Source organism: Rhinoraja longicauda, chromosome 26 (genome assembly GCF_053455715.1).
Source record: "Rhinoraja longicauda isolate Sanriku21f chromosome 26, sRhiLon1.1, whole genome shotgun sequence".
Classification (NCBI taxonomy): domain Eukaryota; kingdom Metazoa; phylum Chordata; class Chondrichthyes; order Rajiformes; family Arhynchobatidae; genus Rhinoraja; species Rhinoraja longicauda.
The window spans coordinates 28,535,135-28,607,223 of NC_135978.1; positions in this window are offsets into that span (position 1 = coordinate 28,535,135).

The window sequence follows — 72,089 nt, forward strand, 5'->3', positions numbered from 1 at the left end:
TCACCTGCCTGTTGGTTTTTGTTTTTGCTGCTCTTGGTTTAGGCTTTTTGCTTTAGCGTGTTACTGTCTCTGATCAGGGTCATTGACCTTGGCTGTAACTGAAATTATTGCCTTTCAGGGATATGCTCCTGTTTTATCCCACCAGATGAAAAAATATTGTTCCCATCCAATAGTTTTGAGTCATAGAGACCTACAGTGTGGAAACAGGCCCTTCAGCCCAACTTACCCAACCGGCCAACATGTCCCCATCTACACTAGTCCCACCTGCCTGCGTTTGGCCCATATCACACTACACCTGTCCTATCCATATACCTATCTAAATGTTTCTTAAACGTTGCAATAATACTTGCCTCAACTACCTCCTCTGGCAGCTCGTTCCATACACCCACACACGGAAAAAGTTATCCCTCAGGTTCCTATTAAATCTTTCCCCCTTCACCTTAAACCTATGTCCTCTGGAAGATTATTATCTGCTTAAAGTTTATTAGGAGATTTACCTATTAACAGTTTGAGATTACTGTAGTAAATGTATTTCCCATTCTTTTACTAGATGCCTTACTTAAATGCATAAGCCTTGACTTGTAGGCCTTGTTGCTCACTCAGTAGCATAACTCCAAAGTAAAGGGCCTGTCCCACTTAGGCGATTTTAAGGCGACTGCCGGCGACTAGGCTGTTGCCGACAGTTCGCCGTTGTGTCGCGGGCATGATCGTGAGGAGTCTTCAAAGAATCATAGTGGATCTCGGCGCGTCGCTGGGAAATCAACCGGAATGAAATTTCTCGGCAACAGCTGGTTTGTCGCCAGGTATCGTTGCTTATTGCGGGCGCTATCGCATGCTGTCCCAAGGTTTGCTAGGTTGCCTTAGATGCATTTAAAAGCATGTGATATTAAATTAAGTAAAAACATTTGAAGATACCATAAAATACTTGTGTTTAACCAATTTATTTACCGTCAGGACATTTGACAGGTAGATTGGAGGCGACAGGTTGATGGTCAGGTAAGCGTGGGAATTTTCGCGATGTTTATGGCCATCAGCGATTACATTTAAAGTGGGCTCCCAACCCAGATATGCAACCCAGAAACCAGATATGCATCTCCCGTACATTTTCAAAGAATGCCCACACTCCGCACAAAAATCCATTTAACCACGTTTAAAATTAAATTTCTTAACACTGCTATTAGTAAACTGGAAATCAATCCAGTTTATGCCTTGTTACCGTGAAGCTTGGTTTTCAAGTAACCCGGGCAAGATGTTATATTTCAAAACTCTCAAGTAATTACAGACTTATCAGTGATTTCAGCGAAAATTAGGATGCCGGAGAAGCATTGACAAACGTGGGAATCTCGTGATGTTTCCGAAGACGGTGTAATCTCGACCTGACTCGGCATTGTCGTGGTCATTGTCGTAGGGTAAAAGAACATTTTGGCGATCTGCTACGACTTTGACAGTCGCCGGCAGTCGCCTAAAAAATCGCCTAAGTGGGATAGGCCCTTTAATCATGCCATGGCCACAATTACTTTGTTGGCACTGGGCCTGTACTTGCTGGAGTTTAGAAGGATGGGGGAGGGGGGGGTCTCATTGTAACTTACCGATTAGTGAAAGGCCTGGATAGAGTGAATGTGGGAGAGTCTAAGACTAGAAGGCATAGCCTCAGAATAAAAGGAAGTACCTTTATAAAGGAGATGAGGAGGAATTTCTTTAACCAGAGGGTGGTGAATCTGTGGAATTCATTGCCACAGACAGCTGTGGAGGTCTAGTCATAGGGGGTTTCTAAAATGGAGGTTCTTGATTAATGAGGGTGTCAAAGGTTACCGGGAGAAGGCAGGTGAGTGGGGTTGAGAGGGAAAGGTAGATCAGCCATAATTGAATGGCGGACTAGACTCAATGGGCTGAATGGCCTCATTCGGCTCCTTTCTCCTATGAACTTATGAATTCAGAAGATCGTTTGTTGCTCAGCGTTGCACCTACTGTGTTTGCGGTGCCAAGACATATTGATGCATGTCATGAGAGCATTTTAAAATGATAAAAGTTCCTTTGCTGCCTTAACTGTTCTATTCTCAAAAAAAAAGTAAAAATCAAAAACTCCTTTTCTAAAGATTATCCCGCTACAATGGATCTCGTACATCAACCTAATAGACACCAATAATCAGTAATGGTTATGTTGCAGGCTTTAACGATGGTCTGATCAGCAACATACATTGATCGTCCTGAATAGGATGTTCCCTTTGATATCATCGAAGGTATTTATTTCACCAAATGCCGGAGTGACTCAGTGGGTCAGGCAGCATCTCAGGAGAGAAGGAATGGGTGACGTTTCGGGTCGAGACCCTTCTTCAGACTGAAGAATTTAAAATAATATAGTTCATTCAAAATGCATTTTACCCTTGCGCCGCGTGCAGCGCAGGTTTACTAGGTTAATTCCCGGAATGGCGGGACTGTCATATGTTGAAAGACTGGAGCGACTAGGCTTGTATACGCTGGAATTTAGAAGGATGAGAGGGGATCTTATCGAAACATATAGGATTATTAAGGGGTTGGACACGTTAGAGGCAGGAAACATGTTCCCAATGTTGGGGGAGTCCAGAACAAGGGGCCACAGTTTAAGAATAAGGGGTAGGCCATTTAGAACGGAGATGAGGAAAAAAAAATTCAGTCAGAGAATTGTAAATCTGTGGAATTCTCTGCCTCAGAAGGCAGTGGAGGCCAATTCTCTGAATGCATTCAAGAGAGAGCTAGATAGAGCTCTTACGGATAGTGGAGTCAGGGGGTATGGGGAGAAGGCAGGAACGGGGTACTGATTGAGAATGATCAGCCATGATCACATTGAATGGTGGTGCTGGCTCGAAGGGCCGAATGGCCTCCTCCTGCACCTATTGTCTATTGTCTATTGTCTATTGTCTATTGTCTAGTATCTATTGTCTATTGTCATGCCCCTGTTTTCAATGCACTACCATGTACTTATCCAAAAGCCTCTTAAACACCACTATTATGTCTGCGTCCATCACCACCCCTGACAATGCATTCCAGGCCCCCACCACCCTCTGTGTAAAAAACATGCCTCGTACATCTCCGCTAAACTTTCCCCTTCTCATCTTATAACTCTGCCCTCGAGTGTAGGAGATTTTTACCCTGGGGAAAAGGATCTGACTGTCTACCCTATCTATGTCTCTCATTATTTTATGTGCCATCAAATACCCCCTCAACCTCCGGATAAAACAATCCAAGTCCATCCAACTTCTCCCTGTAGTTGAAATCTTCGCTTGTAGGCAGCATTCTGGTGAACCTCCTCTGCACTCCCTTCCAAAGCTTCCCACACAGGTCCAGTAATGGGGCTACCAGAACAGCATGCATGACAGGAGGATTTACATGTTCTCCCACATCCCGAAGCCCTCTGGTAAATTCATCCGATCATCGGTTTCCTCCCACACTCCATAGACGCACAGCTACCAGCTTTGGAGGGCATCTACAACACACGATGGCTCAGAAAAGCCACCAGCATCCACAAAGACTCTTCACACCCCTGCAACAGTCTGTTCGAACTTCTACCATCGGGTAGACGATACAAGGGCTTCTACGCCCGCACCTCCAGACTCAGGAACAGCTTCATCCCCAGGGCCATAGCTGCTATGAACCGGTCCTGCTGAGCCGGATGGTCACATCGCACAGTGAACCGGCACAGATCTACTTGCACTTTATTCTAAAACTGTTCTAATTTGTTTCATTGGGTTGTTTAAATTAATACTGACTAGCTAATTCATTTATTGCATCGTATGGGAGGCGCATTCCCAATCTCGTTGTACCCCTGTACAATGACAATAAAGATATATTGTATTGTATTGTATTGTATTGTTTGTAGGTTAATTAGCTTGGTATAAATGTAAATGCATTCAATGTAAATTGTCCCCGGGACAGTGTTAAAATGTGGGGATCGCTGGTCGGTGCGGACTCGGTGGGCCCAAGAGCCGGTTTTCGCGCTGTAACTCTAAACTAAGCTACAAGTTGAGAGTGTGTACAAGGAGATAGTGTAATCTTGAGGTTCAGACACCATCAGAATCTGTGGCAGTGAACGTCAGTGTTTACTGTAGTCATCTGCGCCCCAAGATTACATTGTTGTTCTGTCGCCCATGCTGTATGCATTGAGCTGCGTTTGATGGTTGTACTTTATTGCCTTCTGTTGCTGGTTGCTGGCTGCCGGATTAAAACCAAACAAAGCCTCTATAAATTACACCATCCTTTTAACGTCCTGAATCCCTTTAGCCATCTGCCTAGCCTGTACTTTACCGAGCACAATGACAATTTCAGATCTATTCGGCGCAGGGGTAAAAGCATTTTGAATGAACTATATTGTTTATATTTTACAACAGGTTGTAAACATTTGGATTTTTGCAACTACTAAAAGGCGTGGCCCTCTGAGGAAAAAGCCCATAGGGGTTGAGTTGAGTTTGGTTTATTGTCACGTGTACCAAGGTACAGTGAAAAGCTCTTGTTTACATGGTAACCTGTCAACGGAAAGACAGTACATCATTGCAATCGAGCCATTCACGATGTACAGATAGATGACAAAGGAAATAATGTTTAGTGCAAAATAAAGTCCAGTAATGTCCGATCAAAGATAGTCCGAGAGTCCCGAATGAGGTAGATAGTAGTTCTGGACTGCTCTCTGGTTGTTGGTTAATGAAAAATGCTCAGGCTTTAGTAGTTACTGAAGAGGACATCTCCTTTATCCGTTACACCACTAACAATGAGAGAGTTACATATTTGAAGTCTGCACAATGGTGATGTCCCAACCCGATCATTCCTTCTCCCCGCTCCCATCCAGCAGAAGGTACAGAAGCTATAAAGCGTGCACCTCCAGACTCAGTAACAGCTTCTTCCCCTCCAATATCAGGCTTCTGAATGGTCCATAAGCTCGGGTACTGCCTGATTCACCTCTACCCCATTGCGAACATTGGACTTTGTCTCTGGAACTGGTGCGCTACAATGCTGAGAACTATATTCTGCACTCTGTATCTTCCCCTTTGCTCTACCTATTGTACTTGAGTTTAACTCGATTATATTTATGTATCGTATTATCTGATGTAGATTTTAGATTTTTTTTGTTGTTTAGATTTTAGAGATACAGCGCAGAAACAGGCCCTTCGGCCCACCGGGTACGCGCCGCCCAGCGATCCCCGCACACCAACACTATCCTACACCCACTAGGGACAATTTTTACATTTGCCCAGCCAATTAACCTACAAACCTGTACGTCTTTGGAGTGTGGGAGGAAACCGAAGATCTCGGAGAAAACCCACGCAGGTCACGGGGAGAACGTACAAACTCCGTACAGACGGCGCCCGTAGTCAGGATCGAACCTGAGTCTCCGGCGCTGCATTCGCTGTAAGGCAGCAACTCTACCGCTGTGCCGCCGTGCAGGAGTATGGTTGCACGTACCCCCAGACTTAAGAACAGTTTCTACCATCAGGCCATCAGGCTTCTGAACTCATAAACACATTTCAAATCATATATGTTGATTATTTTTAATATTGTCTTTTTACCTATTTTTAATATTGTCTTTTTACCGTACTAATGTCATATTTTAAACCTTATTTATCCTTGGAATATTACTGCTGAGGTGACCCGTTGTCTTGTCAAATACATTTCAGTGTACCGTTGATCCTGTGCCAACCTACATATGACAAATAACATTTATTATTATAACAAGAGACTGCACGTGCTGGAATTCTTGGTCCGGACCCAAAGTGTGGTCTGTCCATCCCCTCCACAGATGCTGCCTGACCCACCGAGTTCCTCCTGCACATTGTGTTTTGTCGAAGTCTGGACTAGTTAAATTCTGATTTTATTTTTTACAAGCCATAGAGGATGATCTGTAAAACATAAAAGCCCCCTTGAGACGGAATGGGGATGCGTTCCCTAACATTCAGTGCAAATTTTGAATGGCTCATCTGTAAAACAAAGTTAACCTGCATCAGAAATTGAGACGCTGAGACTGAACGTAGAACATGGAACAGTGCAGGACAAAAACAGGCCCTTCGGCCCACAATGTCTCAGCCAAACATGATGCCAAGACCATGGCTTATCTGCCTGCACATCATCCATATTCCTAAATTCCCAGCATATCGCAGGCCCTTTTTTCCGCCTTCCATCACAGTGTGGAATGTGGAGAAGTCACTGTGGTGGATGTTTAAGAAAATAACTGCAGATGCTGGTACAAATCGAAGGTATTTATTCACAAAATGCTGGAGTAACTCAGCGGGTCAGGCAGCATCTCAGGAGAGAAGGAATGGGTGACGTTTCGGGTCGAGACCCTTCTTCAGACTGATCTATGTTAAAATGTATTTTGTGTGTTCTGTTGCTTTTTATTGGTATGACTGTATGGCAAATGAAATTCCTGGTATGTTGCAAAACATGCTTGGCTAATAAAGTATGATTATGATGATGATTATGATTATGATCCACGTTCCCATCTAAAAGTCTCTTAAGCGCCACTATCGTATCTGCTTCAACCATCGCCCCTGACAGCACGTTCCAGGCACCTTCTATGCAACACAACTTTCCCCTCACATCTCCTCGAAACATAGTCCCTCTCACTTCAAAACCATCCCTCTAGGATTTGACTTTTCCATCCTGAGAAAAAGATTCTGACCATCCCTCCTGTCCATGCCAGGCATGACTTTACATACTTCTATCGTGTCTCCCTGCAACCTCCAGCGTTCCGGACAAAACAGTCCAGGTCTGTCCAGTCTCTCTCCCTGTAGCTAGTACCCTCTAATCCGGGCATCATTTTGGTCAACCTCCTCTGCACGCTCTTTCCAAAGCCTCCACATCCTTCCTGTAATGGGGTGACCAGAACTGCACGCTACACTACAAATGCGACCTAACCAAAGTCCTATAAAACTGCATCACAATTTCCCAACTCTTCTACTCAGTAAGCAAGTCATGGCGTCATAGAGTCATAGAGTGATACAGTGTGGAAACCCAACTTGCCCACACCGGCCAACATGTCCCAGCTACACTAGTCCCACTTGCCTGCGCTTGATCCATATCCCTCCAAACCTGTCCTATCCATATCATATCATATCATATCATATATATACAGCCGGAAACAGGCCTTTTCGGCCCTCCAAGTCCGTGCCGCCCAGTGATCCCCGTACATTAACACTATCCTACACCCACTAGGGACAATTTTTACATTTACCCAGCCAATTAACCTACATACCTGTACGTCTTTGGAGTGTGGGAGGAAACCGAAGATCTCGGAGAAAACCCACGCAGGTCACGGGGAGAACGTACAAACTCCTTACAGTGCAGCACCCGTAGTCAGGATCGAACCTGAGTCTCCGGCGTTGCATTCGCTGTAAAGCAGCAACTCTACCGCTGCGCTACCGTGCCGCTCTCATGGAGTGAACTTGGACTACTGAACCCTTTCGCACTGCTGGAGGGGAGCTGGGGACTTAGAATGGGGGCTTAGATCATGGACCCAGCTGGTGCATCCAAACGAACTGCAGGGAAGTCTATTTTAAGGAATGTCTAAAAACAACTATCTCACACAGACTGAAGGCAGGGTGATTGAGTGAGTGTAGCTGTTGCCTGACTCTAAGATTGAATAATAAAGAAATAGATTTATTAACACTGCTTTATACCCTGCAGTGCTCAGTGGCTCCAACTGGGATTTAAATTGCTGAATGACTGACTCAAATCAATCTCTACCCAGATCCATCCAATTGATCCACCTCGACCATGGTTTCTAAGGGAGCGTCAATAAATGATATGATCATATTCATTAGAAATAATGTCACATAATATTAGGCCAGGATCAACTGTTATCCACATTATGATTGCATTCCAAGGAATGTGATTTTACAATAAATTAGAAAATGTTTGAAATAATCAACAGGTCAGAAGACAATCATTGTTTCAGGTCAAAATACAAAGTGCTGGAGGAACTCAATGGGTCAGGCAACATCTGTGGAGGAAATGATCAAATGACGTTTTAGGTCAGGACCCTTCTTCAGACCGGGGGGGGGGGGGAGAAGGGAGGTGGGGTGGGTCAGAGCCTGGCGAGTGATAGGTGGATACTGGTGAGGTGCGGGGGGGGGGGGGAGAGGAGTAGTTTGGCAGATGGGTGGAGTCAGTGACGAAGGCTAGCGGCGAAATGGAGACAAAGGGTGTCAGAGGAGTGAAATGTAAAGCCAAAAGGAGGGATATAGCTGGAAGGGGACAAGGAGGAAGGGGAAAGGGGGGGAGGCTAAACGTTTCAGGTCAATGACTCCTTGTCATAATGGAGAAAAGCCAGAAATAAAATGGATTATAAGATGCAGAGCAAGGCGAAAGGAAGGAAAGAGGTGCAAAAGTGTACTGTAGGAGTTAGAGGATTACTTAGAAACATAGAAAACAAGTGCAGGAGGAGGCCATTTGGCCCTTCGAGCCAGCACTGCCATTTATTGTGATCATGGCTGATCATTCACAGTCACTAGACTAATCACAACCACTTACTGGAGCTCCAGACCCTTGATTCTAAAGCTGGAGCTTAAGAAGGGTCTGGACCCGAAACGTCACCCATTCCTTCTCTCCAGAGACGCTGCCTGGCCCACTGAGTTACTCCAGCATTTTGTGTCTCTCTTCGATGTAAACCAGCATCTGCAGTTCCTTCCTACACATTAAATGTTATCATGTCGGCGGGGCAACTTAAACTGCAGCGATTAAATAATGTGGAATTTTAAAATGACTAATCTCAGTGACATTAACCATGAAATGGTACAGAACCTATTTGAGCCCCTGACAGATCTCTGAGGATCAGTCCTGGACCCAGCGCATTGATGGACTGATAAAGAAAGCCCACTACGCCTCCACTTCCTCACAAGACTGAGGAGGTTTGGCAGGTTAATGAGTCTTCTCTTGAACTTCTACAGGTGTACGGTAGAGAGCATATTGACCGGCTGCATCACGGCCTGGTTCGGCAACTTGAACTCCCAGGAACTCCCTGTACCGATCCTGAAAGTGGCAGACACTGCCCGGTCCATCAAGGGTACTGACCTCTCCACCATTGAAGGGAGGCACTACCTCGAATAGGCAGCCAGCATCACCAGAGACCCACACCACCATCTTACAATGAGAGTGGCCACACTCTCATTTCACTCCTGCCATCAGGAAGGAGGTTCAGTGGTCTGAAAATTGTAAAGGACAACTTCTTCCCAATAACCATTAGGCAATTGCACACAACCACAACGTGGGCGGCACGGTGGCGCAGCGTTAGAGTTGCTGCCTTACAGCGAATGCAGCGCCGGAGACCCGGGTTCGATCCCGACTACGGGCGCTGTCTGTACGGAGTTTGTACGTTCTCCCCGTGACATGCGTGGGTTTTCTACGAGATCTTCGGTTTCCTCCCACACTCCAAAGACGTACGGATTTGTAGGTTAATTGGCTTCGTAAATGTAAAAATTGTCCCTAGTGGGTGTAGGATAGTGTTAATGTGCGGGGATCGCTGGTTGGCGCGGACCCGGTGGGCTGAAGGGCCTGTTTCCACGCTGGATTTCGAAAGTAAACTAAACTAAAATATTAAACTATGAACTATGAACTGTCTTGGTTGCATTCAGGACTATTGGGCATTTTTGTTCTAATGTTTTTATTAATTTAGTGAACTTTTTTTCATTAATTATATGTTATCTATTACAAACCTGTTATGCTGCTGCAAGTAAGAATTTTACTGTTCTGTTTCCAGAACATTTGACAATAAATCACTCCTGACTACTAATGTTCTTCATGGATGGAAATCTGCTTGTCCTTCCCCACTCTGCCCTCTGTGCAACTCCAGGACCACTGACATTGTTTACTCCAGGCACCTCCTCGGTGCCAAGGCAATCAGGGGTAGACAGTAAATACCGACATTGCATGGGACATTGTAACGTAAGGTTTAAAACAGACGGTGTCAGCTAAAATTGAGTTATCAGCTGACATGTGCGCACATTTCAGCTAAATTAACAACACTGCATAGAGCCATCGAATCTTACAGGTCCTTGGGCCCAACTTGCCCACGCTGACCTAGGGACGGAGGGGGGAGGGAGGGAGGGAGGGAGGGAGGGAGGGAGGGAGGGATGGAGGGGGGAAGGAGGGAGGATAAGGGGGGTTGAGGGGGATGGAGTAGGGGGGAGGGAGAGGGGAGGGGGGGTGGATGGAAGGGGGAGAGGGGAGGGAGAGGAGAGAGAGCAGCACCCAATGCAGGAGAGGTTTGGGCCCAACGGGTCCACTTGGTCGAATATTTTTCTAAACCTATCCCATCCATGTAGCTGCCTAAATGTTTCTTAAAAGTTGCTGGATAGGAAATGGATAGGAAGTCCGATAGAAACATCAGACCAGTTTCCGCGCTGTGTCTTTAAATTAAAGTAATTAAATGGCTCACAAGAACAGATTCGTGCCTTGGATTATGTGCCTAACCACTTGCTGGGCATAACCCTTGAGAGAACTGCTCACAACCGCTGAATGCATTAAAGAGAGAGCTAGATAGAGCTCTTAAGGATAGCGGAGTCAGGGGGTATGGGGAGAAGGCAGGAACGGGGTACTGATTGAGAATGATCAGCCATGATCACATTGAATGGAGGTGCTGGCTCAAAGGGCCGAATGGCCTCCTCCTGCACCTATTGTCTATTGTCTATTGTCAAGTAAACAGTTTGTAGCACAGACTCAGTCAACAGAACAAACTCGCTGTGGAGAACCTGTCACACAATCAATCAACCACATACGATCTCCACAGAAACAGCTCACTGTACCGATCCTGAAACACTAACAGTTTACGCAGGGCATCTAGCGCAGTAACATCTTACTGCAGAAGATCACTGTAACAGTTCAGTGGATATAATCTATCATCGAATCTTCACAGCAGAGCTTTACTGCCGAGCATTTACACTGCTTATAGAATCTGTCATTGCAGCAGTTATAGGGCAGAATCTGCTAAGTATAATGTACAAAATCCATCACACTCTGTTCTGCAGAGCCTGCTACAGTAGCAATGTATTGCGTGTAATCTTATACGGATAATGGTGCAATGGCTAACTGCACAAAAGATTGCCACAGTAACTGAGATCATCGTAGAGGCCTGCCACAGTAATCACGTCTAGTTTAGATATACAGCATGGAAACGGGCCCTTCGGCCCACTGAGTCTATGCTGACCATCGATCGCCTGTTCACTTGCTAGTCCTACATTATCCCACTTTCTCACCCACTCCCGAAGATGAGGGACAATTTGCAGAGGGTCAATTAACCTGCGGTCACGCGCGCCTTTGGGATGTGGGAGGAAATGGGAGCACTCGGAGGAAACCCACATGGTCACAGGGAGAACGTGCAAACTCCACACAGACAGCACACTGAGGTCAGGGTTTTCGTGTTCTGGTTCTATGCCTGTATGAAACTTTGCGAGTCTTCAAGGTATAACAGAAGTCTTTATTACAGTAACTCAATGCTGGCAGCAAGACAACTAAAATGGCTGCCACCCCACAATCTGACTGCACACTCCACACTGTGTACAGCCAAGATAACTATGTACAAAACAAGGATCACGCCCGTGTCTCTTACGCCGTGAGGTAGCAGCTCTACCCGCTGCACCACCACTGTGCTGCCATTGCGCAGATTCCACCATGTTGATTTTACTCAATGGGATTTTCACAATGGCAAAATGTAGCCTGAAATCTGTCAACACATTAGTTTATTCAGCTAGTGGCTGTGGCAGAAAGACGTCACTGGATCGGTGGGTTGAATTTGCCCCCTGCGGCCGGAGCTCTGAGCCGGCAGATCCGCTCCCGTATCGCGACTTCCGAGGCCGACTTTGCAGGCCGGAATCCCGGCCCCTCGGCGGCCTAGGCGGAATGTTCCGGCACCGTTGGGCTCCTCTCGGAGGCCGTAACCTCGGTTGGTTGAGGTGTATAATCCAGATAGGCTCTGCAACCAAGGGTGTCGGAAAATCAGTGGTGGAACTGTACTCACGTAAAAATGTACTGTAAGAAAATAACTGCAGGTGCTGGTACAAATCGAAGGTATTTATTTCACAAAATGCTGGAGTAACTCAGCAGGTCAGGCAGCATCTCAGGAGAGAAGGAATTTCACAAAATACTGGAGTAACTCAGCAGGTCAGGCAGCATCTCAGGAGAGAAGGAATTTCACAAAATGCTGGGGTAACTCAGCAGGTTCACAAAATGCTGGACCCTCAGTCTGAAGAAGGGTCTCGACCCGAAACGTCGCCCATTCCTTCTCTCCTGAGATGCTGCCCGACCTGCTGAGTTACTCCAGCATTTTGTAAAAATGTACTGTAATCTGTTAAAAAATCTGGGAAAATGGATCAAATTATTCCGTCGTTTCCCTGCAAAAAATCGATCCTGCTTGCCCAGAGAGGCTCAAATAGGCGCTGGGGGAAATCCTTTGCAGGTGTGACTGAGGAAGCTCTTAAGAAGTCAGGTGAGGAGAAACCTGGGCCGAGAAATCTTTGACATTGTTCCAAAGAATATGGCATGATGCAGTTGAAAATCAGCTAACAACGAGTAGAAAATAATTTAACTCATTTCAGAGTCTCTCAAGCTCTTGGGATTTTCAACTCCTCACTTTTAAGCAAGATTTTTATTTCTCTGGTGCAAAACCAGTGGGAGAGTCTAGGACCACAGGCCAAGGCCACTGAATTAAAGGACGTTCCTCTGGGAAGGAGATGAGAAGGAATTTCTTTAGTCAGAGGGTGGTGAATTCTTTGCCACAGATGGCTGTGGAGGCCAAGTCAATGGATATTTTTAAGCAGAGACTGTTAGATTATTGATTAATATGGCTGTCAGGGGTTATGGGGAGAAGGCAGGAGAATGGGGTGAAGAGGGAAAAATAGATCAGCCACGATTGAATGGTGGAGCAGACGATGGGCCGAATGGTCTAATTCTGCTCCTATGACTTATGAACTCAACCAAATCACATCCAGAGACATTTGGACAGGGACATGGATAGGAAAGATTTAGAGGGATGTGGGCCATGTGCGAGCAGTTGGGGCTAGCGTAGATGGGGCATCCTGGTCGGCGTGGGCAAGTTGAGCCGTGGTGTCTATATCCGTGCTGTGTGACTCTATGTGCAAAGTTTCTCTCTTATTTTAAATACCTACCACCCAGTGGACGATTGTGATGCCAATGGAAGAGGATTCTCCTCATCGTGTTCTTGAATAGCTTTATTAAATCCCACTTGTGATGTCTTGAGAGGTCGGGAGCTTTTCTCTTGAAGGTTGGGAGGTGTGGGTGCCGGAAATGAAGACGGAAAAGTTCTTGTTTTCAAACTTAGATTCCATATATTTAGTCTTTTCCAAAAACAGGTAAACTTAGTTGTTTGCAGACAGGTACACAAAACCAAAACAGGTAGTTAAATCAAAAATGTAGCTTGCTGCCTTCATACCAAATATAACTCAAACACTGCCTCTCTCCCTGTCTGTCTGCTCCAGTCGTTGTCTCTCTTTTTAAATACACTGCTTCCGTTCCCTTTTAGCTCTCTCACTGAGGCAATCAGCTCATCTGGTTCAGCTGGGAAGCAATCAGTGTCAGCAGCAATCAGTGTCAGCAGCAATCAGTGTCAGCAGCAATCAGTGTCAGCAGCAATCAGTGTCAGCAGGGCAGGCAGCCCTGCTGACTATGGGTTTTGTCGTCTTTTGCTGGCAGCCATGATGGTTTGTAGTCCTTGTTGCATCCACCGGGAGGAAATGTATCTCCCCTCTATGACTCTACCTCTCATGATATCACACACTCTAATCACTCTTTGGAGATTACCCATTTGCCCTCAGTTGTAAGGTTTCTGAATGGTCCTTCCATAAGCTAGGGCACTGTCCGATTCACCTCCAGCCCATGGACATTGGACTTTGTCTCTGTAACTGGTGTGCTACAATGCTGAGAACGACACTGTGCACGTTGTATCATTTTGTTTGCTCGACCTATTGTACCTGTGTTTGGCATGATTGTACTTATGTAAAGTATTATTTGATCAAATTGGAGAGTATGCAAGACAAAGCTTTTCACCGTACCTTGCTACACGCAACAATAATAAACCCAACCTTCCCCATTTCTTAATATTGTGTTCCGGCACCGTTGGGCTCCTCTCGGAGGCCGTAACCTCGGTTGGTTGAGGTGTATAATCCAGATAGGCTCTGCAACCAAGGGTGTCGGAAAATCAGTGGTGGAACTGTACTCACGTAAAAATGTACTGTAAGAAAATAACTGCAGGTGCTGGTACAAATCGAAGGTATTTATTTCACAAAATGCTGGAGTAACTCAGCAGGTCAGGCAGCATCTCAGGAGAGAAGGAATTTCACAAAATACTGGAGTAACTCAGCAGGTCAGGCAGCATCTCAGGAGAGAAGGAATTTCACAAAATGCTGGGGTAACTCAGCAGGTTCACAAAATGCTGGACCCTCAGTCTGAAGAAGGGTCTCGACCCGAAACGTCGCCCATTCCTTCTCTCCTGAGATGCTGCCCGACCTGCTGAGTTACTCCAGCATTTTGTAAAAATGTACTGTAATCTGTTAAAAAATCTGGGAAAATGGATCAAATTATTCCGTCGTTTCCCTGCAAAAAATCGATCCTGCTTGCCCAGAGAGGCTCAAATAGGCGCTGGGGGAAATCCTTTGCAGGTGTGACTGAGGAAGCTCTTAAGAAGTCAGGTGAGGAGAAACCTGGGCCGAGAAATCTTTGACATTGTTCCAAAGAATATGGCATGATGCAGTTGAAAATCAGCTAACAACGAGTAGAAAATAATTTAACTCATTTCAGAGTCTCTCAAGCTCTTGGGATTTTCAACTCCTCACTTTTAAGCAAGATTTTTATTTCTCTGGTGCAAAACCAGTGGGAGAGTCTAGGACCACAGGCCAAGGCCACTGAATTAAAGGACGTTCCTCTGGGAAGGAGATGAGAAGGAATTTCTTTAGTCAGAGGGTGGTGAATTCTTTGCCACAGATGGCTGTGGAGGCCAAGTCAATGGATATTTTTAAGCAGAGACTGTTAGATTATTGATTAATATGGCTGTCAGGGGTTATGGGGAGAAGGCAGGAGAATGGGGTGAAGAGGGAAAAATAGATCAGCCACGATTGAATGGTGGAGCAGACGATGGGCCGAATGGTCTAATTCTGCTCCTATGACTTATGAACTCAACCAAATCACATCCAGAGACATTTGGACAGGGACATGGATAGGAAAGATTTAGAGGGATGTGGGCCATGTGCGAGCAGTTGGGGCTAGCGTAGATGGGGCATCCTGGTCGGCGTGGGCAAGTTGAGCCGTGGTGTCTATATCCGTGCTGTGTGACTCTATGTGCAAAGTTTCTCTCTTATTTTAAATACCTACCACCCAGTGGACGATTGTGATGCCAATGGAAGAGGATTCTCCTCATCGTGTTCTTGAATAGCTTTATTAAATCCCACTTGTGATGTCTTGAGAGGTCGGGAGCTTTTCTCTTGAAGGTTGGGAGGTGTGGGTGCCGGAAATGAAGACGGAAAAGTTCTTGTTTTCAAACTTAGATTCCATATATTTAGTCTTTTCCAAAAACAGGTAAACTTAGTTGTTTGCAGACAGGTACACAAAACCAAAACAGGTAGTTAAATCAAAAATGTAGCTTGCTGCCTTCATACCAAATATAACTCAAACACTGCCTCTCTCCCTGTCTGTCTGCTCCAGTCGTTGTCTCTCTTTTTAAATACACTGCTTCCGTTCCCTTTTAGCTCTCTCACTGAGGCAATCAGCTCATCTGGTTCAGCTGGGAAGCAATCAGTGTCAGCAGCAATCAGTGTCAGCAGCAATCAGTGTCAGCAGCAATCAGTGTCAGCAGCAATCAGTGTCAGCAGGGCAGGCAGCCCTGCTGACTATGGGTTTTGTCGTCTTTTGCTGGCAGCCATGATGGTTTGTAGTCCTTGTTGCATCCACCGGGAGGAAATGTATCTCCCCTCTATGACTCTACCTCTCATGATATCACACACTCTAATCACTCTTTGGAGATTACCCATTTGCCCTCAGTTGTAAGGTTTCTGAATGGTCCTTCCATAAGCTAGGGCACTGTCCGATTCACCTCCAGCCCATGGACATTGGACTTTGTCTCTGTAACTGGTGTGCTACAATGCTGAGAACGACACTGTGCACGTTGTATCATTTTGTTTGCTCGACCTATTGTACCTGTGTTTGGCATGATTGTACTTATGTAAAGTATTATTTGATCAAATTGGAGAGTATGCAAGACAAAGCTTTTCACCGTACCTTGCTACACGCAACAATAATAAACCCAACCTTCCCCATTTCTTAATATTGTAATCACATGAATACGGTTCAGAGAGATATGGGCCAAGTGCGGGTGGGTGAGACTAGCCTAGATGGGGTATCTTGGATGGCATGGACAAATAGGGCCGAAGGGCCTCCCAAAATTGCTCACAATATTCCAAATGCGGCTTGACCAGCACCTTATAGAGCCTCAGCATTACATCCCTGCTTTTGTATACAAGCCTCTCAAATAAATGCTAGCATTGCGGGATGTAACTCAGACGGTCAGTCTGCATCTCTGGAGAAAAGGAATAGGCGATGCTTCCGGTCAGAACCTTTCTTCAGACCCGACCGAGCTGTGACCTGATACGTCACCTATTCCTTTTCTCCAGACCTGACCCGCTGAGTTACTCCAGCACGTTGTGTCTATCTTTGGTATAAACCGGCATCTGTAGTTCCTTCCTACACACCAGGCCAGGTGTTGCCTTCCTTAAGAAGACTCAATTCAAACTAGAAATAATTCCCCTGTTGGCAACTTAATCATGCCAATATTCATAAACGCATCATGTTTGAAGCAAGTAATGTGATTGTAGGCAAATTACCTTGGGGTGTTGCTGTTTCATTTCCCGTGCAGAACAATTACATCCACCGTAGAGCAAAACCCAGACAACAAAGGCAGATTTCCTCCTTTGTACCAACCCACGAACAGCACAGAGTTAAACGCACAGAGTCATCGAGTCACACAGCATGAATACAGGCCCTTTGGCCCAAACCCCGTCTATGCTCGCCCCACCTGCCCGCGTTTGGTCCATATCTCCCTAAACCTGTCCTATCTATGTGCCTGTCCAAATGTCTCTAAAAATGTTGTTGTAGTCAAGAGTGTTTTATTGTCATATGTCCCGAACTATATGGAACTATAAAAATTCTAACTTGCAGCAGCACAACAGATATGTAAACATGTGCCTGCCTCAACTAGCTCCTCTGGCAGCTCGTTCCATATATTCTCCATCCTCAAAGAAGGAAAGGGGATCACAGATTCCTATCAAATCTTTCCCCTCTCACCTTAAACCTGTGGTTCTTGATTCCCCTACTCTGGGTAAAACACCCTGTGCATTCACCCTATCTACTCCCCTCATGATTTTAGACAATAGACAACAGACAATAGGTGCAGGAGGAGGCCATTCGGCCCTTCGAGCCAGCATCACCATTCAATGTGATCATGGCTGATCATTCTCAATCAGTACCCCGTTCCTGCCTTCTCCCCATACCCCCGCTCTACAAGATCACCCCTCAGCCTCATATGCTTGAGGATTTATTCCGAGCTTGCCCAAACTTCCCCTGTAGCTCAGGCCCTCGAGTCCCGGTAACATCCTTGTAAATCTTCTCCGCACCCTTTCCAGCTTAAAGATATCCTTCCTCTTGCAGGGCGACCAAAACTGAACACAGTATCACAAAGGTGAACACACCAAATTGTATGTTTAAATGTTAAACATGAGTGTTTAGCAATCGTCGGTTAATTAATTTAAAATATATGGAGTAATATCTCTGTTAGAATAACAAGACGGTAGAACAAACATCTCATTGCATTAAGCGAAACAGAAAAAGCAGGAGGAACTCAGTGGGTCAGTCAGCATCTGTGGAGGGAATAGATAGGTGACGTTTCTGGTCGGGACCCTTCTTCAGAACAATCATCGTAGGAGTGAGAAAGGTGGAAAAGACAGATGGGGACAGGACAAAGCCTGGCAAGTGATAGGTGGATACAGGTGAGGGGGGTATAATTGGCAGAGTGTGGAGTAAGCGACAAAGGCTAGAGATGAAAGGGTGTCTGAATAAGAGAGGAGTGAAAGGTAAAACTATAGGGAAGGATGTAGGTGGAATGGAAGAAGAGTTGTGGATAGTGGGATAAATGGGCATAAGAAAGAGAGATGGGGTGGGGACAGGTATTATTTAAAATCGAAGAATTCCAAGTTCACACCGAAGAAGAACACAAAATTCTAGAGCAAACTAGCGGGACAGGCAGCATTTCTGGAGAGAAGGGATGGGTGACGTTTCGGTACGAGACCTTTCTTCAGACAGTTCATACCATTGGGTTATATCATATATATACAGCCGGAAACAGGCCTTGTCGGCCCTCCAAGTCCGTGCCGCCCAGTGATCCCCGTACATTAACACTATCCGACACCCACTATGGACAATTTTTACATTTACCCAGCCAATTAACCTACATACCTGTACGTCTTTGGAGCTTGGGTTGTGAGCTAATCACGCAGAATACAAGGTGCTGCTCCTCCATTTTGTGAGTGGCCTCACTCTGGTAATGGAGGCATCCCAGGACAGAAAGGTCATTCTGGTTTTGGGAAGGGGAGCTAAAACAGTTAGCAACCGGGAGATCCAGCAGACCCTGGCGGACCGAGAGCAAGTATTCGGCGAAGTGGTCAACGCTTGGTCTCTCCGATGTAAAGGAGGTTACACCGGGTCGACTGAATGCAGTTGTATTGTTGGTGCTGGAGTAATTCAGCTGGACAGGCAGCGCCTCTGGATAGAAGGAATGGGTGGCGTTCTGGGTCGAGGCCCTTCTTCAGACAGAGAGTCAGGATAGAGGGAAACTAGGGATATGGAAGGGGACGGTGTGAAAACGACAGATCAAAGCAGACGATGTTCAAGGAAATGTACAATGGTTCATTGTTGGCTGAGGAGAAGGTGGGAATGAGGCATACAAATAGATATTTACAAACAGACGTACAAATAGATGTATTGTTGGGGTGGACAATCCCTGGGGTGCTGGGAAGCCAGTATACATTGTCCATCCCAAACCATCCTTGATATGAATGGTTTGTGTGGCACGGTGGCGCAGCAGTAAAGTTAACATAGAAAATAGGTTCAGGAGTAGGCCATTCGGCCCTTCGAGCCTGCACCGCCATTCAATCTGATCATGGCTGATCATCCAACTCAGTATCCCGTACCTGCCTTCTCTCCATACCCCCTGATCCCTTTAGCCACAAGGGCCACATCTAACTCCCTCTTAAATATAGCCAATGAACTGGCCTCAACTACCTTCTGTGGCAGAGAATTCCACAGATTCACCACTCTCTGTGTGAAGAAATTTTTTCTCATCTCGGTCCTAAAAGACTTCCCCCTTATCCTTAAGCTGTGACCCCTGGTTCTGGACTTCTCCAACATCGGGAACAATCTTCCTGCATCTAGCCTCTCCAACCCCTTAAGAATTTTATATGTTTCTATAAGATCCCCCCTCAGTCTTCTAAATTCCAGCGAGTATAAGCCTAGTCTATCCAGTCTTTCTTCATATGAAAGTCCTGCCATCCCAGGGATCATCCTGCCATCCCAGTTGCTGCCTTACAGCGAATGCAGCGCCCGAGACCCCTGGTTCGATCCCGACTACAGGCGCCGTCTGTACGTAGTTTGTACCTTCTCCCCGTGACCTGCGTGGGTGTTCTCTGAGATCTTCGGTTTCCTACCCACACTCAAATGACATGCAGGGTATGTAGGTTAATTGGCTTGGTAAATGTAAACATTGTCCCTGGTGGGTGTAGGATAGTAGGCCGAAAGGGCCTGTCTCCGTGCTGTATCTCGAAACGAAACTAAACTAGAGAGGAATTAAAAAGTGATCACATTGCTTGCTCCTGGACTCTCAAGTTGGCTGGACTGGGTAGGGATGACAGATTTCCCTCAAAGATGTTAGTGAAGCAGATGGCTTTTGTTTTACAGCAAGTCTTCTTAAGAGATGCGCCCTTTTAATTCTGGGCTATTTAAGTAGCTTAATTTTAAATCTTCAGCTGCCGCGGTGGATTTGATGCCGCGTCTTTAGGATCAGTGGGCCGGACTTTGTGTCTGCAGAGTACAGTAAGAATTAAACTTGCACTGAACTTTGGTCAGTTCCTGCGTGCAAAACCACACTCTGTGTCGCTCACCAAACTATAACAAAGGTATGGGAAGGAACTGCAGATGCTGGTTTAATTCGAAGGCAGACACAAAATGCTGGAGTAACTCAGCGGGTCAGGCAGCATCTCGGAAGAGAAGGAATGGGTGACACATCTGTGTGAATGTGTGATTGACGGTCGGCATGGACTCGGTGGGCTGAAGGGCCTGTTTCCCTGCCATATCCCTTAAATTCTCAACTAAACTCATTCAAGAGAGAGCTTGATAGAGCTCTTAAGGATAGCGGAGTCAGGGGGTATGGGGAGAAGGCAGGAACGGGGTACTGATTGAGAATGATCAGCCATGATCACGTTGAGTGGTAGTGCTGGCTCGAGGGGCCGAGTGGCCTACTCCTGCACCTATTGTCTATTGTCTATAAACTAAACTATTGTTTTCCAAGTGCAGATTTTTCCATGGTTTAATTCAAGTCTATGAAATCCACCTGCAGGCGTCATTGTCAAAATATCTGCTGTACTATTCCTCTGCTGGCAGGTTCTTTTGCAGGACAACACATAGTGCTGGAGTAAACTAGCAGGTCAGCTGGCATCTGTGGAGGGAATCGGCAGGTTTTGGCTTGGGACCCTTGGTCAGACTGACGCGCTAAATTCCTCCAGCACTTTTTGTTTTCATCAGGATGCCAGCAGCTGCAGTCTCCTATGTTCTTGTAAGGATTGCTTTGATATTCTGGAAGAGCTAACAGCATTGCAAGGAACAATGAGGAAACAACTCAACACGAACTTTAAAAGTAAACTTCTCAATTAAGAGTGCAACGCAGAGAAATGGGACGATTGTAAGTAGTTCAGCTGAAGAGCTAGCAACAGCATTCCTGTCCATTAGTTATAGGGGCAGAATTAGGCCCTTTGGCCAATCAAGTCCACTCCGCCATTCAATCATGGCTGATTCATCTTTCCCTCTCAACCCCATTCTCCGGCCTTCTCCCCATTACCCCTGACACCCTGCAAGCAGTGGGCTGAATGGCCTTAATCTCCCCCCTTATGCTCCCCCTCGGCCAAATCATTCAAAGGCACGGCATTTCTTTCCACTGCTATGCGGATGACACACAGCTTTATCTCCCCCTGAAACCCAACAACCGGTCAAATTTAATCAGCCTCATGCACTGCCTTGAGGACATAAAATGTTGGATGGCACAGAACTTCCTTCAACTAAACGAGAGCAAGTCTGAGGTCATTCTATTCGTCCCCCACCCCCGACTCCATCAAAACGATAACAGGCAGCCTTGGAAGCCTATCCTCCCTAGTCAAACCGCATGTCAAAAACCTTGGCGTGATATTTGACTCTGCATTAAAGTTTGACAAGCAAGTCAACGCTGTGGTAAAAGCCAGCTTCTTCCAGCTTCGTACCATAGCTAAAATCAAACCATTCCTCCAATTTGACGACATTGAAAAAATCATCCACGCATTAATTTCCTCCTGCCTTAGACTACTGCAACTCCCTATACACTGGGATCAGCCAATCATCCCTGTCCCGCCTGCAATTGGTCCAAAACGCCGCAGCGAGACTCCTGAGGGGTACCCGTAAAAGGGACCACATCACCCCGATTCTGGCCTCTCTCCACTGGCTCCCAGTACAGTACAGAATCAACTTCAAGCTCCTCCTATTCACATACAAAGCCCTAAACGGGCTTGCCCCCCCCCCATCCATATCAAAAATCTTCTAACCCACCGCTCAATCTCCAGGTCCCTCAGGTCGGCCGACTTGGGGCTACTGACTATCCCGCGGTCTAGGCTTAAGCTCAGGGGTGACCGCGCTTTTGCGGTTGCAGCTCCTAGACTGTGGAACAGCATCCCTCTCCCCATCAGAACTGCCCCCTCCATCGACTCCTTTAAGTCCAGGCTCAAAACCTATTTCTACTCCCTGGCGTTTGAGGCTCTCTGAGGGGGCGCTGTGAACTGTTTATGTATGTGCTGTTATATTTGTGTGCCATTGTATGTTCGTTTCTTAGTACCTGAACTGATGTACAGCACTTTGGTCAAAGTGGGTTGTTTTTAAATGTGCTATACAAATAAAATTGACTTGACTTGACTTAATCTATGTCAGTATGTAACCACCATACCATATCCCTTGGAGGGGTTTTTGTGTTTTTTGTACAATGAATTTCAGTGTTTATTATTGTGTTGGCAAATTAATGAGCCGATTTTACACATTTCTATGATTAATTTATGAGTCTCTGATGATGCTAATTACAAGGGGGAAAACAACTGGTTAAAACAACATGTAAACCTTGCTCTTCTTCCATAAAGTTCTTCTCCTGAATCCCCCACATGGACCTCTTAACGTCTCAAAGTATGAAAGTCCACAGAACTAAGATTCTGCGGAGGTTTTCAGCAGGTTACCAGCCGTGACCTTTACCCAGTTCTGTAAGGTCAAACTGTAGAGGAAATAAAACAAAAAAATTGCAAATAAAAGCAGCGCTCTGGCGCAAATCTGAGGGGGTTTGTTCTCCATATCTTTCATGTGTAGGGTAATATATTCATAAGTTATGCACCTTGTTTTGATGTTCAGGCCTTTGTAGTTCAACATGGAGAGCCCTAGTGTGCAAGGCTGCTGGTTGCTATGCAGTTGTCCCCGGAACTGTGCAGGTAGAATTGATGCTTCAAAAAAAATCCCCCCCAGCTTATTTCCTGGTGTGTTCATAACTAACAAGCTAATGAGCGTGGTGTTAGCTTACAAATGCTCCACGCATTGTTGCTAATGCATTGGTCAATACCAGATTCTGACTTTTTTTTTAACCTTTGGAGATACAGCGCGAAATCAGGCCCTTCGGCCCACTGAGTCTGCGCTGACCGGTGATCACCCCGTACACCAGCACTACCCTGCACACTGGGGACAATTTTCAACCTCACCGTCGCCAATTAACCTACAAACCTGCACGTCTTTGAGACGTGGGAGGAAACCGAAGATTCCGGAGAAAACCAAGGCGGTCACGGGGAGAACGTACAAACTCCGTACAGACGGCACCCGTGGTCAGGATCGAACCTGGGTCGCTGATGCTGTAAGGCAGCAACTCTACCGCTGCGCCGCCCATTGGAAGTGCATGGGTTTTGGCTGGCATTTATTGTCTACTGATCAGTGACTTGCACAAGATGATGAGGTCCTTTTTCCTGAGCCAGCACTTCCACTTGTGCTAATAACGTGGCCACACTCCCAAAAGGCAGGAGATGCCAGACTTTTGCATCAGACTTAGCATTAATGTAGCAATGTGTAATTGAGGAGATACAGGGAACTGGATCCCCCGTGTACTGAGGTACAATGGAAAGCTTTTTGTGGCGTGCTATCCAGTCAGCGGAGACTGTACATGATCATGATAGTTCTTGTTGGCAGCGTTGCCATGTAAGGGGTGACTAAGCAGAGAGGCCCTGTGCTTTGAAATCCAGACCAGGGCTGATCGACCAGATATCTTCACTGTTTCTCTTCCCACAAATGCTGTCGGATCTGCTGAGTTCCCCCAAAAAACACACAAAGTGCTGGAGCAACTCAGCGGGTCAGGCAGCATCTGTGGGAAGAGAAAATGGAGAACATGGATAGGCGGTTTTTTCAGGTCAAGACCCTTCTTCAGTCTGATGGTAGCGGGGGGGGGGGGGAGAGGGGGAGGGCAAGCTGGAAGAGTGGTGGGGGCAAGACTTGTCTTGGGAAGAATGAGAGGTAATCCTATTGAAATATACAAAAACCTCATGGGACTTTGATTTAGTTTAGTTTAGTTTAGTTTAGTTTAGAGATGCAGCATAGAAACAGGCCCTTCGGCCCACTGAGTCCAATCAGACCATCAATCTCTCATTCACACTAAATGTGTAGGAAGGGACCGTTTTACACCGAAGATAGACACAAAATGCTGGAGTAACTCAACGGGTCAGGCAGCATCTCTGGAGAAAAGGAATAGGTGGCGTTTCGGGTCTCAATCTGAAACGTCACCGATTCCTTTTCTACAGACATGCTGCCTGTCTCGCTGAGTTACTCCAGCATTTTGTGCCCACTGTTCACACCAGATCTATGTTTATCCCACGTTTACATCCACTCCCTACGCACTAGAAGCAATGTTACGGAGGCCGATTAATCTACGAACCACACGTCTTAGGAATGTTCGAGGAAATTGGAGCACCTGGAGAAAACCAAGGGTTTTTTTTAGAGATACAGCGCGGAAACAGGCCCTTCGGCCCACCGAGTCCGCTCCGCCCAGCGATCCCCGCACACTAACACTATCCTACACACACTAGGGACAATTTTTACATTTGCCCAGTCAATTACCCTACATACCTGTACGTCTTTGGAGTGTGGGAGGAAACCGAAGATCTCGGAGAAAACCCACACAGGTCACGGGGAGAACGTACAAACTCCATACAGACGGCGCCCGTTGTCAGGATCGAACGTGAGTCTCCGGAGCTGCATTCGCTGTAAGGCAGCAACTCTACCGCTGCGCCACCGTGGTCACAGGGAGAGCGTACAAACCCACACAGACCGCACCCGAGCTCAGCATCGTTCCCGGGTCTCTGGTGTTGAGGAAGCAGCTACACCAGCAGCATCACTGTGGGGTTATTATTGAGGGATAGAACAGGCATGATGGGCTGAATGGCCCACCCTACCTTAATTTCTTATGTTGCTATATTAACAGATTGAGAGGATCAAATGCATGTGTGGGAAGGAACTGCAGGTGCTGGTTTACATTGAAGATAAACACAAAATGCTGGAGTAACTCAGCGAGACAGGCAGCATCTCTGGAGAGAAGGAATGGGTTACGTTTCCGATCGAGACTCGTTCTTCAGGCAGAATCTTTAGAATCAGATGCATAATCCATTGAGAATGCACTTTTCCAATCAATACATATTCTTAAACATAGAAACATAGAAAATAGGTGCAAGAGGAGGCCATTTGGCCCTTCGAGCCAGCACCGCCATTCATTGTGATCATGGCTGATCATCAACAATCAGTAACCCGTGCCAGCCTTCTACCCATATCCCTTGATTCCACTAGCCCCCCAGAGCTCTACCTAACTCTCTTTTAAATTCATCCAGTGAATTGGCCTCTGCTGCCTTCTGCGGCAGAGAATTCCACAAATTCACAACTCTCTGGGTGAAAAAGTATTTTCTCGTCTCAGTTTTAAATGGCCTCCCCTTTATTTTAAGACTGTGGCCCCTGGTTCTGGACTCCCCCAACATTGGGAACACTTTTCCTGCATCTAGCTTGTCCAGTCCTTTTATAATTTTATACGTCTCTATAAGATCCCCTCTCATCCTTCTAAACTCTTGGTGTCTGATAACCTGCATTCTCTATTTATCAGGTTTTCTGCATTGGCCCTGAGGTGAGATCCATCATTGTAATTTTTTAGCCAGGGTTCCAGGCTTGTTTGTCCTTGATATAGACAGGTTCTGTCAGTCAAAGTCAGTCAGTCATTGCACCACACCAGTGTGGCAGGGAGTTTCCAGGGAGTTGTGAAACTGTGGAATTCTCTGCCACAGAAGGCAGCTGAGGCCAATTCACTGGATGTTTTCAAGAGAGAGTTAGATTTAGCTCTCGGGGCTAAAAGAATCAAGGGATACGGGGAGAAAGCAGGAACGGGGTACTGATTTTGGATGATGAGCCATGATCATGTTGAATGGAGGTATTTATTCACAAAATGCTGGAGTAACTCAGCAGGTCAGGCAGCATCTCAGGAGAGAAGGAATGGGTGACGTTTTGGGTCGGCAGTGCTGGCTCGAAGGGCCGAATGGCCTACTCCTGCACCTATTGTCTATGTTTCGATGTTGCTATGTAGCAAAGCCTCCAGGCGCGTTTGTCCTTGAAATGGACAGGTTTTGTCAGTCAGTCAGTCATTGTACGCCAGTGATTGGCATTGCTCATTATCCTCTCTGTGCTTATACTCGGCAAGACTGGTCTGCACTGTGGTCTTGTAAATGACAAGCCTCATTAATTGCTCAAGCAACTGAAAAAGCTCATGAGTGCTAATAATTGACAGAGCGTCTATTTATTATGTGTCCGTACTCGAGAGGCTTCCTTGCTTGGTGCACACCAGTAATTGGCATCACAATCCTACGGATTCTGCAAAATTCAGCGCTTTAATAAAATATATAGTTCATAGAATAGAATGCGTCTATTAGCACAGCCAGTATTTATTGTAGACGGGAGGAGCTGCAGATGCTGATTTACACAACAAACAAAAAAGACACCAAGTGCTGGAGGAACTCAGCGGGGCCAGGCAGCATCTCTGGAGAACATGGACAGGTGATGGTTTGGGTCGGGGCCTGTCTTCAGACCGATTGTGGTGGGGGGGGGGGGAGAAAGCTGCGATGGGAGGTGGGGATGGGACAAAGTTTGGGCAAGTGATTCAAGTCAAGTCAAGTCAATTTTATTTGTATAGCACATTTAAAAACAACCCACGTTGACCAAAGTGCTGTACATCTGATTAGGTACTAAGGAAAAAAATGAAACATACAGTAGCACGCAAACAGTTCACAGCGCCTCCTCAATGAGCCTCAAACGCTAGGGAGTAGAAATAGGTTTTGAGCCTGGACTTAAAGGAGTCGATGGAGGGGGCAGTTCTGATGGGGAGAGGGATGCTGTTCCACAGTCTAGGAGCTGCAACCGCAAAAGCGCGGTCACCCCTGAGCTTAAGCCTAGACTGCGGGATAGTGAGTAGCCCCAAGTCGGCCGACCTGAGGGACCTGGAGTTAGAGAGGGGGGTTAGAAGATTTTTGATATAGGGGGGGAATGTCCATTTAGGGCTTTATACGTGAATAGGAGGAGCTTGAAGTTGATTCTGTACCGTACAGGGAGCCAGTGGAGAGAGGCCAGAATCGGGGTGATGTGGTCCCTTTTACGTGTACCCCCCAGGAGTCTCGCTGCGGCGTTTTGGACCAGTTGCAGGCGGGACAGGGAAGATTGGCTGATCCCAGTGTATAGGGAGTTGCAGTAGTCTAGGCGGGAGGAAATGAAAGTGTGAATGATTTTTTCTGTGTCGTCGAATTGGAGGAAAGGTTTGATTTTAGCTATGGTTCGAAGTTGGAAGAAGCTGGCTTTTACCACAGCGATAGGTAGTGATAGGTATATACAGGTGATACCGTGTCTATTTGGCAGATGGTTGGACAAAGGCCAGAGATGAAAAGATAACAAGTCATAGAGTGATACAGTGAGGAAACAGGCCCTTCAGCCCAACTTGCCCACACCGCCCAACATGTCCCAGCTACACTAGTCCTACCTGCCTCCGTTTGGTGCATATCCCTCAAAACCTGTCCTGTCCACGTGCCTGTCTAACTGTTTCTTAAATGTTGGGATAGTTCCCTGACTCAACTACCTCCTCTGGCAGTTTGTTCCATACACCCACCACCCTTTGTGTGAAAAAGTTACTCCTCGGATTCCTATTAAATCATTAAAAGCGTGAGATAAGGGAATAAGAATAGAACAAATGTGAAGCCAGAGGAGGAAAATAGCCAGAATGGGACAGAGGGTGTAGAGGCGGGGGGGGGGGGGGGGTGGAGAAAACAAGAAATAGGTGCACATCCATATGGGACACCAGGAAGAGGGGTGAGGGAAAATTTGGGGGATGTTTGTAGGTAACTTATCTGTAATTGCAGAATCCACTGTTCATACCCTTGTAAGCTACCTGAGCGGAATTTGAGGTGCTTTTCCTCCAGTTTGCGTGTGATCTCACTCTGGCAGTGAAGGAAGCCCAGGTCAGATAGGTCAGTATGTGAATGGAAAGGAGAGTTCAAGTGGTTAGCAACTGGGAGATCCAACAGGCCTTGAGATATTGAGCGCAGGAGTTCGGCCAAACAGTCTTACTGAAAATCCCTGTCGGCCTTTGAAATGAATGAATTCCTGTGGCATTTCAGAGGGCAATTAAATGTCAACCATTGGTGTGAATCTGGAGATGATTTAATAAGCAATGGACGATCTGCTCTATAGTCTGGTATTCTCATGCTTACTATTACTGACATTGAATTTTTAATTTACTATTTATTTCCCAAACTATATTTAACTTTGCTGGCAGACAGGGTGGGATTTGAAATCACCTCCCAATTACTGCAGTTGGATGAGGAGTCATAACTGCTGGAGACAGACACAAAATGCTGGAGTAACTCAACGGGTCAGGCAGCATCTCTGGAGAGAAGGAATGGGTGACGTTTCAGGTCGAGACCCTTCTTCAGACTGCTGTTGAATAACCACCATGCTACCATGATTTATTGGCCACAGAACTTGGATTATGGAGTCATAAAGTCATACAGCATGGAAACAGGCCCTTCGGCCCAATTGCCCACGCCGACCTACATGTCCCATAGAAACATAGAAACATAGAAAATAGGTTCAGGAGGAAGCCATTTGGCCCTTCAAGCCAGCGCCGCCATTCATTGTGGTCATGGCCGATCATCCACAATCAGTAACCCGTGCCTGCCTTCTCCCCATATCCCTTGATTCCACTAGCCCCTAGAGCTCCATCTAACTCTCTTTTAAATTCATCCAGTGAAATGGCCTCCACTGCCCTCTGTGGCAGAGAATTCCACAAATTCACAACTCTCTGGATGAAAAAGTTTCTTCTCCCCTGTTTTATATGGCCTCCCCTTTATTCTTAGACTATGTCCCCTGGTTCTGGAATCCTCCAACATTGGGAACATTTTTCCTGAATCTAGCTTGCCTAGACCTTTTATGATTTTATAAGATCCCCTCTCATCCTTCTAAACACCAGTGAATACAAGCCTAGTCTTTCCAATCTTTCCTCATATGACAGTCCCTCCATCCCAGGGATTAACATCATGAACCGACACTGCACTGCCTCAATAGCAAGGACGTCATTCCTCAAATTAGGAGACCAATACTGCACACAATACTGCAGATGTGGTCTCACCAAGGACCTATACAACTGCAGAAGGACTTCTTTGCTCCTGTACTCAAATCCTCTCGTTATGAAGGCCAACATGCCATTAGCTTTCTTCACTGCCTGCTGTGCCTGCACGCTTACTTTCAGTGACTGGTGTACAAGGACACCAAGGTCTCGTTGCACGTCCCCTTTACCTAATCTGACACCATTGAGATAATTGACATCATTGAGTCCCATCTACACTAGTTTACATTTGGCCCATATCCTTCCAAACGATTCTTATCCATGTACTTGTTCAAATGTTTTCAAGCGTTGTGATAATACCTACTTCAGCTACCTCTTCCGACAGCTCGTTCCAAATACCTAGCAGCCGTCGTGTCAAAATGTTGCCCCTCAGGTTCCTATTAAATCTTCCCCCCCTTGCCTTAATCACATTTTCTCCTATTGTTACCTTGATCATAATGTGATTTGACCACAAATAGTACAATAGACAATAGGTGCAGGAGGAGGCCATTCGGCCCTTCGAGCCAGCACTGCCATTCAATGTGATCATGGCTGATCATTCTCAATCAGTACCCCGTTCCTGCCTTCTCCCCATACCCCCTGACTCCGCTATCCTTAAGAGCTCTATCTAGCTCTCTCTTGAATGCATTCAGAGAATTGGCCTCCAATGCCTTCTGAGGCAGAGAATTCCCCAGATTCACAACTCTCTGACTGACGAAGTCAGTACGAAGACACAAGAGACTGCAGATGCTGGAATCTGGAGCAAAATACAAGCTGCTGGAAGAACTCTGTGGAGGCAACGGGGTAGACAACTATTCTGGTCGAGACCCTGCATCAGTGAGAGTGTAAAGGGGAGAGAGCAAGTTTAAAGAGAGCGGCTCGGTGACGCAGCGGTAGAGTTGCTGCCTTACAGCGCTACAGACCCGGGTTCAATCCTGACTATGGGTGCAGTCTATACTGAGTTTGTACGTTCTCACCGTGACCTGCATGGGTTTTCTCCGAGATCTTCGGTTTCCTCCCACACCCCAAAGACATACAGGTTTGCAGGTAAATTGGTTTGGTATAATTGTAAATTGGCCCTAGTGTGTGTAGGATAGTAGTAGTGTATGTGGGGATCGCTGGTCGGCGTGGACTCGGTGGGCCGAAGGGACTGTTTCCGCGCTGTGTCTCTAAACTAAACTAAAGTTGAGCGGGGTGAGTTAAGCAGGACTGGTGAGCGATAGGTGGATCCAGGTGAGGAGGGGGTTGATGGGCAGATGGAGGGAGGGGTGGAAAGATCGCGAGGTGATGAGTGGAGGCAACAAAAGGGAGGAGGAATTATGGAGTCCAAGATTTTAGATTTATAGATACAGCGCGGAAACAGGCCCTTCGGCCCACCGGGTCCGCGCCGCCCAGCGATCCCCGCACACTAACACTATCCTACACACCCTAGGGACAATTTTTACATTTGCCCGGCCAATTAACCTACATACCTGTACGCCTTTGGAGTGTGGGAGGAAACATGAAAGGAAGGTGGAATGGAATGGAACACTTTATAGTCACATGTGAAAAGGCACATTGAAATTCTTTGCTTGCATACCCAATGTTTAGAGATACAGCGCGGAGACCGGCCCTATGGCCCACCGGGTCCGCGCCGACCAGCGATCCCCGCACATTAACACTATCCTACACCCACTAGGGACAATTTTTACATTTACCAAGCCAATTAGCCTACAAACCTGCACGTCTTTGGAGTGTGGGAGGAAACCGAAGATCTCGGGGAAAACCCACGCAGGTCACGGGGAGAACGTACAAACCCCGTACAGACAGCACCCGTAGTCGGGATCGAACCGGCGCTGCATTTGCTGTAAAGCAGCAACTATACCGCTGCGCCACCGTGCCGCCCTCCTCAGCTGGATCCAATGTGTACAAATCGCGGCCACCTACGGCGCTGACAACGTTACAAAGCAGGTCGGCTCCTCCTTTGTTACCCCCCCCCCCCCCCCCCCCCCCATTGTTCTTCCCCCTGATGAGAGGAGGTTGTTTGGCAGATGTGAATGGTGGGGGGAGAGAATAAGGGACCCAGTGGATTGATTGTGTGGACTGTAATTAGATAGAACCATAGAACACGGAACAGTACAGCAATAGGAATGGGCCCTTCGGCCCACAATGTCCATGCCGAAGACGATGCCGTTAAACTGATCTAAATTGACTAGGTCAGGAATGGGAAAGAAACTGGATAACAGGGTGCTGACAGAGGGTTGGAAAGAAGGTTGTGGGTGAGAGGGTAGACACAAAATGCTGGAGTAAGTCAGCGGGTCAGACAGCATCTCTGGAGAGAAGGAATAGGTGACGTTTTGGGTCGGGACCCTTCTTCAACCGGAACCGTTCACACTGGTTTTTTAATACTATCCCACTTTTGCATCCACACCCCACACACCAGGGACAGTTTGCAGAGGCCAATTAACCTACAGTACAAACCCACATGTCTTTGGGATGTGGGAGGAAACCAGAAAACACGGAGGAAACCAACGCGGTCACTGGGGGAACGTGCAGACCAAAGATACTAGAGGAGCAAGATAGCCCACTCGTCCCGAAAAACCGTAGTATGTCATGGCGCCATTTTAGTAGGCAGAAACTTGCAGAAACATTTAAAAAGAAAAATAACAAAAATCTGTGTATTGATAGATGAGATATTTTCTGCATTTTAATGGTATCATCACACATACTGTTCCCCAAAACACTGATTACACTGCGAGCGGCAAAGCAAACGGCGGGTTTTGCCTACCAAAATGGCGGACGTTACGCTCCTTTGCGTACTACACTTCAGTAGAGGCGATTTCAACGGAGTGGTCCATCTTGCTCCTCTAGTATCTTTGGTGCAGACTCTGCACAGTCAGCACCCAGGGCCAGGATCGAACCCGGGTCCCTGGTGCTGTGAGCCAGCAGCTCAGAGTATTACGGGCTTTGCAATGGACTAGGCTCAATTTTTGGTGGATTGCATTAAAAAAAACAATTAATAAAGTCGAGAGAAAGAGGATATTTAAATATTTCAATCCCCTGAGAGGACCTCTGGCCATTGCTTTAATATCACATCTGTGATGTTTGATGGACTGTGTGGGGTGGGAGGACCTGTTGCTCCTCCCATGCAGCAGGTGGTGCTGCACAGGACATAGGGAGATGTTTTGTACATAGTTATCTAGCTGTACACAGTGTGAGTGTGCAGTCAGATTGTGGGGTGGCAGCCATTTTAGTTGTCTTGCTGCCAGCATTGAGTTACTGTAATAAAGACTTCTGTTGTACCTTGAAGACTCGCAAAGTTTCATACAGGCATAGAGCCAGAACACGAAAACATTCAAAAGATATCTCCCCCAACACGCAAATGTCAGCCCAGATGAAGTGCTCCAGACTGTGGACTGTGGCTTGATGAGACAGTAATACCATTGAGCTACGACTGACATCTATTGAATTGCCGACATTGGCTCCTTGTCACGTTTTATTTCAAGAACCCAAAAACATTATGCATTGAAACAAAAAAATTAACTGTGAAAACCGAGACATTCCTCACTCGGTTTTAGTTGTAATTTGCATTCGCTATTAGTATGAGCGGCGCGGCGGTAGAGTTACTGCCCCACAGCGCCAGAGACCCGCTTTCGAATCTGACCACGGATGCAGTTTGTATGGAGTTTGTACGTTCTAATTCGTGACCCGCGTGGGTTTTCTCCGGGTGCCCCGGCTTCCTCCCACACTCCAAAGGCGTACAGGTTTGTAGACTAATTGGCTCCTGTAAATTTGTAAATTGCCCTTGGTGTGTGCGTAGGATAGTGTTAGAGTCGGCACGGAGTCTGTGGGCCGAAGGGCCTGTTTTCCTGCTACATCTCTAAACTAAACTAAACTAAACTCAGCTGTCAGAAGTTTAAGAGTTACAGGGGGTGATGTACACTGTGTCTCTCTTCTATTATCCTGGAGTTTAGAGTGGGACGGTGGTACAGGTGGCAGGCCCGCTGAAGTGTCCTGACACTGGGTTCTCTCTCTGTATGGAACTTGCACCCTCTCCCTGTGACCGCGTGGGTTTCCTCCCACATACCAATGACGTCTGGGTTCTGTAGGTTAATTAGCCGCTGTTAAATCCTCCTTAGCATGTAGGGCGGAAGTGAAAATGGAATAACATTGAACGATGGTCGCCTCGGACTTAGTGGGCTGAAGGGCCTGTTTCCATGTTGTATCTCCAAACTAAACTAGTAACTGCAAAACTAAAGTGACCAAAACTAAACTAATGTCCACTGTTGGTGGGATAACAGTACTAGTATGAACAGGTGATCAATAGGCAGCGTGGACCCAGTGGGCCGAAGGGCCTGTATTATCATTCAATCAAATCGACCCGAAACGTTACCGATCCATGTTCCCCAGAGATGCTACCTGAGCCGCTGAGTTACTCCAGCACTTTGTGTCTTTTTTTAAATCACAATTTTTTACAATTTGATGCTATTGAAGGTGGTTGGATAAGCTAATTCTTTGTAAAAAATAAATATGACACAGAATCTATTATCCTTATTTAGGAAACGCATGAAAAGGGTTTAGCAATGTGCATGGTGTAATGATGCTTTAAAATGCCATTAAATGCCAGGAAGAATTTTGTTTTTTTATTGTTACTTATACCAAGGTAAAGTGAAAAGCTTTGTATTGCATGCGATCCAAACAGATCAAATATACCGTACACAAATACAATCAAGTTAAACTCTAGTGCAATAGGTAGAGCATACAGAAAATGGCTGACAATGTCATTTGCTGGCATTGAGGGGGAGGTTATGGTCCTGACATCACATTACGAAGGTGTCTATGTTCTTCCTGTACCTGTACAGTAATGTGTACTGGAACCAAGGTGAGGCACGGTGGCACAGCCGTAGAGTTGCTGCCTGATAATGCCAGAGACCCGGGTTTGGTCCTGTCTACCGGCGCTGACTATACTGTGTTTGTACGTTCTCCCCGTGACCCCATGGGTTTACTCCGGGAGCTCTGGATTGCTCTCACACTCCAAAGACGTTCAGGTTTGTAAGTTAATTGGCTTCTGCAAATTGTCAATTGTCCCCAGGAGAAGTGTAGGTTAGTGCTAGTAGATTGGTCCCCGCGGCCTCGGTGGGCCGAAGGGCCTGTTTTCATGTTGGGTCTCGAAAGTCTATAGTAAAGTGGAGCATAGAAACATAGAAACATAGACAATAGGTGCAGGAGGAGGCCATTTGGCCCTTCGAGCCAGCACCACCATTCATTGTGATCATGGCTGATCATCCACAATCAATAACCCGTGCCTGCCTTCTCCCCATATCCCTTGATTCCACTAGCCCCTAGAGCTCTATCTAACAGCCTAAGACAGTCCAGGAACAGGCCCTTCAGCCCACAGTGTCTGTGTTGAACATGATGCCAAGATAACCCAAGACCCGGGTTTGGTCCTGTCTACGGGCGCTGTCTATACTGTGTTTGTACGTTCTCCCCGTGACCCCATGGGTTTACTCCGGGAGCTCTGGATTGCTCTCACACTCCAAAGACGTACAGGTATGTAGGTTAATTGGCTGGGTAAATGTAAAAATTGTCCCTAGTGGGTGTAGGATAGTGTTAATGTACGGGGATCGCTGGGCGGCACGGACTTGGTGGGCCGAAAGGGCCTGTTTCCGGCTGTATATATATGATATGATATGATAAATTAATCTTCTCCACCTGCATGTGATTCATATACCTCCATTCCCTGCATATGAAGGCAGATGAAATGAGTTTAACTCGGGGCCATCATGTTTGGCACGGACATTGTGGGCCAAAGGGCCTGTACCTGTGCTGTTCCTTGTTCTATGTTGACTCAGTGTCAAAATTGATAACGCTTCAATGAAATCAGAGAACCACGAGAACCAGAGGGCAAACGCTTGAGGTGGGGCGGGAATGATTTAATAGGAACGTGAGGGTTAACGTTTTACACACAAAGGGCGGTAGGTGCATGGAACGAGCTGCCAGAGGAGGTAGTTGAGGCAGGTACTATCGCAACGTTTAAGAAGCATTTATACAGGTACATGGATAGGACAGGTTTAGAGGGATATGGACCAAACGCAGGCAGGTGGGACTAGATGGGGCATGTTGGCCAGCGTGGACAAGTTGGGCCGAAGGGCCTGCTTCCACACTGTATGACTCTATGACTCTCTGAGTTGTCTTTGAACATTTTATAAACTGAAGCTAAGTTCTTCTTTCTGTCTATTAAATGCAGACAATGAAAATGTGGTTTCATATTCTTATTTAAACATAGACCATGCCCTTCCCCCATCCACCTAATCTTTATTGATTCACATGTCTTATACGTCCGGCATAGGGAAAATATAAAAACTACTTTTAGTCTTCCCACATCTTTGATCTGGGCTATTTCTTTGATCTGTCCTCATTAACACTATCCTACCCACACGAGGGACAATTTCCACTTACACCAAGCCAAATAACCTCCATACCTACCATGATTCAGATTGCTGAGTCATCTGAGCATCTATCAATGAACAAATGAAGTTAGGAGGGAGAGATAGATCAGCCTTGATTGAATGGCGGAGTAGACTTGATGGGCCGAATGGCCTAATTCCACTCTTCTAACTTATGATCTTATGAACTTGTCACAGTCTGTCCTGTTCACTCACCTGCCAGCCACGCCCACCACGTTAAGCCAACTCCCCTCACCTGTTCACTCACCTGCTCCAGATCACCAATCAAGCCAGCATATAAACCCTTCCTGCACACACACTCTTGGCCAGATTGTTCTTAGCCCTCATGCAAGACTCTCCAGCATTCTGTCTTGGACTGATTTCCCGTTGCCGACCTTGCCTGCTCCCGACCTTCACGCCTCGTCATAGCCCTGGTGAACACCTCAGTCTTCTGTCCCCGACCACGAGCAGGTAGAAATAAAGCTCATTCTAAAACTACTTCCTTGGTTTCCGTGTGCTGCATTTGGGTCTACCTGCGGACCGTTACAGAACTACTCTGGGGCACATCAACTTGAGCGGAGGGATTAGTTTAGAGATACAGCGCGGAAACAGGCCCTTCGGCCCACCGAGTCCGCACCGGCCAGCGATCCCCACACATTAACACTATCCTACACACAGGAGGGACAATTTTACATTTATACCAAGCCAATTAACCTACAAACCTGGACGTCTTTGGAATGTGGGAGGAAACCGACGATCTTGGAGAAAACTCATGCAGTCACAGGGAGAACGTACAAACTTCATACAAACAACACCCATAGTCAGGATCAAACCCTGGTCTGACTTGGTATAATTGGCTCAGTATAAATGTAAAATAAAGTATTCATTCATTCATTTCTCACGCTGTGCCACCGTGCTGCCCCTATAACTGATAACAGCAGATAATTGACGTACAGTCTATTGGTCATGTAGCTAAAAGCTTGTTTCCAATTTTTCACGAGGATTTAATCATTTAACGCTACTTCCCCTCTCTGTCCATGTTTTTTTTGGAAACGTGTTCATTTACTATTGAATTTACAAAGCAGGGTTGGGCAGACAGGTACATGGATAGGAGAGGTTTGGAGAGAGATGGGCCAAACACGGGCAGATGCGACTAGTGCAGGTCGGCAAGAACAAAGTGGGCTGAAGGACCGGTTATCGCATTCCATGACTGGACGACTCTGTGACGTGACTGCCGTTCCCCCCATGATGGGAATGCGAGCTCTTATTCTTATCTGTGAGGGAGGCAGGAGTCTCCTCGATGTCTTAAAATAAACAGTGAGATGGTGGCAAGCTCCACAGTCGACCCATTAGCGCCATCCGCCAGACGTAACATGAAGCGTACAATGTTATGCGTAAATGGAATTGTCAACGCTTGCCTCACACACTCAAGTCATGGGCTGATGGCGAATGGTTTACCGAGCTCCAGGTTCTGCAAATGCAGCTTACAGGTCATGTAGCTAAAAGCTTGTTTCCAAATTTTCACGAGGATTTAATCATTTGAAGCTACTTCCCCTCTCTGTCCATGTTTTTTTTGGAAACGTGATAATTTATTATTGAATTCACAAAGCAGGGTTTGGTAGATAGGTACATCGATAGGAGATGTTTGGAGAGAGATGGGCCAAACGCGAGCAGATGCGACTAGTGCAGATGGTCGGTATGAATATTGATTTCTCTAACTTCAAGTAACCCTTGTTTTCCCTCTCTCTCTCTCTCTCTCTCCGTCCCTCACCCACCTTAGCCGAGGTACTGGTTTTACTGCCCTGTTGAGTTCCTGTCTGCATACTCATTGTCACCCATCCCACAACCAACAATGGCCTGTTGTGTGCCCCAAGTTCCCTTGATCATCATTGCTTTTTGCCTTTTGTGTCCGTCGTCGGTTTAAATCAGCATCTGCAGTTTCTCTCTACACAAACCCCCCCCCCCCCCCTCCCTTTCACTGGCTCCATTTGCACCTCACGCTGCCTCTGCAAGGCCACCAGCATAATCAGGGACGTGACGCACCCTGGCCACTCCTCCCCTCTCCCATGAGGGTATAGAAGTGTGAAAAGTTGTGAATCTGTGGAATTCTCTGCCTCAGAAGGCAGTGGAGGCCAATTCTCTGAATGCATTCAAGAGAGAGCTGGATAGAGCTCTTAAGGATAGCGGAGTCAGGGGGTATGGGGAGAAGGCAGGAACGGGGTACTGATTGAGAATGATCAGCCATGATCACATTGAATGGGGGAGCTGGCTCGAAGGGCCAAATGGCCTCTTCCTGCACCTATTGTCTATTGTCTATTGTCTAAAACACAGCTCCAGATTCAGGAGCAGTCTCTTCCCAGCTGTCATCAGGCAACTGAACCATCCTATCAACAACTAGAGAGCGGTCCTGAGCTACTATCTACCTCATTGGAGACCCTCGGACTATCTTTAATCAGACTTTGCTGACTTTATCTTGCACTAAACATTATTCCCTTTATCATGTACCTGTACACGGTCGGTTGTAATCATGTATTGCCTTTCCACAGACTGGTTAGCACGCCACGTAAGCTTTTCACTGTACCTCGGTGCACGTGACAATAAACAAACCTAAATTAAAATAAGGGTCCCGACCCAAAAAGTCATGCATCCATGTTCTCCAGAGATGATGCCTGACCCACTAAGTTACTCCAGCACTTTGTGTTCTACACAAGATTCTAGCATCTGCACTTCCTTGTGTCTAGAGAGATAAGTAGAGAATTGACGGTGGGATAATTTGGAGTATTGTGAGCAGTTTTGGCCCCGCATATCTGAGGAAGGATGTGCTGGCGTTGGAGAGGGTCAAGAGGAGGTTTTACGAGAATGATCCCAGGAATGATTGCATTAACATACGATGAGCTTTTGACAGCACTGGGCCTGTGCTCGCTGGAGTTTAGAAGGATGAGGGGGGTGGCACCACATTGATTCGTACCAAATAATGAAAGGCTTGGATGGAGTGGATGTGGAGAGGATGATTCCACTTGTGGGAGAGTCTAGACCAGAAGCCACAGCCTCAGAATAAAAGGACATACCTTTAGAAAGGGGATGAGGAGGAATTTCTGTGGTCAGACATTGGTGAATCTGTGGAATTCGTTGCCACAGACGACGGTGGAGGCCAAGTCAATGGATATTTTTAAGGCAGAGATTGATTCTTGATTAGTAAGGGTGTCAGGGGTGATGGGGCGAAGGCATGGAATGGAATACTTCATTGTCACATGTGACAAGGCACAGTGAAATTCTTTGCTTGCATACCCAATGTATACAAATAGTGGCCACCTACGTTTACATAGCACACCGGCTCCTCCTTTGTTCACCCCCCCCCCCAAAAGCGGTCCCCCCCGCCGGGTCCCCATTGTCCATTGTTCTGCCCCCCCTCACCCCCCCTCCCTCCCCATTGCCCATTATTCTCCCCCCTCCCTCACGGCGCCCCCCCCCCCCCCCCGGAGAATGGGGTTAGGAGGGAGAGATAGATCGGCCAGGATTGAAAGGCGGAGTAGACTTGATGGGCCGAATGGTCCAATTCTGCTCCTGGAACTTATGAATTTATGAACATAATCCGCGCAATGGGTACAACTCTTGATGGCAACGTTTCATTTTGAATCGAAGGTAGACACAAAATGCTGGAGTAACTCAGCGGGTCAGGCAGCATCTTGGAAGAGAAGGAATGGGTGACGTTTTGGGTCGAGACCTGAAACGTCACCCATTCCTCTCTCTCCCGAGATGCTGCCTGTCCCGCTGAGTTACTCCAGCATTTTGTGGCTACCTTCATTTTAAACCAGCATCGACAGGTTTTTTTCCCTTTCATTTTTAATCATTCTCTTCCCATCCTTTGCTGTCGATTTGTTTGTCATCGTCTCTGGGTGAACATGGCTTTGACTCAAGGCACCTATCGGAGGCCGGTCCGTGACACATCTGAGCAACGCCGCACGAAGGCTATGCAGTACATCATTGATCTTATCGAAGTCGAGTGTCCGTAAGTGACACGCAGCTGAATAACTAACAGCTTTCTGCTTGAACAGGGCTCAATTTGCAACGTGCAAAAAAAATCCCAACCAGCCGAAACGTTGTGGCTTTGCGGCAGAACATTAAACTTTTCAATCGGTCATCTTCACGCAAAGGGCGGAGGGGGAGGTGGAAGGAGATGCCAGAGGAGATATTTGAGGCAGGGACTCTCGCAACGTTAAGAAACAGTTTGGCATGGCAGTGGAGCAGCGGTAGAGCTACTGCCTTACAGCGCCAGAGACCTGGGTTTAACCCTGACTACGGGTGAAGACAAAAAATGCTGGAGTAACTCAGCGGTGCTGTCTGCATGGAGTTTGTACGTTCTCTCCATGACTTGCGTAGGTTTTTTCCCCAAGATCTTCGGTTTCCTCCCACACTACAAAGACATGCAGTTTTGTAGGTTAATTGGCTTGGTATAAATGTAAAATTGTCCCTCGAGTATGCTGGGTAGTGTTAATGTGTGGGGATCACTGGTCGGCGCGGACTTGGTGGGCAGAAGGGCCTATTTCCACGCTGTATCACTAAACCAAACTAAACTAAACTATAGACAATAGACAATAGGTGCAGGAGGAGGCCATTCAGCCCTTCGAACCAGCACCGCCATTCAATGTGATCATGGCTGATCATTCATGGGTCTCCAATGAGGTAGATAGTAGCTCAGGACCGCTCTCTAGTTGTTGATAGGATGGTTCAGTTGCCTGATTACAGCTGGGAAGAGACTGCCCCTGAATCTGGAGCTGTGTTTTAGACAATAGACAATAGACAATAGGTGCAGGAAGAGGCCATTCGGCCCTTTGAGCCAGCACCCCCATTCAATGTGATCATGGCTGATCATTCTCAATCAGTACCCCGTTCCTGCCTTCTCCCCATACCCCCTGTCTCTGCTATCCTTAAGAGCTCTATCTAGCTCTCTCTTGAATGCATTCAGTGAATTGGCCTCCACTGCCTTCTGAGGCAGAGAATTCCACATGTTAGAGAGGTAGATGGATAGGACAGGTTTGGAGTGATATGAGCCTGCAGGTGGCACTAGTGTAGATGGGACATGTTGGCCAGTGTGGGCAAGTTGGGCCGAAGGGCCTGTTTCCACGCTGTATGACTCCATGACTCTAATATTTATTTCAGGACATCACAAAGAGGTAAATCATGATGGTCCAACGGAGAAAGTAATAATTCTTCGCCTGGTAATAAAATATTGTCATTATCCTGTGCTTCCACTCTGGGGCCTTTGATGACCAGTCGAAACCCAAAGCACACTCGTCACAGATTTTTCTCATAAGCATTGAAACATCTATGGGATGTCCAACCCAACGGTATGGGCATTGAGGGTAGGAAGTCAAGTCAAGTCAAGTCAAGTCAAATTTATTTGTCACATACACATACTCGATGTGCAGTGAAATGAAAGTGGCAATGCCTGCGGGTTGTGCACAAAAAGAACTACAGTTACAGCATATAAATAAAGTTAATAAGTTACTAAACATAGCACAAAAAGTGTCGACAAAAATTTAGTCTCTGGGGTTATAAAAGTTGACAGTCCTGATGGCCTGTGGGAAGAAGCTCCGTCTCATCCTCTCCGTTTTCACAGCGTGACAGCGGAGGCGTTTGCCTGACCGTAGCATCTGGAACAGTCGGTTACTGGGGTGGCAGGGGTCCCTCATGATCTTGCTTGCTCTGGATCTGCACCTCCTGATGTATAGGAACATCAGCCATACACAGCTGCTGTGCGTGGCAAGGAACTGCAGATGCTGGTTTACATCAAAATGCTGGAGTAACTCAGTGGGTCAGGCAGCATCTCTGGAGAGCAGGAATGGGTGACGTTTTGGGTCGAGACCCTTCTTCAGACTATGTACGGACAATGAATTCTTCAATTTTAGGTAACTAACCTACAAATACCACCCCTCTCCATCTCTGTTCCCTGAACCCCAACTGAATGTGCACCCATTTCTCCCTTCTCCTCCCCCTCCTCCTGTCCTCTTCCACCTATATTCCTTCCTCTGGCTTCACATTTCACGCCTCTTCTATCAACCACCCCACCATTGATATCCACCTATCACTTTCCAGACTGCCCCACTCCCACCACTCCTCTAGCTTTTCTTCCACCCCTCACTACAATCTCAATCTGAAGATTGGTTCCATCCCAAAACATCACTTATCCACATGCTCCAGAGATGTTGCCGGATCCGCTGAGTTACTCCAGCACTCTGTGTCTTTTTTTTGTAAACCGGCATCTGCAGTTCCTTTTGTCTCCATCTGCGGGACTTTTGACAGTGGAGCGGGCCACTGGATGCCCTGCAACAGCCTGGGGCTCACTTGGACTGGGGAGTGGGCCGCTGGAGGCCCTGCAGCAGCCTGGGGCTCAGCTGGACAGGGGAGTGGGCCGCTGGAGGCCCTGCAGCAGCCTGGAGCTTGTCTGGACGGGGGAGTGGGCCACTGGAGGCCCAGCAACAGCCTGGGGCTCGGCTGGACGGGGGAGTGGGCCGCTGGAGGCCCTGCAGCAGCCTGGGACTCGGCTGGACCGGGTGCCGCTCCAAGAGGTTGAGCACGTGGACCTCACGCGGCCTGCGCCGGTGGAGCAGCGGCGGAGGTCACCACGGCAACGCTTGGCCTGGCCGACCCTGCAACGCAGCCAGGACAACAGGCCTTCACGGTCTTGCACTTACAACATCTGGGAATTGAAAATGCTGCCAAATCTGGCGACTGTAAACACTATCGCAGTGTACGACTGCTGTACACTTGCACTGTATCTGAAATGCTTATTGAAGATGTATCTAAGTGCTTTTGTATATATATATATGGGCGCCATATCTCAGAAAGGATGTGCTGGCAGTTTACGAGAATGATCCCAGGGATGAGTGGGTTAACGGATGTTGAGCGTCTGACGCCACTGGGCCTGTACTCGCTGGAGTTTAGAAGGATGAGGTGGGACCTCATTGAAACTTACCAAATAGCCAAAGGCCTGGAGAGAGTGGATGTGGAGAGGATGTTTCCACTAGTGGGAGAGTCTAGGACCAGAGGGCACAGCCTCAGAATTAAAGGACGTTCCTTTAGGAAGGAGATGAGGAGGAATTTCTTTAATCAGAGGGTGGTGAATCTGTGGATTTCATTGCCACAGTCGGCTGTGGAGGCCAAGTCAATGGATATTTTGAAGGCGGAGACTGACAGATTCTTGATTTGTACGGGTGTCAGGGGTTACGGGGCAAAGGCAGGAGAATGGGGTTGAGAGGGAAAGATAGATCAGCCATGATTGATTGGCAGAGTAGACCTGATGGGCCGAATGGCCTAATTCTGCTCCTGGAACATAGGAAATTATGTCTAGTGATACTTGCACTGAACTGTATTAGATTGGAATGAGTTGACACTGTCCTTAACTCTGCAACGTGGGTCATCCCAGGGACGCTTAAGTCAACACCTTTGCAGTAGCTCCCTGTGTTCTCTCACATCGCCCCTCCTAGCATAAGCAGAAGGGAGAGGATGTTGAAAGATCAGTGCACCATCGAGGCTAACCCTGACCTTCCCATCCACGCTGACTTGAACAATCTGCCCAACATGCGCCTGAAGTCCCGCAAACCCTTCTGGTCTTCGGCCAAATCCCTGGAAGACTTTGACCCCAAGACTGAGTGGCACAGAGCCTGGAAAGATGCCAACACACCAACAACGGAGAGGTGATCACAGACCCCACAGTGAAACCACCGGGATTTGACCTCCATCGCAATCAATGGCCGACCCTGAACAGGATCCACACCCTCCATGCAAGAACAGCCCATCACCTGCACAAGTGGGGGATGGCAGACAGACAGCCCTGCTTGTGACTGCGGATATCCAGGCCAGACCATCCCACACATCGTGAATGACGGCTCACTGAGGCTTTTCCCTGGTGGCATCAAGACCATCCACTGATGCTGCCCTGGCCTGGGTGTCTACCCTTGGCCTACAACTTTAGGCTGTGCACGCCATACGCAAGAAGAAGACTGAACTGTACACCCAAATGTATTTTACTGTACCTCAGCACATGTGACAATAACGTACCATTGAGCCATTGAACAGTGGGCCACTGGAATCTTGTACCTCCTTTGAAGTTTAAAGTTTGACCCCATGCTGATCAGACAGGGCCAGAGGGACATCAGAACATGGGGATAGACACAAAATGCTGGAGTAACTCGGCGGGACAGGCAGCATCTCTGGGGAGAGGGAATGGTCTCGACCCGAAACGTCACCCATTCCTTCTCTCCAGAGATGCTGCCTGTCCCGCTGAGTTACTCCGGCATTTTGTGTCTATCTTTGGCTTAAACCGGCATCTGCAGTTCCTTCACACACATCAGAACACGGGGTCTGTGGGCCAGGTTCTCACGAGCCTGTGAGTTTTATAACCCAATTCCAGTACTTGACACCTAATCTACAGAGGGAGCAGTCCTTGAGTACAGCCAGGTGACCTATTAAACGGTCAGGTGACCTATTGAATGGGACGTACTAGCTCTGTCGGTTTCGGTAGATTTGAAAGACTTTGCAAGCCTCTGGTGTCCTTGTCAACAATCAATCCTCTGCCTTTTCACCATCAAAGCAGGTCGTTCACATTGCTTCTCGGCTTTGATCTCAGGATATGGGTGAAGTCACGGCCTGATTTACTACCCCTTCCAAGCGCCTTTTACAACCTCAGCCTGTCTCATAGCACCTTACAAACTCTGTGATGAGGCCGGAAATAGAGCAATTGACTTGCGAGCAGCAAAGTCCTGTGAGCCGTAGTGTGACAATAATCAGATGATCCTTTCTTTCACAGCCTTCTCCCGACAATGACTTGTGCTACTGTAACATGGTGTCCCAACTCCTGTCTTCGGCGTGCGTAGCAAGGAACTGCAGATGCTGGTTTAAACCGAAGAGAGACACAAAATGCCGGAATAATTCAGTGGGTCAGGCAGCATCCCAGGAACAGGTGATGTTTCGGGTCGAGACCCTTCATCAGTAATCAGTACCCTGACTAACGAGCCCTGTGTTGCCACTTTCATGGACCTATGTACCCAGGTACCTGTGACCCCTGGGTAGCAGCTTCAAAGTCGTCTTGTTAAGTCTTATTGTCTGTTTTCATTCTCACCTAACAAACATTCTCACCTTACAATGACCTGTTTCTTTTATCATCGTTACTTTTCTCCATATCTTTCATACCTTTGTTCTATATCTCTCGACATCACTGTCTTTGTCTCTCGCTTCCCTTTCCCCTGACTCTCAGTCTGAAGAAGGGTCTCGACCCGAAACGTCACCCATTCCTTCTCTCCAGAGATGCTGCCTGTCCCGCTGAGTTACTCCAGCTTTTTGTGTCTACCTTCCGTTTAAACCAGCATCTGAAGTTCCTTCCTACACACCCCTAGGTCTCTCTGTTCTACAACAGTGCCCAGGATCTGACCATTCACCCCCATCCCCATGCCCATCGCCCTCTGTGTAAAAAAAATTGCCCCACAAATCTCTTTTAAACTTCGCCCCTCCCACCCCAGTAACGTTCTTCACCGTCCATGGCCCACCGAGTCCACATCGACCAATACATTAGTTCTATCCTGTTGTTGTTGTTGTTGTTGTTCATCCTTCGGGTTGGAAGATGACCATGACTTCACTTTCAGTTGGAGGATTGGTGACTGTGGGTCCGGAAGTGACTGGTGAGGCCAATCCGGGCCCGGAAGGCACGCCCACACGTAGGACACAAGTGGATGGGTGCTGCAGTGGAAGTGGAGGTAGCCCGGGCCTTGCGCGCGGTGCGTTTCCTCTGGGCCTCTGCAGTGCGTCTGTTCTCTGCTGCATGGGCTCCTGTGGTGAGCTTGCTCCACCAGGTTGGACGGTCCAGAGCAAGAGACTCCCGAGTGCTGAGGTCGATGTCCAAGTCTTTGAGGGACACTTTGAGGCAGTCCTTAAACCGTTTCTTCTGTCCTCCTACTGAGCGCTTGCCCTGACACAGTTCTCCATACAGAAGCTGTTTTGGCAGTCGACTCTCGGGCATTCTGACGACATGGCCTGCCCATCTGGCTTGGGCTTTCCGTAGGAGGGTGTGGACGCTGGGGATTCCGGCCCGTTCCAAGACCTCTGTGTCGGGAATTTTGTCCTGCCACCTGATGTGAAGGAGCCTGCGTAGGCAGCTGAAGTGAAAGTGGTTGAGCTGTTTGGCATGTCTGCTGTAGACAGTCCAGGTCTCACTGGCATAGAGAAGAGTGGTGAGTCCCACTGCACGGTAAACCTTCAGCTTGAAGTTCTATCCTACACACTAGGGATTTACAGAAGCCAATTAACCTACAAACCTGCACATCTTCGGAATGTGGGGGGAAACCGGAGCACCTGGAGAAAACCCACGCGGTCACAGGGAGAGCATGCAAACACCACACAGACAGTGCCCATAGTCAGGGTAGAACCAGGGTCTCTGGCGTTGTGAGGCAGCAGCTCTATTGCTGTGCCACTGTGCAGGTATCTGCAGTGCCATCTGCAAATTTACTAACCGGCCACCTACATTCATATCCACCTTGTTAATCTGGATAATGAACAACAGTGGACCCAGCCCTGATTCTTGTGGCACACCAGTTGTTTCACTCCTCCAGTCTGAAAACAACTCTCCGTGCCATTCTCTGTATCCTACCGTCAAATTAATTTAGTATTTCATTAATCCGACTAGCTTGCCCTTGAATCCATGTCATAGAGTCATAGTCTCATAGCCTCTTACAGCGGGGAAACAGGCCCTTTGGCCCAACGTGCCCACATCGGCCAGCATGTCACGTGCCCACTAGTTCCTCCTGCCCGGCGCTTGGCCCAGATCCCTTTAAACCTTGTACCAGGTGGCACAGAGGTAGAGTTGCTGCCTTACCGCGCTTTCAGCGCCAGAGACCCAGATTCGATCCCGACTACGCGTGCTGTCTGTACGTTCCCCCCGTGACCGCGTGGGTTGCGATAGTACCTGCATGTGATTCAATCATCCAGACCGGCCTACCATACGTCACCTTGTCAAAGGCCTTGCTAAAGCCCATGTCGCGAACTCAGTGGGGGAGAGAAATGGACTGGCCGAGTTCTACTGAGTACTTATGTAGGTCAAAGATTATTATTCAGCACCGAGCCACCACAGAGCGTTGTGGAGAGTACAGTGTGTTTGGGCTTCAGACTGTCGTTCAACACAGTTCGCTTCAAATAGGTCAGGGATTTTTCAATTCAGGTCAAATCTATTTTTTATTTCAACTGCAGGAAGGAAAAAACAGTTACCACTGAAAAGCAAGTTTAATCTGTTCTTCAAAATACTGAGGAGCGGTGATATGCTGACAGAGGACAAAGTCAAAACCCCTGATAGAAGTATATAAAATGGTGGAGCTCGTAGAGCCGCTACCTCACAGCGCCAGAGACACAGGTTCGATCCTGACCTCGGGTGCTGTCTGTGTGGAGTTTGCACGTTCTCCCTGTGAACGCGTGGGTTTCCTCCCACATCCCAAAGTCGTGCGTGTTTGTAGGTCAAACTGTACGCTGTAAATTCCTCCTAGTGTGCAGGGAGTGGACCAGAAACTGGGATCACATAGAACTAGTGTGAACGAGTGATCGACGGTCAGCGTGGACTTTGTGGGCCGAAGGGCCTGTTTCTACGCTGTATCTCTCAACTAGGGCGGCACGGTGGCGCAGCGGTAGAGTTGCTGCCTTACAGCGAATGCAGCACCTGAGATTCAGGTTCGATCCTGACTACGGGCGCCGTCTGTACGGAGTTTGTACGTTCTCCCCGTGACCTGCGTGGGTTTTCTCCGAGATCTTCGGTTTCCTCCCACACTCCAAAGACGCACAGGTATGTAGGTTAATTGGCTGGGCAAATGTTAAAATTGTCCCTAGTGTGTGTAGGATAGTGTTAGTGTGCGGGGATCGCTGGGCGGCGCTGACGCGGTGGGCCGAAGGGCCTGTTTCCACGCTGTATCTCTAAATCTAAAAAATCTAAAAATCTAAAATCTAAAATCTAAAATCTAAAACTAAATTAAACTAATCGGGCAAATGGGATTAGCTTAGATGGGCGTCTTGGTCAGCATGGATGAGTTGGGCTGAAGGGCCTGGTTCTGTGATGCATGACTGTAAGGGTCTAAGTCCAGCAACTCCGACCTGGCAAAGCTGAAGGTGGATTCTAATGTTTCAAGATGGCTCTGAACATCTCAAGTGCAATCAGGAAAATACCCCAGTGGCATCCAAACCCTGCAATTAAAACCAAACACCTGCCTGCTTAGGGCGGCACAGTGGCGTAGCAGTAGAATTCAATGTGTAGGAAAGATCTGCAGATACTGGTTTAAACCAGAGATTTAAGTCTGAAGAAGGGTCTCAACCCAAAAAGTCACTCATTCCTTCTGTCTAGAGATGCTGCCTGTCCCGCTGAGTTACTTCGGCTTTTTGTGTCTGTCTTTGGTAGAGTCCAATGGATCAATAGATCATGGGCGGCACGGTGGCGCAGCGGTAGAGTTGCTGCCTTACAGCGAATGCAGCGCCGGAGACTCGGGTTCGATCCTGACTACGGGCGCCGTCTGTACGGAGTTTGTACGTTCTCCCCGTGACCTGCGTGGGTTTTATCCGAGATCTTCGGTTTCCTCCCACACTCCAAAGACGTACAGGTATGTAGGTTAATTGACTGGGTAAATGTAAAAATTGTCCCTAGTGTGTGTAGGATAGTGTTAATGTGCAGGGACCGCTGGGCGGCGCGGACTCGGTGGGCCGAAGGGCCTGTTTCCACGCTGTATCTCTAAATCTAAATCTAAAATAAGGCCATAAGGAATAGTGGAATTAGGCCATTCGGCCCATCAAGTCCATTCCGCCATTCAATCATGGCTGATCCATCTCTCCCTCCTAACCCCGTTCTCCTGCCTTCTCCCCATAACCTCTGTCATCTGTTCTGATCAATAATCTATCTACCTCTGCCTTAAAAATATCCACTGACCTGGCTTCCACAGCCTTCTGTGGCAAAGAATTCCACAAATTCACCAACCTCTGACTAAATAAATTTCTCCTCATCTCCTTCCTAAAAGAATGACCCTATAATTCTGACCTCTCGTCCTCGACTCTCCCACTAGTGGAAACATCCTCTTCACATCCACATCTATTCAGGTCTTTCACTATTCTGTATGTTTCAATGAGGTCCCACCTCATTCTTCTAAACTCCAGCGAGTACAGGCCCAGTGCCGACAAACACTCATCAGAGGTTAACCCAATCATTCCTGGGATCATTCTTGTAAACCTCCTCTGGACCCTCTCCAGAGCCAGCACATCCATCCTCAGATATGGTGCCCAAAATTGCTCACAATATTCTAAGTGCGGCCTGACCAGCGCCTTGTAGAGCCCCAGCATTACATCTCTGTTTTTATATTCAAGCCTTCTTGAAATAAATGCTAGCATTGCATTTGCTTTCTTTACTACCGATTCGACTTGCAGATTGACCTTTTGGGAATCCTGCACCCTTCCCAGGTCCCTTTGCGCCTCTGATTTCTGGATTCTCACCCCATTTAGAAAATAGATAGACAATAGACAATAGGTGCAGGAGGAGGCCATTCGGCCCTTCAAGCCAGCGCCACCATTCAATGTGATCATGGCTGATCATTCTCAATCAGTACCCCGTTCCTGCCTTCTCCCCATACCCCCTGACTACGCTATCCTTAAGAGCACTATCTAGTTCTCTCTTGAATGCATTCAGAGACTTGGCCTCCACTGCCCTCTGAGGCAGAGAATTCTACAGATTTACAACTCTCTGACTGAAAATGTTTTTCCTCATCTCCGTTCTAAATGGCCTACCCCTTATTCTTAAACTGTGGCCCCTGGTTCTGGACTCCCCCAACATTGGGAAACATGTTTCCTGCCTCTAACGTGTCCAACCCCTTAATAATCTGATATGTTTAAATATTTATTTAGATATTTAGATGGTTAGATATTTATTTAGATATTTAGATGTTTAGATATTTATTGTCACATGTGCAATTAAACATTACATAGTGAAATTCATTTAGCATCTAATGCCAGCACTGCCATGTTTGGCACCATCACAGTTGCTGCTCTCCAGGACTAGAGATCCGGGTTTGATCCTGATACGGGCGCTGTCTGTACGGAGTTTGTACGCTCTCCCGGTGACCTGCGTGGATTTTCTCCGGGTGCTCCGGTTTCCTCTCACACTCCAAAGACGTACAGATTCGTAGGCTAATTGGCTTTGGTAAGAATCGTAAATTGTCCCTGGTGTGTGTTGAGTAGTGTTCGCGTGCGGGGCGATCGTTGGTCAGCGTTGACTCGATGGGCCAAAGGGCCTGTTTCTGCGCCGTATCGCTAAACTAAACTAAACTAAAGATTGTGCGGGAATTTTGCTCAGTGCAATCCAGTGTTCTCACGTTGCGATGTTCCCAGCGGGAAGTAGGAGTGGATGGTTTTCCTGGGCACAGAACGTTTGAGTTCAGTAGAGGGGGTTTCAAGGTGATGGGTCACATTGTTAGTATACCACAGAACAACAGGCCAAATGTTGGGCACGGGATGGTGACAATTAGTAATGAGTTCAGATGTTAATCAATACCACTGTTAATGCAAATGATAACATCCCATATGTCCGCGTGTCATTTTAATTTGCGGCATTGAAATCTGATCTTTGCAAATAATTAATTGAAGCCAATCCCTATTTTTTTTTTCCTGAAGAGAGGGGTGTCATTAGATATGTAGGTCAGGGTATTACTGAGCATGCGATGTGAAGAGAATTTATCTTTCAAATCTCAATCCCAAGGTCGGTTGTCACAGCCTTCTGTTAAAGCTCTTGGTGTTCCCACGTTAACCCCTTCAGTGAAAGAACCAACCTGAGCTTTTAGACAATAGACAATAGGTGCAGGAGGAGGCCATTCGGCCCTTCGAGCTAGCACCACCATTCAATGTGATCATGGCTGATCATTCTCAATCAGTACCCCGTTCCTGCCTTCTCCCCATACCCCCTGACTCCGCTATCCTTAAGAGCTCTATCGAGCTCTCTCTTGAGTGCATTCAGAGAATTGGCCTCCACTGCCTTCTGAGGCAGAGAATTCCACAGATTTACAACTCTCTGACTGAAATTTTTTATCCTCATCTCCGTTCTAAATGGCCTACCCCTTACTCTTAATCTGTGGCCCCTTGTTCTGGACTCCCCCAACATTGGGAACATGTTTCCTGCCTCTAATGTGTCCAATCCCTTAATAATCCTATATGTTTCGATAAGATTCCCTCTCATCCTTCTAAATTCCAGTGCATACAAGCCTAGCCGCTCCAGTCTTTCAACATAGGACAGTCCTGCCATTCTGGGAATTAACCTAGTAAACCTACGCTGCATGCCCTCAATAGCAAGAATATCCTTCCTCAAATTTGGAGACCAAAACTGCTCACAGTACTCCAGGTGCGGTCTCACTAGGGCCCTGTACAACTGCAGAAGGACCTCTTTGCTCCTATACTCAACTCCTCTTGTTATGAAGGCCAACATTCCATTGGCTTTCTTCACTGCCTGCTGTACCTGCATGCTTCCTTTCAGTGACTGATGGACTAGGACACCCAGATCTCGTTGTACGTCCCCTTTTCCTAACTTGACACCATTCAGATAATAATCTGCCTTCCTATTCTTACCACCAAAGTGGATAACCTCACACTTATCCACACTTTTGAAAGAGTCACAAGGAACTGCAGAGGCTGGGATCACGAGCACAACACAAAGTGCTGGAGGAACTCAAGATTCAAGATTTCAAGATTTCAAGATCAGTCACGGTGGCGCAGCGGTAGAGTTGCTGCCTTACATCGAATGCAGCGCCAGAGACCCGGGTTCGATCCCGACTACGGGTGCTTGCCTGTACGGAGTTTGTACGTTCTCCCCATGACCTGCGTGGGTTTTCTCCGAGACCTTCGGTTTCCTCCCACACTCCAAAGACGTACAGGTTTGTAGGTTAATTGTCCCCAGTAGGTTTAGGATAGTGTTAGTGTGCGCCGATCGCTGGTCAGCGCGGACCTGGTGGGCCGAAGGGCCTGTTTCCACCCTGGAAACCCACGCAGGTCACGAGGAGAATGTAAAACTCCATACAGACAACGCCCTTAGCCGGGATCGAACCTGGGTCTCCGGCGCTGCAAGGCAGCAATTCTACCTCACCAGTCTCATCAATATATAGATTCTCAGTTAACATCACAGAACCAGATAATAAGGCCAGAGTCACGCTGCTGTTTGTGTGACCTTGCAAAAGGTCATCGCATTTACCACATTCATTGCAAAGTACTGCCTCATGCTCAGTGTCCATTGTCCTGACCTGGGGGTTTTTGACTGTGCTTCCCACTCTTAATACTGTGGCTCTTGGGACTCATTTTTGGCAATCCTGAGATAATAAAAGAGGCTTGCATTTCGAAACCTACACTCTGAACAAGGGGCGGAGACCAAGTGCAGACTAGGTGTAAGAAAATAACTGCAGATGCTGGTACAAATCGAAGGTATTTATTCACAAAATGCTGGGGTAACTCAGCAGGTCAGGCAGTATCTCAGGAGAGAAGGAATGGGTGACGTTTCGGGTCGAGACCCTAAGAAGCCCGACTGTTCAGTCAGTTCAGTTCAGTTTAGTTCATTGTCACGTGTACCGAGGTACAGTGAAAAGCTTTTGTTGCGTGCGATCCAGTCAGCAGAAAGACAATACATGACTACAATCGAGCCATTTCCAGCGTGTAGATACAGGATAACTGCTCTCTGCTCTCCTCTCAAATGGTTAAATGATTTGACCCAAATAGCACAGTGATCTATCTGATGCTTGCATCTCAGATGTGTCTGTGTATGGAGGTTTAATCTGTCTGCTCGAGGATTTACTTGATTTGCTGGAACCATCTGCCACAGGAGTTGAATGAGCCACTGGCTTTTTAGTTCAGGAAGTGCAGGATTAAAGATGCTACACTGTGCAGGAGGATGTGCTTGGCAATGTGTGGCCTGGAGGCAGAGCTAATTATTCTGATTCCACCCCTGGTTTAAGGAAGGAAAGAAATAGCAGCCAATATACTCAGCTTATTTTCCATTGGCGATCGAAAGTATTCCAATAAAAAATCCGAACCCTATCTCTGCCTGGATGACCATCCATGTCAAAACGTCAAAAGCGTTTACAAATATTGTTTAAGGAGGTTGTTTCTTTATTGAATTTTTAAAATTGATTAAGGTGCAATCAGATTACCTATTATGTAACAGGGTTTTGATTTTAAATTAATCTTACTTCGGATCATTTATCAACCCTTCCCAATTTCTCGTTTTCTTTTTGACATGAACGTTATCTGGGACAAAGGGTTCATCCCGGGCTAGGTCGACAGGTTTTCCAGTGTCGCTGCTCTGCATCGTTACTGGTTGAGGGACATGTCAAATCAATCCTTTCCACTGGAAGGATCCACATAATTTAACCTCGTCAAAGCAGGGATTAAAAGTAGGGCAACTGTAATGGCGGAACAAATGGAGTATCAGGTCTAATCTTTTCGAAAGCAACAAAAAAAAAAGACCCGTGCACAGAGCCCGAGCAAAGCCGATGAAGGCATTTTTGATTCAACACAAGACAGACACAAAACGCTGGAGTGGCTCAGCGGGTCAGGCAGCATCTCTGGAGAAAAGGAATAGGTGACATTTCGGGCCGAGACCCTTCCTCAGACACACTTTGTCTGCAGAATGTGTTGGGATTTTTCATAACAGCTAATCGCCATGCTTTGCTACTGTGGAAGATATTATAGAGCTGGGAATAACGTTTTTTTTGTGGAATTCTGGTAGTTAATTTGCTTGGAAACGCTGGAAGATTTGAACATCGAGGGTGGAGGAAGTCACGTCAGGTCACCAATGATAAACAGGCGCGTGCTCGTCCACTATGACTGTGTTCACCCCTCCGTCTTCAGAACACAATCCACACAGATTAGACCTAGCAATCAAAGAAAGGCTTCCCCATCACCCCCTCCCTCCCTCCCTCCCTCCCTCCACCTTGCCCTCCCCCACCACCATATGTATCCCGGGAAATGTGGTACAAATCCCTTTCACCGGGAGTTCAAGTGAAAGGCATCCAAGTGTCTCAATATACTTGTCCACATGCGGGAGACAGCATTCTGTTGCTGTTCTTTCAACATATGACAGTCCCGCCATTCCGGGAATTAACCTGGTAAACCTACGTTGCACGCCCTCAATAGGAAGAATATCCTTCCTCAAATTTGGATTCATCTACAATCCAGCCTTTACAGTTATAATTGAATTTATATTATTCTAAAGCAACAATCTCAACTAGTATTTAAGAGTCATTCCAAATCTTAACCTCCTGTAAAGCAAAGTAGTCTTTCCCCTCACAGCACCTGGTTGCACATACCTGTCGTGCATCTGCAAGTAAGAGGTTCATTGTGGAAAGACACAAAATGCTGGAGTAACTCAGCGGGACAGGCAGCATCTCTGGAGAGAAGGAATGGGTGACTTTTCGGGTCGAGACCCTTCTTCAGACTGAGTTGAGTTGAGTTGAGTTACTGAACATTTTGTGTCCATCTTCGGTGTAAACCAGCATCTGCAGTTCCTTCCTACACACAAGAATTTCATTGTTCCGTTTTGGCACACATGACAAGAAAACACCCTTGATTATCTTCTTTTCCCAATTGTATTAAATTGTCTTCAAGTTCTCCTTCAAATCTCACCACACAAACTTTGCCAAAATTTCGAGTTACCCAGAGATTTAAAATATCTTTAGGTGGCACGGTGGCGCAGTGGTACAGTTGCTGCCTTACAGCGCCAGACACCCTGGTTCAATCCTGACTACAGGTGTTGTCTGTACGGAGTTTGTACGTTCTTCCCGTGACCACATGGGTTTTCTCCGGGCGCTCCGGTTTCCTCCCACACTCCAAAGACACGGATTTGTAGGCTAATTGGCTTGGTATAATTGTAAATTGTCCCTAGTGTGTAGGATAGGTTTAACGTGCGGGGATCGCTGGTCGGCGCGGACTCGGTGGGCCGAAGGACCTGTTTCCGTGCTGTATCTCTAAACTAAACTAAAAAACTAAATCTAACACATCTCTCAGGGAATTAATCATGGAATATTTTTATGGAACCATAACAATATACCAATGGTCCGTGTCAAAGAACGTAAATGGATTTCCATCTAATGCAGTGTAGACTTCCAGCCAGTAGAGGGTGATACACCGGGTTATCCAGGCAAGTGGAAAATCCACGCAACGTGACTTGTTCTCACAAAGGACATGTATATGTCTAATTGTACGTGGTAGGGCCAAGTGCTCTACCCTATGGAATACTCCATATGTATTAACACACCTACCAGCCTTGGAGGGCATCTACAACACACGATGCCTCAGAAAAGCCACCAGCATCCACAAAGACTCTTCACACCCCTACAACAGTCTGTTCGAACATCTACCATCGGGCAGACGATACAAGGCCTTCTACGCCCGCACCTCCAGACTCAGGAACAGCTTCATCCCCAGGGCCGTAGCTGCCATGAACCGGTCCTGCTGAGCCGGATGGTCACATCGCACAGTGAACCGGCACAGATCTACTTGCACTTTAACAGTTCAGTTCAACAGAGCTTTATTTGTCATTCGGTACCAAGGTACCGAACAAAACTACATAGCAGTCACACACAAAAAAGAACACAAGACACATGACCCCAACACATAACGTCCATCACAGTGACTCCAAACACCCCCTCACTGTGATGGAGGCAACAAAACTTCCACTCTCTTCCCCACGCCCACGGACAGACAGCTCGTCCCCGACCGACCCGCACAGTCCCCGCAAGGAGATGGAAGTCCCCGCGGCCGAGCCGCACCGGGCGCTGAGACGTCTCGCGGCCGAACCGGGCGATGGAAGGCCCCGCGACCGAGCCGTGCGCAGCTAAGTCCCGCGGCCAAGCCGCACCGGGCGATGTTAGGCCCCGCGGCCGAGCCGCACCGGGCGATGGAAGGCCCCGCGGCCAAGTCGCACCGGGCGATGTTAAGTCCAGCAGCCGAGCCGCACCAGCGATGAAAAGTCCCGCGGCCGAGCCGCGCCGGGCGACGTTAGGCCCCGCGGCCCGGGCACTGTTAAGTCCAGCGGCCGAGCCGCACCAGCGATGTTGGGCCCCGCGGCCGAGCCGCACCGAGCACTGTTAAGTCCAGCGGCCGAGCTGCACCAGCAATGTTAGGCCCCGCGGCCGAACCGCACCGGGCGATGGAAGGCCCCGCAGCCAAGCCGCACCGGGCACTGTTAAGTCCAGCGGCCGAGCCGCGCCGGGCGATGTTAAGTCCAGCGGCCGAGCCGCACCGGGCGATGGAAGGCCCCGCGGCCGAGCCGCACCCCGCGCCGTGAGGAAGAGACCTAAAAGAGAAAGGTTTCCCCCACCCCCCCCACCCACACCACCACCCCCCCACCCACACCACCACTCCCCCACCCACACCACCACCCCCCACACATACACAACCAAAAAAACCCAAAAACCATCCCAACACCGACACACAACAAAAAAAAAAAGGAAAAAAAGACGAACAGACTGCTAGCGAGCCGCAGCCGTTAGGCGCCGCCACTTCCACTTTTTTATTCTGTTTTAAAACTGTTCCAATTTGTTTCATTGGGTTGTTTAAATTAATACTGACTAGCGAATTAAATTATTGCATCGTATGGGAGGCGCATTCCCAATCTCGTTGTACCCCTGTACAATGACAATAAAGATATATTGTATTGTATTGTATTATGAAGTATTATATGAAAATTAAAATTAAAATTAAAATACTAGTATATCCATACTGCACAGTTACACAAGTAATCTCAGGATGTCCCAAACTGGAAATGTTTTTGAAGTGAACTCTCAGTTACATTGTTCAGTAAATAGTCCTGGGTAATATGTTCCTGCCACAATTACGTCCAGACCAATAACATAGTCTGTACTTTGGACTGTGGATGGCTCGATTGTAATCATGTAAAAGTTCATAGGAGCAGAATTAGGCCATTCGTCCCATCAAGTCTACTCCGCCATTCAATCATGGCTGATCTATCTCTGCCTCCCACCCCCATTCTCCTTCCTTCTCCCCATAACCCCTGACACCCGTACTGATCAAGAATCTATCTATCTCTGACTTTATAATATCCATTGACTTGGCCTCCACAGCCTTCAGTCTTTCCACTGACTGGTTAACACACTACAAAAGCTTTTCGCTGTACCTCGGTACACGTGACAAAAAACGAAACTAAACATTACCAGGACGAACACAGTTGAAAGGTGTTGTATTGGTTCCAGAGTGTGTTGTGACAGTTTGAATGGAACATGAAAGGTTTTCTCATACGCAAGCACCTTTCGTTTTGTTTCTTTATATTGGCACGATTAGTAAAGGCTATGGGAGCACTCAGCTTATTTCGTGAATTCGGTCCATATATGTCCCTGCTCTGCCACTCCCAGCCCCTCGACTTCACCAAACCCGTGATGTTACGCACCCCAACACAAACCAACTCCACCCAAATTGCCCGCCTCCCAGACGAGTCCCCAACACAGCGAGGAATTCCGCTGCTCCCCCCTAAAGTCGATCTCACCAACCTCTCCTCTCTCCCCCCCCGCCCCCCCATCATCTCAATCCCCACCCCTCCTGCTCTCCTCGCTCCTCAGACACCCGTCTCCGCCCTCAACAGAGGCCTCACCTCCGTCCGCACCTCTAAGGCTCTGGCCCTGGCTCCCATCACCATCTGCTGACCCCATGCCCGGACCCAACTCCAACCCCTGCCATGTCTTTACCATCCCCTCCGACCTCCTTCTCTCCGTCGATGAGCAGTCTCTCCTCAGCAAAGGCCTTGCCTTTGTAGCCCTACGCCCGCACCACAATGTGCTCCGAGCCCACCATGATGTTGAGCTCTTCTTCCATAGTGCAGGAAGGGACTGCAGACGTTGGTTTAAACTGAAGATAGGATGGAGTGAGATTGAGAGAATGAAAAACAAAACACAGTGCAGGAAGAACAGTGGGACAGACTGCATCTGTGGAGGGAAACACAGGTTTCAGGTCTAGACCCTGCTTCAGACTGGTATCTGGGAGCATGTGGCACAACATTGCTGGTCCTTTGTGCTCGACCCGAAACGTCACAAGTTCACAAGTTATAAGAGTAGAATTAGGCCATTCAGCCCATCGAGTCCACTCCGCCATTCAATCACAACTGATCTCTACCTCCTAATCCCATTTTCCTGCTTTCTCCCCATATCCCTTGACACCCATTTTAATCAAGAATTTGTCTATCTCTGCCTTAAAAATATCCACTGACTTGGCCTCCACAGCCCTCTGTGGCAATGAGTTCCACAGATTAACTACCCTCTGACTAAAGAAGTTCCTCCTCCTCACCTTTTTACAAGAGCACCCTTTAGTTCTGAGGCTATGACCTCTGGTCCTAGTGGAAACATCCTCTCCACATCCACTCTATCTATGACTTTCATTATTCTGTAAGTTTCAATGAGGTTCCCCTCCCCTCAACCTACTAAACTCCAGGGAGTACAGGCCCAGTGCTGTCAAACGCTCATCACGTGCTAACCCACTCGCTCCTGGAATCAATCTTGTAAACCTCCTCTGGACCCTCTCCAGAGGCATCACATCCTTCCGCAGATAAAGGACCCATATTTATTCACAGTACTCCAAATACCCATTCATTCTCTCCTCTCCAGAGATGCTGCCTGACCCACTGAGTTACTCCAGCATTTTGTGTCTGCCATTGCTTGTCCTTCACTGAGAATGGTGGAGGTCTAGCTGGCTTTCATTCCGACTCTCCCTGTTGCCAGTGCAACATTTTAGGAGAGGGACATGGATGAAGTTAATGTAAGCAGGTTGTTTATAGAACACAAAGTGCTGCTGTAACTCAGCAGGAGAAGCAGCATCTCTGGGGACCAAGGATGTGTGAGACTTTGGGTTGGAACCCTTCTTCAGACCAGGTTAGATTGTTTAGACAGGTTCAGATCAGGTTGTTTAACTTGGTTCTGTGACTGGAGAACGTGAACTCGAATATCACAAGGACAAACCTCTGGGGAAACCAGAAATACAGAGAAAAGCCATCAGACAATGTTTTGGTAACGACCGGTGCTTTCTGGCTCACTCCTGCCGATCGATCCCCTGTCAAAGAACAGTCTTTGGCGTAATTTTCTGAATTGGCTGCAAGTGTTTTTGTTTTTACATTTCCCCAAGAGATTGGAGTGGAGACACAAGAGATTGTAGACGCTGGAATCAATAGACAATAGGTGCAGGAGGAGGCCATTCGGCCCTTCGAGCCAGCACCGAAGATCTCCTCTCATCCTTTTAAATTCCAGTGTATACAAGCCTAGTCACTCCAGTCTTTCAACATATGACAGTCCCGCCATTCCGGGAATTAACCTAGTAAACCTACGCTGCACGCCCTCAATAGCAAGAATACCCTTCCTCAAATTTGGAGACCAAAACTGCACACAGTACTCCAGGTGCGGTCTCACTAGGGCCCTGTACAACTGCAGAAGGACCTCTTTGCTCAGAGGCAAAAGAAAAAGGGCAGCGCAGTGGCGCAGCGGTAGAGTTGCTGCCTGACAGCGTCAGAGACCTGGGTTCGATCCTGACTACGGGTGCTGTCCGTGCGGAGTTTTACGTTCTCCCCGTGACCGTGTAGGTTTTCTCCGGGCGCTCCGGTTTCCTCCCACAATCCAAAGACGTGCAGGTTTGTAGATTAATTGGCTTCAGTAAAGAAATGGTAAATTGTCCGCCGTGCGGAGGATAGAGCTAATGTACAGGGCGATTGTTGGTCGGCGGGACTCGGTTAACCACTCTAGCTCCAAAGTTTATTCTAAAAAGATTATTAAGGGGTTGGACACGTTAGAGGCAGGAAACACGTTCCCAATGTAGGGGGAGTCCAGAACCAGGGGCCACAGTTTAAGAATAAGGGGTAGGCCATTTAGAACGGAGATGAGGAAAAACTTTTTCAGTCAGAGTTGTAAATCTGTGGAATTCTCTGCCTCAGAAGGCAGTGGAGGCCAATTCTCTGAATGCATTCAAGAGAGAGCTAGATAGAGCTCTTAAGGATAGCGGAGTCAGGGGGTATGGGGAGAAGGCAGGAACGGGGTACTGATTGAGAATGATCAGCCATGATCACATTGAATGGTGGTGCTGGCTCGAAGGGCCAAATGGCCTACTCCTGCACCTATTGTCTATTGTCTATAAGTCCAAAGGGACCCTTCACCTCGAGTAGATGTGGGACTGAGGGTCAGGTAATTGGAAGTTACTGAATTAGTGGAGAGTTGGCGAGGTGGAGGGCAATATAGAGTTGAGGTATGAGGAGGTATGAGGAGGTATGAGGAGGTATGAGGAGGTATGAGGAGGTATGAGGAGGTATGAGGAGGTATGAGGAGGTATGAGGAGATAAAATGGCAGGCGGATAGAAAACAGCAGGCGGAGTCAGTGATCCCACTGGGGCAGACCTGCTTGTGAATTTTGGGTCGGAGATAGAAAAGGTCAGTGCGAGGTTGGGGAACTATCAAGTTGTAGGCAGGATTGCCAGAAGTATGTGGCATGGTGGCGCAGCGGTAGAGTTGCTGCCTTACAGCGCCGGAGACTCAGGTTCGATCCTGACTACGTGCGCCATCTGTACAGAGTTTGTACGTTCTCCCCGTGACCTGCGTGGGTTTTCTCCGAGATCTTCGGTTTTCGCACCACACTCCAAAGACGTACAGGTATGTCGGTTTATTGGTTTGGTAAATGTAAAAATATAGTGTGCGGGGATTGCTGGGGGGCGCGGACCCGGTGGGCCAACAGGGCCTGTTTCCACGCTGTATCTCTAAACTAATATTGAGATCTACTTCCAGCAATGTCGATGGTTGGGGAAAGAGTGGCATAACCTTCGTTGCGGGGGGTTAGTTTATTTTAGTTTAGAGATACAGCATCGAAACAGGCCATTCAGCCCACCTAGTCCATGCTGACCTTCCCTCACCCGCACTATCCGACCCATCAGGGACAATTTACAGAAGTCAATTAACCTACAACCCTGCGCGTCTTTGGAATGGGCAAGGGGTAGGTATGAGGAGGTGTCACACAGCTGCTGTGTGGCCTCAGCATGGTCGACGCCAGTCCACCTGGCTAAGCAAAGCCACACTCATTGGCAGGTTTGGAGGCCAAGTCAGTGGATATTTTGTAAGGCAGAGATAGATAGATTCTTGAATAGTAATGGTGTCAGGGGTTATGGGGAAAATGCAGGAGAATGGGGTTAGGAGGGAGAGATAGATCAGCCATGATTGAATGGCGGAGTAGACTTGATGGGCCAAATGGCCTAATTCTACTCCTATGACCTTATGACATGATGATCCACAGACTTGGCCTCCACAGCCTTCTGTGGCAAAGAATTCCACAGATTCACCACCCTCTGAGTAAAGAAATCCCTCCTCATCTCCTTCCTAAAAGAACGGCCCTTAATTCTGAAGCTATGATCTCTAGTCCAAGACTCTCCCACTGGTGGAAACACCCTCTCCACATCCACTCTATCCAAGCCTTTCACTATTCTATACATTTCAATGAGGTCCCCCCCTCATTCTTCTAAACTCCAGTGAGTACAGGCCCAGTGCCGACAAACGCTCATCACAGGTTAACCTACTCATTCCTGGGATCATTCTTGTAAACCTCCTCTGGACCCTCTCCAGGGACAGCACATCCATCCTCAGATATGGTGCCCAAATACGCTAGTAATATTCCAAATGCGGTCTGACCAGCGCCTTACAGAGCCTCAGCATTATATCCCTGTTTGTGTATACAAGCCCTCTCGAAATAAATACTCGCATTGCATTTGCTTTCTTTACTACCGGTTCGACTTGCAGATGAACTCTTTGGGAATCCTGCACCAGCAATTCCAAGTCACGATGCACCTCCCTTTTCTGGATTCTCTTCTCCGTTTAGAAAATAATCTCCGCCTTTATTCCCACTACCAAAATGCATGACAATTATTCTCTCGTGAAGGGTTCAACTCATTCTGCAACCTTGCCCATAGCAGCCAGGTTTACACCAGGATTTATTCCCTTTCAGAAAGACTGGAGGTATTCACTCAACACTTTCACAGCTACTGGACATGACATTTTCTATTAGTCTACTGGTTAGCGAGGCTTGGAAATTATATCTGCTCGCTTTGCTTATTTCACTTCTTACTCTGAAAGTAGGCCCATCGTACACATACATTGTAGTGGGTCTGGACGCGACAGGAATCAGGCCAGACGCCAGGTAAGAAGTAACAATAACATTAATGCAGTAACTGAACATACACTCACTCAGTTATCCCCACGAGTCAAAACACTAACCCCTTCCAGCAAACCCCTTAGCCCCAGACCACTCTGTCCCCAGGGGAATGACCCAGGGAGTGACCTAATCCCCCTGTCCACTCAGTGCCGAGGGGAATGACCAAGGGAGTGGCCTAGCCCCCGGGCACCGCCACAGGACCCCCCCCCCCCAAGAACCGGAGGCACGAAACGGACAGGGGGACGTACGAGACGACCAGCCCGTGTGCGCACCACGGCGGTCACAGGAACCGGAACCACCCCGCCAGGGGAAGACACCCGCGGGAACTCCGGGGGTAAAGGCCGGGAAGCAGGACGACCCCGAGGGCGAGGCCGCGCCAGTAGGACCGGCTGGCTAACGTCCACGTGCGCCGGCTCTTGGGGGGGGGGGGGGGGGGTCCTGTGGCTGTGTCCGGGGGCTAGGCCACTACATTTTACATAAGACAAAAGGAAATATCCTCGAATGGACCACGGACCTCATCGACTTTTGAAAGAACCTACCGCTGATTAAAAATGCACTCAAACTCCCTTATATTAAATTAACCAAAATTAATGACTAGTCTGTACGTCACCAGTGCTGTCTTTCATAACGCAGTATTAAAGTGCGGAGTCAAAAGAATATTTAGAATTAAATGACCATTATTAATTTACCTTGGACCTGTTTTTTTGTGGTTATTTCAAAAAAGATTTCAAATTGAATGCCTGGTACATATGCTGTCCAGTAAATTATTCAAGATCACGCTTAGTTAGAACTAATTAAAGATGAGCTGATTAAAAAATTGTTTGGTTGAGGGGAACTTAAACTGGAATTTGTAAGTTGGTTTCGGGATGTTTATATTTAATTACATAAGTTGGCTCGGTACGTTGGGTGAAGACTTGTTCAAATGTGTTTTGCAAAGGGAAAGAAATGGAGAATACAGACACTTTGCAACGCACACAATAGGTGACTTATGTATGTAATCTCGCACTTACATAAATAATTCTGTGCTCAGAAGGTCATAAATGATAGGAGCAGAATTAAGCCATTCGGCCCATCAAGTCTACTCCGCCATTCAATCGTGGCTGATCTATCTCTCCCTCCTAACTCCATTGTCCTGCCTCCCCCCCCATAACCCCTGACACTCAGTCCCTAGTTCATTCAGGCAGGTTATAATTTCCACAAGACCGTACGATCACTCAAGTTTACATCGGAAACAAGCCGACAATGAAGGCCGTGAGCTGCAGAAAGTGCCCCAGATTCTGCCGGAAGCCGCTGAGACGGTTAATACTCTCGGTGAAGAGAGAGACAAAATACTGGGGTACCTCAGCGGGGCGGGCAGCATCTCTGGAGAGAAGGAATGGGCGACGTTTTGGGTCGAGACCTTTCTTCCGACAGAGTCAGGGGAAAGGGAGACCAAAGATATGGAAGGGTAAGGTGTGAAAATGACAAAGCAGACGCTGATCAAGGAAATGTAGTTCATTGTGAGCTGAGGGGAAGGTTGCAACGAGGCATGCAGTGTAAAATTAATCAGAAGGAGAGTGAAACTAGTCGGAGAACTAGGGTGGGGGAGGGATGGAGAGACAGGGAATGCAAGGGTTACTTGAAGGTAGAGGAATCAACATTCATACCGCTGGGTTGTAAGCTGCCCAAGCGAAATATGAGGTGGTGCGTAGGTGCAGCGTAGGTTTACCAGGTTAATTCCCGGAATGGCGGGACTGTCATATGTTGAAAGACTGGAGCGGCTAGGCTTGTATACACTTGAATTTAGAATCAGTCTGAAGAAGGGTCTCGACCCGAAACGTCACCCATTCCTTCTCTCCTGAGATGCTGCCTGACCCGCTGAGTTACTCCAGCATTTTGTGAAATGAATTGAATTTAGAAGGATGAGAGGGGATCATCGAAACGTATAAGATTATTAAGGGGTTGGACACGTTAGAGGCAGGAAACATGTTCCCAATGTTGGGGGAGTCCAGAACCAGGGGCCACAGATTAAGAATAAGGGGTAGGCCATTTAGAACGGAGATGAGGAAAAACTTTTTCAGTCAGAGAGTTGTGAATCTGTGGAATTCTCTGCCTCAGAAGGCAGTGGAGGCCAATTCTCTGAATGCATTCAAGAGAGAGCGAGATAGAGCTCTTAAGGATAGCGGAGTCAGGGGGTATGGGGAGAAAGCAGGAACGGGGTACTGATTGAGAATGATCTGCCATGATCACATTGAATAATAATAATAATAATAATAATATATTTATTTTATATAGCGCCTTAACACATGCACAAAGCGCTTTACAAATACAATTAACATAGAAACAAACAGACAAACAGACAAACTATCCTGACGGTAAAGCGGCGAATACTCAACGCCAGCGTCCTCTCACGTCAGGGTCCGGCAGTAGACATTAAAGAACACAAGACACACAGATACAATTTTTTACACAAAACAGCCATCACAGTGATTGCTCTAGGCATACCCTCACTGTGATGGAAGGCAAGGTCTTATCTCCTCCTCGTTCTTCTCCCGTGGCGCCACGAGGCGATCGAGGCTCCCAACCCCTTGAAGCCCCCACCGGGCGATGGAAAGTCCCAGGGTCGAGCCGAGCAGGCCGATGAAAGTCCTGAGCCCCCACCGGGCGATGGAAAATGCCGCGGCCGAGCCACGCAGGGCGATGAGAGTCCTGAGCCCCCACCGGGCGATGTAAAGTGCTGCGGCCGAGCCACGCAGGGTGATGAAGGGCCTGCGGGCGGGTTGATCGTGCCTCGTGCTTCGGGGCGGTCGAAGCTGCTACGGCTGGAGCTCCCAAAAGCCGGTCGCCAGCCAGGGACCTGCGAGCTCCCGATGTTGCGGTCTGCAGGGCCACGGCCGAAGCCTCCGAGATGGTAAGTCCAGGCCCTGCGACCGGAGTCTTCGAGGTCGATCCCAGCTGGAGGCCGCCGACTCCACGATGTTAGGCCGTTGCGCGAACGGAGATACGACACGGTAAAGGTCGCATCTCCGTTGAGGAGGAGATTTAAAAAAAGGTTTCCCCCAACCCCCCCACCACCCCCCTACATACACAGAATTAAAAATAAAACAAAACGTACATTTAACATCAACAATGACAAAAAAACACAAAAAAAAAACGGAGAGACTGCCGGTGAGCCGCAGCTGCAGAACACAGCCACGCCCCTTTTGAATGGCGGTGCGTACAGGCTCGAAGGGCCGAATGGCCTCCTCCTGCACCTATCGTCTATTGTCTATTGTGCTGTTCCTTCCATTTGCACTGGGCTTCACTCTGACAGTGGGGGAGGCTGAGGACAGAAAGGTGAAGATTCCCATTCCCATTCCGGTGTAAACCAGCCTCTGCAGTTCCTTCCCACACAATACTCTCAGTGCGTTCTTTCGGGCAGGGGATGGGGATGTTGATTCCGACTTACGTGAAATTTGATTTACGTGGGGGTTCACAGAATGTAAACGGTGTTTCTCAAATCTCTTTAGTACATCACAACCAATGAAGTACTCTCTGAATGGTAACATGGGAAATGCAGAACCATCTCTGCAGACACCTGTGGTGGCGCTGTGGTGGAGTAGCTGCCTTACACCGTCAGCGGCCCGGGTTCGATCCTGACTATGGGTGCTGTCTGTATGGAGTTTGTACGTTCTCCCCACAACCTGCGTGGCCTTTCTCATGGTGCTCCGCTTTCCTCCCACACTCCAAAGACGTGCAGGTTAATTGGCTTCGGTACAATTATAAATCGTCCCTCGTGTGTAGGATAGTGTTAGTGTGTGGGGATCACTGGTCAGTGCGGACTCGGTGGGCCGAAGGGCCTGTTTCCGCACTGTATCTCTAAACGAAACTAAACAGCCAGATAACCCCTGAGAATGAGTTAAATATCAGTCAGGGCTTCAGGGAGAACATCGTTGGTCTTCCTCAAAATAGTTCGATAAAGTATTTTTGGTAGTGACAACCTCGTTCCAATTCTGGCTTTGTTTAATTATCCCTTCAATCTAGAAACATTCCCTTTAACTCTTATTAAACTATCTTTGAAGTTAACAGACTGGAGTCATAGAGTCACAGAGTCATACAGCACAAAAACAGGCCCTTTGGCTCAACTCATTCATGCCGACAAACATAGCCCATCTTTGACCCCTATCCCTCTAAACCTGGTGGGAGGGAAGTGACTGCAGATAGTGGCTTAAACCGAGGATAGACACAAAAAGCTGGAGTTACTCAGCGGGTCAGTCAGCACCGCTGGAGAAAAAGAATAGGTGGCATTTCGGATCGAGACCTTTCTTCACTTATTCCTCTGACCCGCTGAGTTACTCCAGCTCTTTGTTGCATCTTCCCTCTAAACTTTCCCTATCCATGCACCTGTCCAAGTGTTGTTAGAGTACTTGCCAATTAGCTTCAGAAACCTGCCCTTCTGGTTCTTTTCCCTGGTATTAATGAAAAGATGCTTGCACTCTGTAGTCACTGTCTTTCCAAGCTTCATACTCCTGCCACCACTCCCCACTTGACTGGAGTGCCATTGGTTTATGTGTCAGACAGTTCATAGAGGCCCACGTGGCAACGGTGAAGTTCATCACAATTTTCATATCGAACAATTCCTTGTTATTTCGGGGCGGGGGCTTCAATGTCGGGAACCACGACCGCCCCGACGTGCAGTGGCAGCGTCTTCGCCCGCCCCGGATCGCGGACCTTTAGGCTGCCCCAGATCGCGGACCTTTCACCGTCCGGCGCGGCCTGAAACAGGCCGCAGGATTTTTTCCGCCCGGCGGGGGCTTCAATATCGGGAGCCCCGACCGCCCCGACGTGGCAACTTCAACAGCCTGACCGCGGGAGAAGACGGCAGGGGAAGAGAAAAGACATTCTAGCCTTCCATCACAGTGAGGAGGTGACTGGAGGAGACTCACTGTGATGGATGTTTCTTTTTTTTTTTTTTGTGTTGGTTTGTGATTGTGTGTGTGTTATTGCTTATTTTTATTGCTCTTATTGTTGGACTGTGGGTAATGGAATTTCGTCCAAAAGACTTGTTTTTTTGGATGGCAATAAAGGTTATTCTGATTCTGATTCTGATTCATTTTCCTACCTTTGCTTTCCGGTCCGTAGGAACGTTGTGAATGGGAATAAGACGGGGTAACCAAAATACTTAATTAGAGTTTTGAGACACAGCATGGAAACAGACTCTTCAGTCCACCAGTCATCCGTTCTCACTAGTTCTATGTTATCCCACTTTCTCATCCAATTTTATGGAGGCCAATTAACTTACAGACTCGAGGACACCAAGTGCTGGAGTAACTCACCGGGTCAGGCAGCATCCCTGGAGAACATGGGTGGGTGACGTTTCTGGTCAAGACCCTTCTTCAGACTTCACCTATCCCCAGGCACGCTGAGTTACTCCAGCACTTTGTGTCCTTTTGTGTATTCACTGGCATCTGCAGTTCTTTGTTTCTACAACTTAAACAACTGTGCGTCTTTTTTTCCATTCTTCATGCTCCACATCCATATTTTAGGCTTTTGCAATTCAGATGGGAGTGAAAGTCACTCAGTTGTTATAAAGTACCACTTTCTGTATTAACTCCATGAGTGTAATCTCCAGTCCAGTGCTGTGGTCTAAAGGACAATCAATAACATTTGGGCAGTTAGGTGTGATGGCAATAACTGAAGGTTCTCAGGAGAGATGCAGAACAATACTTGGCTCTTTATTCACCTCCCCGAAGCAACTTGGAGAACCGCAAGTGAATATTGGTGCCAAAATGAAGGTGCAAGCAAGGCAAGACAGACTCTGACCGAGTTCCGAGGCCCAAAAGTTGTCATGTTTGTTTTTACGCTGACACTCATCACTCTGCCAGATCACCACCCAGCCTCCCTCACTCCGGGGAAAACAAACCCCGTCTTTCCAAACTCTCCCCATTACTACGTAGAAACAAAGGACTACAGGTGCTGGTTTACACCAAAAATAGGCACAAAGCGCCGGAGCAACTCAGCGGGTCAGGCAGCATCTCTGGAGAGAAAGGATGGGTGACGTTTCAGGTCGGGACCCTTCTTCAGACTGACGAAGGCCTGAAGAAGCCTTCTACTTCCCGAGAAGATTACGGAGATATGCTATGTCAGAGAGGATTCTCTTGAACTTCTACAGGTGTACAGTAGACCGGTGACACTGGCCGACAGGTGTACAGTAGAGAGCGTATCGACTGGTTGGATCACGGCCTGGTTCGGCAACTTGAATGTCCAGGATCGAAGAAGACTGTGCAAAACTTTGTGAGCACTGCCCAGTCCATCACCGGCTCCGACCTCTCCACCATTGAAAGGATTTACCGGAATCGCAGTCTCAAAAAGGCAGCCAGCATCATCAGAGACCCACACCACCCTGGCCACACACTCATCTCACCCCTGCCATCGGGAAGAAGGTACAGGAGCCTGAAAACTGTAACGTCCAGGTTCAGGAACAACTTCTTCCCTACAGCAAGCAGGCTATTAAACAACCTCATGAACTGGCTCTGGACTATTGTTGCACTATTATTGCACTTTTTGTGTGTGTACATATGTGTGCATGTGTGTATACTGTATATACAGTATATATATATATGATCTATATAAGAAAATAACTTCAGATGCTGGTACAAATCGAAGGTATTTATTCACAAAATGCTGGAGTAACTCAGCAGGTCAGGCAGCATCTCAGGAGAGAAGGAATGGGTGACGTTTCGGGTCGAGACCCTTCCTCAGTAAGAAGGGTCTCGACCCGAAACGTCACCCATTCCTTCTCTCCTGAGATGCTGCCTGACCTGCTGAGTTACTCCAGCATTTTATGATCTATATATATGTGTATTTGTGAGTATGTGTATATATACACAGACTGAACTTTTTTTTTCTCATGTTTATTATATTGTTTACAGTGAACCATGTTTACACATTCTGTTGTGCTGCTGCAAGTTAGAATTTCATTGTTCTATCTGGGACATCTGACAATAAAACACTCTTGACTATATCTTCTGGTTCTTACTCTGGGCAAGAGACTCTGTGCGTCGACCCGATCTATTCCTCTCATGATTTTATACACCTTTATAAAATCACCCCTCATCCTCCCACGCTCCAAGGAGCAGAGTCCCAGTCTGCCGGACCTCCCCCTATAGCTCAGACCCTCGAGTCCTGGCAACATCTGCGTAAATCTTCTCCGCGCCCTTTCCAGCTTGACAGCAGCTTCCCTATAACACGGTGACCAGAACTGAACACAATACTCTAAATGCGGCCTCGCCAACGTCTGGTATAACTGCAACACGACCTCCCAACTTCTATACAGTTCTCATTATAGAACTTCTTATTCATTTCTCTTCAGCTTCTCGGTGTATCCATTACTTCGGATAAATAAAAGGCTTCGCTGTTCAATTCGAGCACTCCATGCCAAGCACAGGAAAGCTCCTGGCTTTTAGTGAGGGGTTTCAACATGCCACTGCTACTTATCAGTTCCCCACCAAACAAAATTCCTGGCTGTGGTCCAAGGGCTTCTGGTTGGGTGACCTTGGGCTGCTTTACACAGACATTTGTTTTGTTGCCGTTGTGCTCCTGTTGAATTATGCATACGATAAATTAAATCAGCCTTGCATTTTCATTTTGCGCTGGTGATTTAAATCATCTGCGAGCTGGATTTTCTTTTGACCTTTGCGGAATCAAATCATGTTGCTCATTACCGAGCCTTTCCCCCCCAAAATTGTCTGCAGAATAAAAGCAGCTAATTAGCGGAGAGGTCACGTGCCGTGCTGATGAAGGGACAGGCAGAACGGCCAGGGCTCCCGGGGGCAAGCTGGCTTATTTACTGCCTCTGTGGTGGGGCCTGAGATAAGAGCTGCATTCTTCGGCCTAATGTGTTTAGGAACATGTGTTGTAAGGGCTACATCCTGGAGATCACGGATAAAAGAGAGGGCGGGGGGGGGGAGGAGGAAACTTTGTGGGGGTGGGGGGGGGGGGAAGAGGAAACTTTGTGGGGGTGGGGGGGGGGGAGGAGGAGGAAACCTTGTGGGGGTGGGGGTGGGGGGGAGTGGGGAAGGGGGGAAATCACCTGTTGCTGCCAGCAGAAAAAAGGGGTGGAGATGGGAAGATGTGGCCAGTGGTTGGAAGCCGTTGGAGGTGGCCAAAATGTCGGAGGATTGTGTGATGTGTGCAACGGCTGATGGGGCGGAAGGTGAGGACAAGGGGGGACTGTGTCCCTGTTGCGACTGGGGGGGAAGGAGGGGGAGCAGGAGCGGAGCTGAGGGGTATCGAGGAGACAGGTGTGAGGGCCTCATCCATGGATGGGAGAGGGGAAACCCTCGTTACCTACAGAATGAGGACTTTTTAAAAAAAAAAATTTTTTTTTAACTTTATTCAAGTAATAAATATTTACAAAACATCTTCTTTTCAACAACTACATCCGACATTCCCGGAGGTTACACATTCAATACAGATATTCATTGCCAGATTTACACAGAATCCCTTCCCTTATTTGGAGGGGCGTCTCCACCACACTCTGCCCCCCCATGTCCAGCAACGGAAGGACCCTAGACTGTGGTCCTCCCCCACAGAGCCTTGGCGTTGGCTGCACCGAGCTTCAGTGCGTCCCTCAGCACGTACTCCTGCAGTCTGCAGCGGGCCAGTCGGCAACATTCCCCCACGGACAGCTTGCTCCACTGGGCGGTCAACAAAGCTCGGGCAGACCAAAGGGCATCTTTCACCGAGTTGATGACCTTCCAGCAGCACTCGATGTCGGTCTCTGAATGCGTCCCTGGGAACAGTCCGTAGATCACAGAGTCCTCTCGGATGTCCTGGTATGGAACACCTCACCTTGGGCGCAGATGTGGCGTAGACGGAGGAATTGGGAGTAGGGGGATGGAGACTTTGTTGTTGGGGTGAAGTCAACCAGCCTTTTCAGACAGACACAGAGGACACAGGTTGTAGGTGAGGGGGGAAAGATTTAATAGGAACCTGAGGGGTGACTTTTTTACACAAAAGGACGGTGGGTGTATGGAACGAGCTGCCGGAGGAGGCATTTGAGGCAGGGACTATCGCAGCATTTAAAAAACATTTAAACAGGAACATGTGGAGGAAGGAACTGCAGATGCTGGTTTACACTGAAGATAGGCAGCATCTCTGGAGAAAAGGAACAGTCTCAGTCTGAGGGTCTCGATCCGAAACAATACTTGGCTCTTTATTCACCTCCCCCACTCGGAGAACCGCAAGTGAATATTGGTGCCAAAATGAAGGTGCAAGCAAAATGAAGGTGTGGAATTCTCTGCCTCAGAAGGCAGTGGAGGCCAGTTCGTTGGATGCTTTCAAGAGAGAGCTGGATAGAGCTCTTAAGGATAGCGGAGTGAGGGGGTATGGGGAGAAGGCAGGAACGGGGTACTGATTGAGAGTGGTCAGCCATGATCGCATTGAATGGCGGTGCTGGCTCGAAGGGCTGAATGGCCTACTCCTGCACCTATTGTCTATTGTCTATTGTCTATTGAAACGTCACCTATTCCTTTTCTCCAGAGATGCTGCCTGACCCGCTGAGTTACTCCAGCATTTTGTGTCTATAAACAGGAACATGGATAGGACAGGTTTAGAGGGATACGGGCCAAACGTAGGCAGGTGGAACTAATGTAGGTGGGACATGTTGTATAAGAAAATAACTGCAGATGCCTTCCTTTGTCCCGCCCCCCTGACATCAGTCTGAAGAAGGGTCTCGTCCCAAAACGTTGCCCATTCCTTCTCTCCTGAGATGCTGCCTGACCTGCTGAGTTACTCCAGCATTTTGTGAATAGGTGAGACATGTTGGTCGGTGTAGGCAAGTTGGGCCGAAGGGCCTGTATCCACAATCGATGACAAGGAACTGCAGATGCTGGTTTACAAAGTGCTGGAGTAACTCAGCGGGTCAGGCAGCATCTCTGGAGAACATGGGTAGGTGACGTTTCAGGTCGGGACCCTGCTTCAGACTGATTGTAGTAGGTGGGGGCGAGAAAGCTAGATGAGAGGTGGGGGCAGGAGGAAGCCCAGGGAGTGTTGAATGGAGAGTGTGGGATAGAACAGGAGAGCATCTGGAGCCACGGAGGGGGAGCTGTGAGAGAGGGTCTCACACCCATCGGAGAGAGGAAGAGAGCTTCTTCAAAGTAGGCATTACTTGACGTAATTTTAGAGTTTAGAGTTTAGTGATACAGCGCGGAAACAGGCCCTTCGGCCCACTGAGTCCATGCCGACCAGCGACTCCCGCATTCTAACACTATCAAAGGGACAATTTGTACATTTATACCGAGCCAATTAACCTACAAACCTGTACGCCTTTGGAGTGTGGGACGAAACCGAAGATCTCGGAGAAACCCCACGCATGTCACGGGGAGAACGTACAAACACCGTACAGACAGCGCCCGTGGTCAGGATCGAACCCGGGCCTCTGGCGCTGCAAGGTGGTAACTCTGCTGCTGCAC